Source organism: Phacochoerus africanus, chromosome 7 (genome assembly GCF_016906955.1).
Source record: "Phacochoerus africanus isolate WHEZ1 chromosome 7, ROS_Pafr_v1, whole genome shotgun sequence".
Lineage (NCBI taxonomy): Eukaryota > Metazoa > Chordata > Mammalia > Artiodactyla > Suidae > Phacochoerus > Phacochoerus africanus.
Window position 1 is genome coordinate 56,793,279 of NC_062550.1, and position 72,089 is coordinate 56,865,367.

Sequence of the window (72,089 nt, forward strand, 5' to 3'; positions counted from 1 at the left end):
ACTCCAGAGGTGGGCATGGCCTGCCAGCACTAGGGGTCCCATGAACAGGCACCACCTGCAACCCCGATCACTTCAAGGGGGTGCCTTCCTCCACAGAGGAAGGCACTGTTACCAAACACCACTTGCTGTAGCTCTTGCACCCCTGGGAGCACATCGGTACTACTTGCTTCCACCACTGAATGCTCCAGGCAGTGCCCTCACAGTTGATCTCTGCTACTTTCAAGGATCCTACAACTAGGAGCAGCCTGTCCAGCACCTCCTGTGTGGGTTAAGTGAGATGGGGTGCTTCTTGAATGGTCTGCAGATGGTGGGGGCAAACCACCACAGTTATCACTGACTCCAGAGGTGGGTGTGGCCTGCTACCATTAGGGGTCCCTGAACAGTCACCACTTGTGGCTACAATCACCTCAGAGGAGGGTGCTACAATCAAACACTACCTGTTGCAGCTTTCACTCCCCTGGAAACTCACACACCCTACTTCTGCCACTGCCAAATGCTCTGGGCACCTTGTAAATCTGCCTAGGCTCATTACCACTTCTCAGGGCCCTGTAAACAGGAGTAGCCTGTGCCACCTTCTTGCTGTTAAAGAGTCCAGAAACCAGGCACTGACTACTAGCCCTACCCATTGCCTCTTTCTCCCTAGAAACACACTCAGCTCCCTGGGGATAACAGCCTGCTCACGCCAAAGAAAGAGACAGCAAATATTCCAACTCCCATGCCAAAAATAATAGTAAAAACCCCCCTACAAAATACAAAGGGGAGCACTTGCATAGAAGTAGGCCTCCAACACTATAGTTTGGCTTCCCTAAACTCACAGAAAAAGAAAAACATAAGCAAGATGAAAAAGCTCAGGAACCATTCCTAGTTAAAAGAACAGAATTCACATGAAGCAGCAAACAATAAAACATACCTCTGCAGTCTGACAGACACTGAGTTCAAAAGGAGGTAGTGAAAATACCAAAAGAAGGCTGAATATCAAGGAATTAAGAGTGGATATGAACAGCAATGCAGATTCCTTTAGAAAGGAAGTAGAAAATATAAGGAGGAACACAGAAAAAAAATAGTAGAAAACTCATTTCCAGAGATGCAAATTGAGCTAAAGTCACTAAATAGCAGAATGGATAATGCAGAGGAATGAAACAGTGAATTGGAAGGTATAATAATAGAAATCACCCAATCATGATAGCAGACAGAAAACCAAATGAAAAAACATGAAAGTGATATAAGAGATCTCTGGGATAATATGAAATGGGCCAATCTATAAATAATAGGAATTCCAAAAGGAGAAGAAAAAGAAAAGGGGATTGAAAATATATTTGAAGAAATTATGTCTGAAAACTTTCCAAATCTAAAGCATACTAATACCAAGATACAGGAAGCACAGAGGGCCCTAAACAAGTTTAAACCCACATAGGCCCACACCAAGAAATATTATAATGAAAATGGCAAAAGTTAAGGATAAAAAGAGGATTTTAAAGGCAGCAAGAGAAAAGCTAAGCGTTAATTATAAGGGAACCCCCATAAGGCTATCAGCTGATTTCTCTACAGAAATACTACAGGCCAGTGCTGAAAGGAAAAAATTTGCACCCTAGAATACTCCATCCAGCAAGATTATCATTTAAAATAGAAGGGGAAGTAAAGAATTTCTCCAAAAAACAAAAGCTAAAAGAGTACTGCAATACCAAGCTCATTCTAAAAGAAATACTGAAAGGGCTTTTCCAAAAAAAAAAAAAAAAGCAGTAAGAAGAAATAGGATGGAGGAAACCACAATTGCAAAGCAATCGTTTAAATAAGCCAGAATACAGATCTAAACATGAAGATGTTGGAAAAAAGAAAGATTTAAAAATCATAGAATGTGGGAAAGGAAAATATATATTCTATTTTTTTTAATGATTTGTTTAGGCCTATATGACTATCAGGATAAAGCAAGCAGATATAGGAAGGGGTTAACATACTTAAAAAACAGGGAAACCACAAATAAAAACCAAACATTACATTCATAATAACTAAAAAGAAAAGTACTCAAGCATCAAATAAATGGAAATTATCCAACCAAAAAAAAAAGAAAGGAAGGAAAGAGAAACACAGAATAAACTGGAAAACAAGGTTTAAAATGGCAATAAGTACATATCTAAAATGGCAATAAGTACATATCTATCAACAATCACCTTAAATATTAATAGACTGAATGCTCCAATCAAAAGACACAGAGTGGCAGATTGGATAAAAAAAGCAAAAACCAGAGTTCCAGTCATGGCGCAGCGGTTAACGAATCCAACTAGGAACCATGAGGTTGCGGGTTTGGCCCCTGCCCTTGCTCAGTGGGTTAACAATCCGGCATTGCCGTGAGCTGTGGTGTAGGTTGCAGATGCGGCTCGGATCACGCGTTGCTGTGGCTCTGGCATAGGCCGGCGGCTACAGCTCCGATTCGACCCCTAGCCTGGGAACCTCCATATGCCACAGAAGCGGCCCAAAGAAATAACAACAACAACAACAAAAAAGCAAAAACCTTCAATCTGCTGTCTACAAGAAACTCACCTTAGGGCACATATAGATTGAGGGGATGGGAAAAGATATTTCATGCCAATGCACAAGACAGGAAAGCAGGAGTTGCAATACTCATATCAGACAAAATAGACTTTAAAATGAAGGCCATAAAGAAAGACAAATAAGGACACTATTTAATGGTAAAAGGATCCAATCAGGAAGAGGATCTTACAATCATCAATATATATGCCCCTAATATAGGAGCACCCAGATACCTGCAACAAATACTAACAGACATAAAAGGAGAAATAGGTGGGTATACAATCAAAATAGGAGATTTTAACACCCCACTCACATCAATGGACAGATCCTCTAGACAGAAAATCAATAAGGCAACAGATATCCTAAACGACACAATAGAAAAGTTAGACTTAATCGACATTTTCAGGACAGTGCAGAACATACACTCTTCTCAAGTGTAAATGGAACACTCTCAAAAATTGATCACATACCGGGGCAAAAAGTTAACCTCAACAAATTTAAGAGTATAGAAATTATTTCAAGTACCTTCTCTGACGACAATGGCATGAAACTAGAAATCAACCAGGAAAAGAAATGAGAAAAAAAATTACTACATGGAGACTAAACAACATGTACTAATAAACCAATGGGTCAAAGAGGAAAACAAGAAGGAAATTAAAAAATACTTCAAGACAAATGATAATGAAGACACAACGACTCAAAATATATGGGAAGATGCAAAAGCAGTACTCAGAGGGAAGTTCATAGAAATACAGGCCTGCCTCAAAAAAGAAGAAAAATTTCAAATTGACAATTTACCCACCACCTAAATGAACTGGAAAAAAGGAGAACAAAAAAGTCAGCAGGAGGTAGGAAATCATAAAGATCAGAGAGGAAATCAATAAAATAGATATTCAAAAAACAATAGAGGAGACGGGATTAAGACGGCAGAACAGAAGGACTGGAGCTCAACTTCTCTCCTAAAAAAAATTCACAACTAAAGACAGCAATCTCCACCCAAATGGACCGGAAACCTTAAAAAGGATACCCTACTCCAGAAGAAAAAGAGGACACATCAAGAGGTAGGAGGGGCAATTTCACGATATAAACATCCACATACCTCCTGGTAGGAAGCTCCACAGACTGGAAACTAAATGACTCACCTACAGGAGTGAGAGTTCTGAGCCCCACATCAAACCTTCATGTGCAGGGATCTGGCACTAGGAGAAAGAGCCCCTGGAGTATCTGGCACTGAAGGCCAGTGGAAAAATCCCGGAAAATAAGCTAAGCGATGAGGAGCTTCTCAGCCTCCAGGAAAAAGACTTCAGACTGTTGAGGCTGAAGATGATGCAAGACATCGGAAATAAACTGGAAGCAAAGATGGATAATTTACAGGAAACACTGACCAAAGGGATAAAAGATATCAAACTTAAACAAGAAGAGATGCAAAATACAAAAACTGAAATAAAAAACTCACTAGAAGCAGCTAACAGCAGAATACAGGAGGCAGAAGAATGAATAAGCGAGGTGGAGGATAGATGAGTAGAAATTACGGATGCAGAACAGAAAAGAGAAAGAAGACTGAAAACAAATGAAGAGTGTCTCAGAAAACTCTGGGACAATGTTAAACACACCAACATCCGTATTATAGGGGAGCCAGAAGGAGAAGAGAGAGAGAAGGGGACAGAAAAAATATCCCAAGAGGTAATAGCCAAAAACTTCCCTAACATGGGAAAGGAACCACTCACACAAATCCAGGAAGCACAATGAGTAGCATATAAAATAAACCCAAGGAGGAACACCCCGAGACACAAATTAATCAAACTGACCAAAATTAAAGACAGAAAATCTTGAAAGCAGCTAGGGAAAAGAAACAAGTAACATACAAGGGAACCCCAGCAAGGTTATCAGCAGATTGTTCAGCTGAAACTCTGCAGGCCAGAAGGGAGTGGCATGATATACTTAACGTGATGAAAGGAGAAAACCTCCAACCAAGATTACTCTACCCAGCAAGGCTCTCATTCAGATTTGCACAAGAAATCAAAACCTTCACAGATAAGCAAAAGCTGAGAGAATTCAGCAACACTAAACCAGCCTTACAACAAATACTAAAGGAACTTCTCTAGGCAGAAGAGAACATGAGAAGAAGGAAAGACAAAAGAGCAGCAAAAGCAAATCCAAAGCAATTAATAAAGTGGCAATAAGAATGTACATAGCAATAGTTACCTTAAATGTCAATGGACTAAACGCCCCAACCAAAAGACATAGACTGGCTGAATGGATACACAAACAAGACCCATATATATGCTGTCCTCAAGAGACCCACTTCACTTCTAGGGACACATACAAATTGAAAGTGAGAGGATGGAAGAAAATATTTCAAGCAAACGGGGATCAAAAGAAAGCTGGAGCAGCAATACTCATATCAGACAAAATAGACTTTAAAATGAAGAATGTTTTAAGGGACATAGAAGGACACTACATATTGATCAAAGGATCAATCCAACAAGAAGATAAAACAATTTTAAACATCTACGCACCCAACACAGGTTCACCACGACATATAAGGCAACGGCTAACAACCGTAAAAGGAGAAATCAACAATAACACAATCATAGTGGGGAACTTCAACACCCCACTTACAGCAATGGACAGATCAACCAGACAGAAAATCAATAAGGAAACACAGGCCCTGAATGATGCATTAAACCAGACGGACTTAATAGATATTTATAGGACATTCCATCCAAAGGCAACAGAATACACATTCGTCTCAAGTGCACATGGAACATTCTCTAAGATTGATCACATCCTGGGCTGCAAATCCAACCTCAGTCACTTTAAGAAAATTGAAATCATATCAAGCATCTTTTCCGACCACAACGCTATACGACTGGAAATCAACAACAAGAAAAAATCTGCAGAAAGCACAAACACGTGGAGACTCAACAACATGCTACTAAACAACCAATGGATCACTGAAGAAATCAAAGAGGAAATTTAAAAATACCTAGAAGCAAATGGCAACAAGGAGACAACGCTGCAAAACCTATGGGATGCGGCAAAAGCCGTTCTAAGAGGGAAGTTTATAGCAACACAAGCCCACCTCAGAAAACAAGAAAAATCTCAATTAAACAAGCTAGCTTTACATGTAAAGCAGCTCAAGAGAGAACAGACAAGACCTACAGTTAGTAGAAGGAAAGAAATCATAAAGATCAGAGCAGAAATCAATGAAATAGAAACAAAGAAAGCCATAGAAAAGATCAATGAAAGGAAAAGCTGGTTCTTTGAAAAGGTCCACAAAATGGATAAACCCTTAGCCAGACTTATCAAGCAAAAAAGGGAGAGGATTCAAATCAATAAAATTAGAAGTGAAAAAGGAGAAGTAACAACAGACATCACAGAAATACAAAGGGTCTCAAGAGACTACTACATGTAACTCTATGCCAATAAAATGGAAAACCTAGAAGAAATGGACAAATTCTTACAAAGGTACACTCTTCCAAGACTAAACCAAGATGGAATAGAAAAGATGAATGGACCAATCACAAGAACTGAAATTGAAACTGTGATTAACAAACTTCCAACAAACAAAAGCCCAGGACCAGATGGCTTCACAAGAGAATTCTATCAAACATTTAGAGAAGAGCTAACACCTCTCCTTCTGAAACTATTTCAAAACATCACAGAGGAAGGGATACTCCCAAGCTCATTCTATGAGGCCTCCATCACCCAGACACCAAAACCAGACAAAGACTCCACAAAAAAGAAAACTACAGGCCAAATTCACTGATGAACATCAATGCAAAAATCCTCAACAAAATCCTAGCAAACCGCATCCAACCATACATTCAAAGGATTACACATCATGATCAAGTGGGATTTATCCCAGGGATGCAAGGGTTCTTCAATATCCACAAATCCATCAGTGTGATACACCACATTAGCAAAAACCAAGAATAAAAACCATATGATCCTCTCAATAGATGTGGAAAAAGCCTTTGGCAAAATCCAACACCCATTTCTGATAAAAAAAAAAAACAAACCCTTCAGAAAGTGGGCATAGAGGGAACCTACCTCAACATGATAAAGGCCATATATGACAAGCCCACAGCGAACATCATTCTCAATGGTGAAAAGCTGAAAGAATTCCCACTGAGATCAGGAACAAGACAAGGATGTCCGCTCTCGCCACTACACTTCAACATAGTTTTGGAAGGCCTAGCCACAGCAATCAGAGAAGTAAAAGAAATAAAAGGAATCCAAATTGGAAAGGAAGAAGTAAAACTATCCCTATTTGCTGATGACATGATACTATACCTAGAGAATCCTAAAGACTCTACCAGAAAACTGTTAGAGCTCATCCATGAATTTGGCAGAGTCGCAGGATACAAAATTAATACACAGAAATCGAAGGCATTTCTATACACTAACAATGAGAGACCAGAAAAAGAAATTAGGCAAGCAATCCTGTTTACTATTGCATCCAAAAGAAGAAAACACCTAGCAGTCAACCTACCTAAAGAGACAAAAGTCTTGTACACTGAAAACTGTAAGACACTGATGAAAGAAATCAAAGATGACACAATTAGATGGAAAGATATACCATGCTCTTGGATTGGAAGAGTCAATATTATGAAAATGACTATACTAGCCAAGGCAATCTACAGATTCCATGCAATCCCTATCAGGTTACAAAGGACATTTTTCCAGAACTTGAACAAAATATTTCAAAGTTTGTTTGGAAGCACGAAAGACCCAGAATAGCCAAAGACATCCTGAAAATGAAAATCGGAGCTGGAGACATCAGGCTCCCTGACTTCAGACTATACTACAAAAATGTAGGTACTGGCACAAAGACAGAAATATAGATCAGTGGAACAGGATAGAAAGCCCAGAATTAAACCCATGCACCTACAGCCGACTAATCTATGACAAAGGAGGCAAGAATGTGCAATGGAGAAAGGACAGCTTGTTCAATAAGTGGTGCTGGGAAAACTGGACAGCCACATGGTAAAGAAGGAAATTAGAACACTCCCTAACACCATACACAAAAATCACCTCAAAATGGATTCAAGACCTAGATATAAGGCCAGACACTATAAAACTCTTCGAGGAAAACATAGGCCAAACCCTCTCTGACATAAACCACAGCAACATCTTCTCAGATCCACCTCCTAGACTAATGACAGTAAAAACAAAAATAAACAAATGCGACCTAATCGAACTTAAAAGTTTCTACACAGCAAAGCAAACCCTAAACAAAACGAAATGACAACCCACAAAGTGGGAGAAAATCTTTGCAAGTGAAGCAACTGACAAGGGATTAATCTCCAACATTTATAAACAACTTCTACAGCTCCATACCAAAAAAAAAAAAAAAAAAAACGACCCCATCAAAAAATGGGCAGAAGATCTAAACAGACAGTTCTCCAAAGAAGACATACAGATGGCTGAGAAACACATGAAAAGATGTTCAACATCACTCATTATTAGAGAAATGCAAATCAAAACCACGATGAGGTACCACCTTATACCAGCCAGAATGGCCAGCAACCAAAAGTCTACAAACAATAAGTGCTGGAAAGGGGGTGGAGAAAAAGGAACCCTAGTACACTGTTGGTGGGATTGTAAATTGGTGCAACCACTGTGGAAAGCAGTATGGAGATTCCTCAGAAAACTAAAACTAGAACTACCATTTGATCTAGCAATCTCACTCCAGGGCATCTGCCCAGAGAAAACCAATTTTGAAAAGATACATGCACTTCAATGTCCATTGCAGCACTCTATACAATAGCCAAGACATGGAAACAACCTAAATGACTATCGACAGAACAGTGGATCAAGAAGAGGTGGTACATATACACAATGGAATATTACTCAGCCATTAAAAGGAATGAAATACCAGCATTTTTAGCAACATGGATGGATCTAGAAATTATCATGCTAAGTGATGTTAGCCAGACAGTGAGACACCAACATCATATGCTATCACTTATATGTGGAATCTAAAAATGGACACATGAATTTCTTTGCACAACAGATACTGACTCACAGACTTTGAAAAACTTATGTTTTCCAAAGGAGATGGTTTGGGGGGTGGGGATATGGGCTGGGGTTTGGGATGGAAATGCTATAAAATTTGGTTGTGATGATCATCATACAACTATAAATGTATATAAAGTCGTTTAGTAATTTGAAAAAGTTAAAATTAAAAAATTAAAAAAAGAAAAAAGTTAACCCAAAAATGGGTAAAAGACTTAAGTTTAATACCAGAAAATATAAAACCTCTAGAAGAAAGCACAGGGAACAATTCTTGACATTGTTTCTGGTAGTAATTTTTTGGATACAACACCAAAAGCACAAGCAACATAAGCAAAAATAATTAGGTGGAGCTACGTCAAACTACAAAGCTTCTGCATGGCAAAAGAAATAATCAACATATTTAAAAATTACTAACATATTATCCAGCAATTCTACTTCTGGGTAAATATCTGAAGGAAAATGATATCACTGTCTCAAAGAGATATCTGCACCCTCATATTCTTTGCAGCTTTTTAAAAAATAGGCAAGACTTGGAAACAACCAAAGTGTCCTTCAGCAGATGAATGCATAAAGAAAAAATACAGTGGAATATCATTCAGCCATAAAAGAAGAAAATCTTGCCATTTCTGACACCATGGATGAAGCTTGAGAGAATTATGCCAAGTGAAAGAAGTGAGACAAAGACAAATACTGTATTATTTCACTTATTTGTGGAATCCTCCTCCTGCTCCCCCAGAAAACAAACCAAAAACCCCCCAACTTTAAGAAACAAAAGCAAGTCATTGGTTGCCAGGGGCAGGGGATGGGGGGAAAGAGATGAGTGACAGTGGTCAAAGGGTACAATTTTTCAGTTATAAGATGAATAAAATCTGGTCATGTAATATATAGTATGTTTGCTATAGTTAACACTACTGTGTTATGTATTTGCTAAGGAAGTAGATCTTAAAATCTTCACACCCACATCCCCTACACACACACATATACACAAATGATAATTGTGTGGGGAGATGAATGTGTTAGCTAACCTTATTGTGGGTGATCATTTCGCAGGATGTACATGTATGAAATCATCATATTGTACACCTTAAACAATGTTTTATGTCAACTGTATCTCCAGTTATATTTAATCAATATAAAAAGTACTAAAGAGACATTTGACATTCTTTTCACTAAGTCTTTGGAATCCTGTGTGTGTGCTTTTTTTGGGCCACACCCAAGGCATGTAGAATTTCCTTGGCCAGATACTGAACCCATGCCACAGCAGTGACAATGCCAGATACTTAACCTGTTGTGCCACAAGGGAACTCCAATCCTGTGTGTATTTTAAACAGTACATCTCAGTTAGGACCAGCTGTGTTTCAGTTTCTATTTTTCAACAACTGCATGTGTCTTGTGGCCACTGCATTGCATGGTCTAAATACTTCAAGAGATGAGACTTTTGTGGAAAACATAAGTAGATTTTGCATACAGAATAATGTAAATCATTGTAACAGGGGATGGAGTGTATCAGATTAAATAGGGCCACAATTTTTTTTGCAACTCTTCCCATTAAGTAGTGGAATCTATTTCTACCACTGCTTGAAACTAGGTTTAACTTTTTTATTTTTCTTTTTTTTTTTCCCACTGTGCAGCAAGGGAGTCAGGTTATCCTTACATGTATACATTACAATTACATTTTTTCCCCCACCCTTTCTTCTGTTGCAACATGAGTATCTAGACAAAGTTCTCAATGCTATTCAGCAGGATCTCCTTGTAAATCTATTCTAAGTTGTGTCTGATAAACCCAAGCTCCCGATCCCTCCCACTCCCTCCCCCTCCCATCAGGCAGCCACAAGTCTCTTCTCCAAGTCCATGATTTTCTTTTCTAAGGAGATGTTCATTTGTGCTGGATATTAGATTCCAGTTATAAGTGATATCATATGGTATTTGTCTTTGTCTTTCTGGCTCATTTCACTCAGTATGAGATTCTCTAGCTCCATCCATGTTGCTGCAAATGGCATTATGCCATTCTTTTTTATGGCTGAGTAGTATTCCATTGTGTATATATATCACATCTTCCGAATCCAATCCTCTGTCGATGGACATTTGGGTTGATTCCATGTCCTGGCTATTGTGAATAGTGCTGCAATGAACATGCGGGTGCACGTGTCTCTTTTAAGTCGAGTTTTGTCTGGATAGATGCCCAAGAGTGGGACTGTGGGGTCATATGGAAGTTCTATGTATAGATTTCTAAGGTATCTCCAAACTGTTCTCCATAGTGGCTGTACCAGTTGACATTCCCACCAACAGTGCAGGAGGGTTCCCTTTTCTCCACACCCCCTCCAGCACTTGTTATTTGTGGATTTATGAATGATGGCCATTCTGACTGGTGTGAGGTGATATCTCATGGTAGTTTTGATTTGCATTTCTCTTATAATCAGCTATGTTGAGCATTTTTTCATGTGTTTGTTGGCCATCTGTACATCTTCTTTGGAGAAATGTCTATTCAGGTCTTTTGCCCATTTTTCCATTGATTGATTGGCGTTTTTTGCTGTGGGTTGTATAAGTTGTTTATATATTCTAGAGCTTAAGCCCTTGTCGGTTGCATCATTTGAAACTATTTTCTCCCATTCTGTAAGTTGTCTTTTTGTTTTCTTTTACTCCAGACTTCAAGAAATACTACAAAGCCACAGTCATCAAAACAGTGTGGGTACTGGTACCAAAACAGACAGACAGACCAATGGAACAGAATAGAGAATCCGGAAATAAACCCTGACACCTATGGTCAATTAATCTTTGACAAGGCAGGCAAGAACATAAAATGGGAAAAAGAAAGTCTATTCAGCAAGCATTGCTGGGAAACCTGGACAGCTGCATGCAAAGCCATGAAACTAGAACACACCCTCACACCATGCACAAAAGTAAACTCAAAATGGCTGAAAGACTAAAATATACGACAGGACACCATCAAACTCCTAGAAGAAAACATAGGCAAAACACTCTCTGACATCAACATCATGAATATTTTCTCAGGTCAGTCTCCCAAAGCAATAGAAATTAGAGCAAAAATAAACCCATGGGACCTCATCAAACTGAGGTTTAACTTTTGACTTGCTTTGACCAAGAGAAAGTGATTAAAAAGTGGTTTTGTATAAGTTCCAGAGGCTAATCCTTAAGGACACTTGTGGCTTTTCTTTCACTGTCTTGGAAAATATGCCTGCTGATTAAGGAGGCCAGGGACAACCTACTGAAAGATGGGAGATTTTATAGCTATTGATCATAGGCAAAAGGGAACACCCAGACTCCAGATATGTGAATGAGGTCACCTTAGACCACATCCCCATCCCTACCCCCAATCAAGCAAGCCACAAATGCTGATGTGTAAGTCCTGGTGAGACCAGAACTGCCTAACTTCTCCCAACTATCATTTGCGCTTCTCTGTCATTGGTAATCTCCAAACAGTCCTCTTTACTAACTATTGGCAATTATATGGCAAGGATACATCTGTGAGGCTACTACTTTCCAACATTCCATATGGAAAGGTATTTAAGCTCTCTATTATCAGGCTGACATTTCTAAAATTGATAAGAATCACTGTGCTATTCTTTCTCTTCTTTTTAATGTCTTCTAAGACCTTTCTCTTCCCCTCCATTGTGAAGCAAACTCAGCTTATACAGTGGAGGAGTAGGCAGCTGCTTCTGCCCTATCACCTATTTTCCTAAGTTTTTCTTGCCTTATGGCTATTCAGAGAGAGCCTTCCTTTGAACAATGTCTAGCTGACCATGACACAGTTGGATCACAGGTGTAATGTAGACAAATGAAAGTGGAGGCAGAATAGGAAATATATAAGTTATGTGTACATAATCCTCACATTCATCTGCCCCAATAAGTTGCAGGTGCATGCACAATAAATTAGCTTATAATTCTTACATGTACTGCCACACTCTGCAGAGTTGAATGCATGGTAAATACCAAATACATAAGTTTAATGTGTTGACTGAGCCAATAAATCCATCCAGATAGAAGTCATTTCCTTCATATGTTTGACTTTTCTCTCCTCAGAGGAAGGCTATACCTCCAACCCCTTGGAAGTCAATGAGCATAAATTTTTCCTCTAAACAGCTACATGTGCCTACTGGGTAATTTTCTGCTCAGCAGAGAGAAAAGAGGATATGGAAGAGGGATAAAGTTTCTGTATACTGCACATCCCTGAAAACATATTTAGTTTCTTTCTGGCTGGTAACAGAAAATCAGGACCAGCAGTTCTTAATGTATAATTTTTGATACTTTAATTCAATGGTACAATAATTATAGTTTGTGATCTGCTTCAATCAAATAGATTTTATACCTCGATGATTTTCTAAAATATACTTACCAATAGATTCTTTTATTTTTACTATAAGACTTTGTGTAACTAATATACTATATGTGGGAATCAGTGCAATACCATGGAAAGTTGATTAGCATGAAACATAAATCAGAGCTCATTTGTTATGTGAATAAATAAAAACATGAATCTCTACTTATTTTCTAAGTTATTGATGTGATTAGCAGCTGGCAAGAGCTCAGATTTTTCTAAAAAGCAGCATTGTTTCAAAATCAAAATCATTATCTATTTATCTCTTTTCAAGTCCTTTACTGAATAAGTCAAAATAATAAAAAAGTTTTGGAAATAGTATAAAATAAGTACATAACATGTTTTCCATACACATGTATGTCAAAGTTTACAAAGTAAAGAAAACCTATTATGCAATTCTAGAGAGACAAAAAATAGAATGGCATTGATAAAAATGAGACACACATAGAAATTTCCAGAAAAAATTTTGACTGAATCTTAATAATTTGGGAGAGCTAATTTTAAAGTTTAGATGATTAACTTCATATTGCACACTACTATTTGCAAAACGGTAATAATTCAGGTAAATGAGAATCTAATAATGAAGTATCCACTGTAAATGACACTGTTTCTAAGAAATAGTTCCTACCTTTTATCAACAATTTTTTATACAAAGAGAAAAAAAATGAAAAGGAAATAATCCATAGTGTGAATTTTGTGTTTTTGTTTGTTGTTTTTGCCTTCTGTACTCAATTTATTGTCTTTCTGAATCCAAATATTTAATTTGTCAATCCAGATAGTTTCATCATTACACTAGATATTGATTTCAAACAATACGGGATTTCATAGAACCAGTGACTAGAAATAGGTGCAGTAAAGCACAAGGATTTCTCAGAGAAACACTAACCAAAAAAAATATGAATCACAAATGTAATTATTCTGGCTTTAAATACCAGATCTTTTTTTTTGTCTTTTGTCTTTTTTTTTCAGGGCCTCACCCATGGCATATGGAGATTCCCAGCACAGGGGTCTAATTGGAGCTGTTGCTGCTGGCCTATGCCAGAGCCACAGCAATGCCAGATCCAAGCCGTGTCTGCAACCTACACCACACCTCACTGTAACGCCAGATCCTCAACCCACTGAGCGAGGCCAAGGATCGAACCAGCAACCTGGTTCCTAGTCAGATTTGTTTCCACTGCACCACCACAGGAACTCAAATATTAGATCATTTTTAAGTCTAGATTTTTATTTTTATTTTGAATCTTCTGATTAAAATTTATTATATAAGTAATTTTGTTGAAAATATTTATTGAGCCAAGTTCTCCCTGGTGCCAAAGTTACTCCCTAATAGTAAACATAACAGTTCCAAAAAGTGAAGTCGCAGAAGCCTGAGAGAGTTAACACTCTCCTTGAAGGATTAACTTAAACCCAAAGAAAATACAAACCCGTAAGTGTAGAGATTTTCATTAAATGGAAATTAAGAAGAGTACTTTAAAGGACAGGTACAGAGAAAACCAATGGCAGGAATATCCTCTCAGAAAGAATCATCACCATTTAAAAACTGCTAAATGTCACTTAAATGCAAAAGTTATATGAAGTCTATTTGACCATACTCTGGAATGTTTAAGAAAGTTGGGGATTTTTAAAAAACACAATATGTGAACGTTTTAATGCATATATATTTCTTCCCCTCAGACTCTTAAAGCAAGCTGAATCCCCTTCCTGGCCCCCACCGATCTCATGTATCTAGGCATTTAAAAATGCCTTTAAGTCTAATCTCCTTGGCTCAGAATCTCATGTACGGTTGGTATGGTGTTCATGAAGTTAATTACCCAACCTGTGATCAAGATGCCAAGCCACCTCATGTCCTCAGGGACCTTTTATTCATCTGTTACAAATTCTTTCTCCAATATCTTCAACATCTCTATTTACCCAGCCAGGCTGGCACCCTTAATTGTTCCTTCTCTGCAGGGTTACAGGAGCACTGTAAGAAGTGTGGTGGCTACGTTCTCCACGCACAGGCAACCCCTCCAAGGATCTACTTCCTGTGGTCTGTTTTAATGCCTTTCATGACAGCTTTATTTACTCTGTTTTTGTCCTATTGCCTTGAACCAGGAATCTCTCTCTAGATTCATTAAAGGTGAAAATCTGCCTGCTTTTGATTTTTCTCCCCCCTCTCAGTGGATTTTTTTCTTTGTTCTGCAACTGAGAGGCCAGCCCTGCCCATCTCTCCCCCAGCTGGCAGCTTCCTGACTCTTGCATCTACCTCATGGCCTGGTTGGCCCCTATTTAATCCACATTCAGAGTTGGCTAAAACTGAACCTTTTCTTACAGCTCTTAAACATATTCAAGTCGGCCCTACCTAAAAAAAAAAATGTTCCAATACTTACCTCAATTCTTTCTGTAAGCTAATTCCTCTCTATCCTTCCCTGTTTGGTCAAGCTCCTTGAAGATATAACCTACCTTCAGTCTCTATATCTTTTTTGTGTGTGTGTCTTTTTTTTTTTTTTTTTTTTTTTTTTTTTTTTTTTTGCTATTTCTTTGGGCTGCTCCTGCGGCATAAGGAGGTTCCCAGGCTAGGGGTCGAATCGGAGCTGTAGCCACTGGCCTACGCCAGAGCCACAGCAACGCGGGATCCGAGCCGCGTCTGCAACCTACACCACAGCTCATGGCAACGCCGGATCGTTAACCCACTGAGCAAGGGCAGGGACCGAACCCGCAACCTCATGGTTCCTAGTTGGATTCGTTAACCACTGCGCCACGACGGGAACTCCCAGTCTCTATATCTTTATCCCATAGCTTCCAGAGTAGTGTTCCCCACGGCACATTGAACTTGCTCCTGCTAAGGATGCCATCCTCCTAATCACCAGTTCCAATGCATACTTTTCTGAATTTACTTTAGTTACAACTCCCTGTGGCCTGAGAATCTGTACACTGTTCCTTCTTTCTTGGAATTCTCTATGATATGTGTGGCCCTTCTTTGGCTTCCCAGGCAGGTCAGAAGGAAGAGTGAGAATGGCTTTAAATACTAAAGAAAATGACCTCAGACATAAATAAAAGCATAACATATGAATCTTCATATGAGCTGTGATATCAAACTTCTTCACCATACTCCATATTGAGTATAAAAGAGCACAAAACTCCATATGTGGGGAGATTCCATAGTGGCTCACTCTAACAAACCTGACTAGTATCCATGAGGATGTGGGTTCAATTCCTGGCCTTGTTTAGTGGATTAAGGGTCTGGTGTTGCCATGAGCTGTAGCGTAGATTGCAAACACAACTTGGATCTGGCATTGTTGTGGCTGTGGGGTAGGCCAGCAGCTGCAGCTCTAATGATTCAACCCCTAGCCTGGGAACTTTCATATGCCAAGGGTGCAGCCATTAAAAAAACAAAAACAAACAAAAAAACCCTGCATACATGAGCCCCATTTTGGTGTTCACTATCTAAAGCCCTCAACGTTCCTGGAAGGCTGCTGGCTGAGGGGGTCAGGAATTATCATCACTTGGTTATAATTCTTGAGGACAAAGATGATGTACTAGGCCCTGAGCCAGATTTCTAGTTTTTACCAGAGAAGTTACATCAAATCACCTGGGAGGTCATCTGTCCAGAGCTGGGATTCTTCTGCTGCTGAGGCATATGTTTCCCTAAACTCTCCTGATGAAAAATGGAAGGAAGAAAATGCAGGAAGAGGTAAAGATCAGGACAGATTCAACTTCTTGGTTCCACTGGAGTTTTCTGAGCAGTTGCTGAGAAAGGGCTAAAAGCTGGCTGGAGGCGCGGAGGTAACTCTCTGAGGACAATAGAGTAGAGGATAATTATGGGTCTTCTTTACCCTCGCACCAAAGTTCCTTTCAGCTCAACAAATATTTATTGAGTGCCAATTACATGCCAAGCATTCTGTTGAGTAATGAAGACACAGGGACAAGGAAAGCACGGGTTCTAACCCAAAAGAACAGCAAGCCAGTGAACAGCCAGTTTTATAGGGTGGGCATCAGAGAATCACAATAAAACATCAACCCTTGGGAATTCCCACCGTGATTCAGGGGTAAATAACCCAACTAGTATCCATGAGGACACAGGTTTGATCCCTGACCTCATTCAGTGTGTTAAGGATCCAGCATTGCCATGAGCTGCAGTGTAGGTTGCAGATGTGGCTTGGATCTGCTGTTGCTGTGGTGTGGGTGTAGGTGAGCATCTGCAGCTCTGATTAGACCCCTAGCCTGGGAACCTCCATACGCTGCAGGTGGGGCCCTAAAAAAAAAATTCAAGTATCCTTACCTTATCTGATGGACTCTCTAACCTCTTCTGCTGTATTCTTCAACTTCTGTAGATGGAATCCCAAATTTCACTTGTCAGCCCCCTTATAATCCTTTTTATACCTACACTTCTGAGCTCCATGATGCCCTAGATGAAGCTTTTCTATTTTTCTTTCTTTTTTTTTTTTTTTTTTTTAGGGCTGGACTGTGGTATATGGAAGTTCCCAAGCCAGGCTAGGGGTAAAATCGGAGTTACACTGCCAGCCTACACCACAGCCACAGCAATGCGGGATCTGATCTGCATCTGTGACCTACATCAAAGCTCTCAAAATGCCAGACCCTTAACCCACTGGGCCAAGCCAGGGATCGAACCCATATCCTCATGGACACTACTTGGATTCATTTCTGCTATACCATAACAGGAACTCCTAGATGAAACCTTTCTTACTACCTTCAGTTTGTCAAAGGAATTTTTACTTCCAGTGAATTTATTATAGGGGATATTAATGCACCTCTTGTGTTCAGACATGCAGCTTCTGTTGGGTAAAACATTGGCAGGGGCTTTTGGCTTATCCCATGTTATCCACATTTCAATTCCTTTCGTAAGTATTCTTACTGCTTTGGGATTTTAGTCCTTCAGAGGACAACCACATTGAATCAAAACAATTATGCAATAATGTGCATGCCGAGATTTCCTGGCACCACTCACCAGAAATTCTACAGTGTTAGAGTGTATTGCCCAAATATTTTATTTACATTCAACTTGTCCCAAGGTATTGCTAAGAATAGGAATGAATATATAGCCTGTTTGTCCAGAGTATTAAGCCACATAGCCAAATTTGGACTGGTTAATCTTGCATCTCCCTCATGAAGAGAGAATATGGAATTGAAAAATGACTAGCATGGATGACAGAATGACTCAGAAATCTAAGAATAGCCAAATCATGTGAAAAGACCCAAAGGCTGCTCAAAATGAACTACATCTGCCTGACTCACAAACCCAGTAAATTATATTATTTAGATCTCTGTAAAATAGCATTTTACCAGTCTTTTATCTGTGTATTTAATTTTGCTTTGGGTTGGTGTGGGTTTGCCTTCTTACTGTGAGATAATATATAAGGTTCAAAGGTATACTTCTATCTCAAAAAACTCATCTTAAGTTTGTTTTGTTTGTATCTGATTATAAACTAATAACTTGGACTGCCTGAAATTATTTTGATAATAGATGTGAAAACATACTTTTGACAAACTGCATGGTTACATAGGTCCAGGAGACACTAACCACCAAAGTCCTGAGAATGGAGGACAATGTAAAAGTCTCAGACACAACGGAAGGTCCAGAGTTGCCCCAGGTAAGCTCATCATCTAGGATTTGGGAAATAATCAGACCCTCTAAATAGAGTATTTCCTCTGCTTTAATATTATAAGCCAGTTTATTGGCATCTAATTGGAAACAGACTGAGAGTAATCTGAGAAGACACACTCTTTACTGCTCTCATCACGACATTCATCACCAATAAACCATCAAGGAAAGATCCCAGGACAAGGTCCCTGGAACACCCATTCTGCATTATTATCCACCTTTGTTAGCCACCCTCATCACCTCATACCATGCCCTCGGGAAGTCCCACACTTTGATCAGCAAACAAGCCTATATCCTGAATTTCTTCTACAAAACTCTTTTGCAACCACATGCCTCAATTAAAATCTGGATCTCATTATGGGCTTTACTTCCCTGGCAGCCCTTTCAAGTGGAGTTTGTTTTGTTCTCACAAGTGGTGTAGGTAGCTTCACCACCCACCACTGCCATTTTCACATCACTGCTTCATCTCTAGAACACTTACTTCTTTGAGTTTTGTGCCACCCAGGGAAAATATTCAGTCTCTTTGGTGTGATTATGACATGGGGTCATGACTGATTCTTTCTATTATAGGTCACCATTTAATGCATTTAAAGTCTCTCCTTTCTATAAAACATATCTTAAATCCATGCATTGTCACTGCCATCAGCCTAGTCTCAGCCACCATCATCTCTTTTCTAGATTTTTTTTTTTTTTTGGCTGTTCCTTCAACATATGGAAGTTCCCAGGCCCGAGGATGAATTGAAGCTGCAGCTGCCAGCCTATGCCATAGCCACAGGAACACAGTTTCTAAGCCACATCTGCAACCTATGCTGTAGCTTGTAGCAACACCAGATCCTTAACCCACTGAGCAAGGCGAGAGATCCAACCTGCATCCTCATGGAGGCAGCATCAGGTTCTCAACCCACTGAGCCACCATGGGAACTCCTATTTTCTAGATTTCTCCTATTCATGCTTAGAAGAGCCCTGTGTTTTGTTTAAGGCTCATCTGCTGCCATCTTGAAATTTTAAATAAGTTTTGATCAAGAGACCTCAAACATTCTCATTTTTCACTGGAGCCTCATAAATTATGTAGACTGTCTTGTTTCTATTTGTAGTCTTGTCCTTGCTCACTCACTCCACAAAGTCAGGGTATTAGTTTTCCCATGTAAATCATGACATTCCCCTGTTTTTTTACATAGAGGGCTTTCCACTGAAGCTAGAATGAAGTCCTCACTCATACCATGGTCTCAAAAAACCTGCCTGGTTGGGTGGTGGACCATCCTTTCCCACTTCATCACCTTCCCTCAATGAAGTCTCAGGCACACTGGCATCTTCCAGTCTGTTGTACACAGTGCAAGAGGATATTTTCCTGCCCCAGATCCTTTGCACAGGCTATTTCTTTGCTCTAAAACACTCATTCCCACATTACATCTTTGTCATCCCACAAGACTTACCTTACAGAGCTTGATGTGTCAGAATGTGCTAACTACCATAACCATCCCCAACACTCAGTGGCCTCTCAAAAACAAGCTTCTCCTTCAGTCATAATGGATCAGCTAGAATCAAGCTTCTAATGAGGATTCAGGGACCTGCTCTTTCCAGTGTAGTGGCTCCATCACTTTCTAAGTTCTCAGATTCCTTTAGGATCTACCATATCCAGCAGAAAGATGAAGGAAGAATGTGTAGAACGTCACAGCAGAGATTCAGCACCAGGTCTCAAAGAGGTGTTTGCTAATTTTACCCCATTCCACTGGTCCCATGTAATTGTAAAGGGGCCTGGCAAATGTTTTTAGCTCGTTGCTCAGAAGGCAACGAAAATGGGTTTGAGTGCGTGTTACTGTCCTGGCCACTGTCACCTACTCAGAGTCTTGCCCTGACCTTCAGTCTCAAACAGGTCACTTCTGTTTGATGCTAGTAATCGCTTTCTTCCTTATCTCAATTTGTTGGTGGTTTTATGTTTGCATTTTACCTCTTGTTTAGACTATTTCTCTACTAGAAATACAAGAGTCTTGTGGGCAGGGATCAGTCTCCACTGCCATAGCCTCAAGGCTGAGAGCAGTATCTGACATTTAGTAAATACTTCATTAAAATAAATCTGATAACTGAAGAGGGCAGGAAAAATGTCTGTTTTGCTCCTCCATGTTAGTAATGTTGTTAACTATTTCTGCCTGTCATGCAGGAATGACAGACTGGCAGGGTTCCCTTCTCCCATAGTGAGATTACTGGCACTATTAAAGGCAGTACATAATAATGTTTAGAAGCATGTGTTTTGGAGTCAGATATCTTGGGTTCAAACCCCCAAGGTCTTTGCTTATTAGCTATGTAATCTTAAGCAAGCTACTCCATTTCTCTAAATCCTAATTTCCTCTTCTGTAAGGAAGTTTAATAATAACTCAGCCATTAAAAAGAATGAAATAATGCCATTTGCCTCAACGTGGATAGACCTAGAGATCATCATACTAAGTGAAGTAAGTCAGAGAAAGACAAATATCATGATATAATTTATAGGTGGAATCTTAAGGGGATACAAACGAACATATTTGCAAAATAGAAATAGGCTCACAAACATGGAAAACAAGTTGATACAAAGGGGAAAGGCAGGGGAAGGAATACAAGGGTAATTTGGATTAACAGATACACACTACTGAGCATAAAATACTTAAATAACAAGGACCTGCTATATAGCACAGAGAACAATATTCATCATCTTATAATAACCAATAATGGAAAAGAATTGAAATATATGTATAACTGAATCACTCTGCTGTACATCTGAAACATTGTAAATCAACTATACTTCAATTAAAAAGTAAAATAAAATTTAAAAATTTTAAAGTGTAATAACAGTGTCCACATCACAGGACTATTGTGAGGATAAATGAGATATTATATGTGAAGTGCTTAGTACCATGCTATGGTTAGTAGCTCAAGAAATATGATAATTATTCACCATTACATACTCAGTGCCTGGCCCTGTACATTGCATGAGCAAGCACTCAATATATATTGATTGAATAAATCAGCAAATGAATAAGTGAAAATCCTTTTCCCATACCTAGACTCTAATATAAAGAAGAGATATCTTTACTGGAACCTCCAAGTCCACTGAGGAGCTTAGTTGCTCATGTTCAGTTCTCAGAAGGTGCTATTAGAAATGACAATATGTGCAAGACCTAGGGAACACTCAGTCTTTTAAAAAACTGTCTATAAGGAGTTCCCGTCATGGTGCAGTGGTTAACGAATCCGACTAAGAACCATGAGGTTGCGGGTTCGATCTCTGGCCTTGCTCAGTGGGTCAAGGATCTGGCGTTGCCATGAGCTGTGGTGTAGGTTGCAGACGAGGCTTGGATCCTGCGTTGCTGTGGCTCTGGTGTAGGCTGGCAGCTACAGCTCCGATTCGACCCCTAGCCTGGGAACCTCCATATGCTGCAAGTGTGGCCCAAGAAAATGGCAAAAAGACAAAAAAAAAAAAAAAAGACCTTTGGAGTTCCCGTCACGGTGCAGTGGTTAACGAATCCGACTAGGAACCATGAGGCTGTGGGTTCAATCCCCGGCCTGGCTCAGTGGGTTAAGGATCTGGCGTTGCCTTGAGCTGTGGCGTAGGTCGAAGACTCCGCTCAGATCCTGCCTTGCTGTGGCTGTGGTGTAGCCCGGCAGCTGTAACTCTGATTAGACGCCTAGCCTGGGAACCTCCATATGCTGCAGATGCGGCCCTAAAAAACAATACAATTTAAAAAACTGTCTATAAAATGCCTGCAAGCATACAAAAAACATAGAGAATAGACTTGTGGTTGCCAAGGGGGAGGGGAAGGGAAAGTGAGATGGACTGGAAATTTGAGATTAGTAGACATAAACTATTACATTTAGAATGGATAAGCAATGAGGTTGTACTGTATAGCACAGGGAACTGTATTCAGTGTCCTGAGACAGACCATGATGGAAGATAATTAAAGAAAAAGAATGTATATATTATATGACTGAATCACTTTGCTCTACTGTAGAAACTGGCAAAAATTGTACATCAACTATACTTTAAAAAAATAATAAAAACTATCTGGCAATATGTGCAAACTTAAACAAGAGCCACACAACCCACTCCATGCCCTTGCAATTTTAAATATATCTCTCCACTTACCTCATCTGATTTTTTTTTACAGTTTTAAATAAGGCTTTTTTCACAAACATGAGGAAGACTGAAATTTCTTTTTAGAGAAAGAATAATGATGAAGGAAATAATTATTACAGTAACTTGAAAATTAGTATCGCCATATAATTTTAAGATATTTTGAAAAAATTAAACAAGCAAATACATGTTCATAAAGATTTTCAAATGGTATATAGGACTACAAGGTAAAAAGAACATATCCTTCCATTATGGTATACCAGTCTCCAGAAGCAAACATTTTTACCAATTTCTTGTGTTTGTTTTCAGAAATTAGTTTACTGATTTTTGTAACCAAAAAATGGACTCCTTTATACAGATTGTTCAGCAACATGTTTTTCTTTAACAATTTATCATCCATATTTTCCTCAACAATGCATTCCCATTTTACTGACTGCATAATATTCCACTGAATTGATACTATTATTTTTTCATAAAAAATTTTGATGGTACCATTTTTTCTAGCTTTATTGAGATAGAATTCACATATTTTACAATTAAACCATTAAAGTGGACAATTTAGTGACCTTTAGTATGTTTACAAAGCTGAGCATTCATCTTTGCAATTAATTTTAGAACATTTCCATCACCACCAAAAGAAATCTCATGTTCCTTAGCCATCATATCCCCCCACCTTCCCACAGCTACTGAGAGCCACTAATCTACTTTCTGTCTATAGACTTGCCTATTCTGGATATCTCATATAAATAGATAATATACTATGTGACCTTCTTTCACTTATCTTAATGTTTTCAAAATTCATCCATGTTGTAGTATGTATCACATATACTATTATTTATTATTCAGATTCTTATTGGTAGATATTTAAGTTGCTTCTATTTGTTTACTATTGCACATGACCCTGCAATTGAAATTTGTACATTTATCTTTGCAGGCTTATGGGAATCTTTCTATAGGATAAATTCTTAGGAGGGAAGTCTCTGGGTCAAATAATATGTTGTCTTGAGTGATTTTTTTTCTAAGCTATCCTTTAAAACATTGAGTCATTTAATTTTTAAATATTTATCACAATACCTTTTGGTTTAATTAGCATTTTAAAATCAGGAATGAAGAGCATCTTCTAATATGTTTGTGTTTTCTTTTTTTCTTTCTTCAGGGCCACCCTTGCAAGACATGGAAGCAGCCAGGCTAGGGGTCAAATCAGAGCTGCAACTGCTGGCCCACAACAGAGCCACAGCAACACTAAATATGAGCTGTATCTGTGATCTACAAGGCAGCTTATGGCAATGCTGGATCCCCAACCCTCTGAGAAAGGCCAAGGATAGAACCTGCAACCTCATGGATACCAGTTGGGGTAATTACCACTAAGCCACAACAGGAACTCCTCTTTCTTTCTTTTTTTTTTTTTTTTTTGAATGAAATACCCTTTCAGGCTCTTTGCCCATTTAAGAGACGAATTTTTTTTTTTCAGTTTTGTGTATAGCAAGAAAAATTAGCTTTTTGTTTGGCATATATGTTGCAAATAATTTCTCCCACTTTCATTTTTCTTTGACTTTGTTTATGAAAATTTTTGCAACAAAAAAACTTCAAAATTTGTAATAGTTAATGCATCATCCACCTTTTCCTTTCCTGGTAATTTCGTGATGCAGAGAGATTACTTCATGCTTCATTTTGGTGACTTTAAATTTTTATTTAAACCTTGGATTCATCTGAAATTTATTTTGCATAGGAAGGGAGGTAAGTCACAAAGTTTTATTTTTAAAGTTTAAATAGTGGGTAAATAGTTTTCCTCCTTATTGAATTTTCCATGCCAATTTGAAATGCTAACATCATCATTTATTAAATACCTGTTTGAATTTAGACTTTTATCTTGTTTTTTGAGACTTTTCCATGATTCTCCATTTAGTTACCAGCATCATATTCTTTAGGTTATGATACCTTAACTTCAAGTTTAATATCTGGTAGAATCAATTCTATCTCATTACTCTTTTTCCTTCCGAAATGTTCATAATTACTGTCTGGTGATTATTTTCCATAAAAATTTAACACAAAAAGCCCCTGTCAATTTATCCCCAAAATATACATATTTTAAATAGTATCAGATTACATTTGCGGATTAATTTCAAGGAAAATTGACCTCCTCACTATATTGATTCTTTTTATTTAAGAGTAGGATATATTTCTCCACTCTTTCAAATCTTTATGTCCATCATTAGAGTTGTGCATATTAAGAGTTCAACTTATTTCCAGACATATTTTTATTACTATACTAACTTTAAAACTTTGCCAAATTCTCTTACTATTTGCAAATATTTTCCCCCAGTGGATTTTCTGAAGGCTTTCCAGTTGTAAATTATAACATTCACAAATTCATTCAATAAATGGATATAAAGTATATGTGCCAGGCATTAATCTAAACTCTAGGAAAGGAGCAATAATAAAAAATTTCTTGCTATCCTGGAGCTCATATTCTAATTTTTCAAAAGCAGGTTAAAATTAAATATGTAATACATCAAATGATTATTAGAGGTGAGATAGCGGCGGCAAAAAGAGGTACCAGGGAGGATGGTGAGATGTGATCAGATTAGGGATGTATTTAGGTTTTCCAGTTGTTGTACCAACTTATATCCCCACCAACAGTGCAGGAGGGTTCCCTTTTCTCCACACCCTCTCCAGCACTTGTTATTTGTGGACTTATTAATGATGGCCATTCTGACTGGTGTAAGGTGGTACCTCATAATAGTTTTGATTTGCATTTCTCTAATAATCAGGGATGTTGAGCATTTTTCCACGTGCTTGTTGGCCATCTGTACATCTTCCTTGGAAAAATGTCTATTCAGGTCTTTTGCCCATTTTTCCATTGGGTCATTGGCTGTTTTGCTGTTGAGTTGTATAAATTCCTTGTATATTCTAGAGATTAAGCCCTTGTCAGTTGCATCATTTGAAACTATTTTCTCCCATTCTGTAAGTTGTCTTTTAGTTTTCTTTTTGGTTTCCTCTGCTGTGCAAAATTTGTCAGTTTGATTATGTCCCATTGGTTTATTTTTGCTCTTATTTCTGATGCTTTGGGAGACTGACCTGAGAAAATATTCATAAGGTTGATGTCAGAGGATGTTTTGCCTATGTGATCTTCTAGGAGTTTGATGGTGTCTTGTCTTATGTTTAAGTCTTTAAGCCATTTTGAGTTTATTTTTGTGCATGGTGTGAGGGTGTGTTCTAGTTTCATTGATTTGCATGCAGCTGTCCAGGTTTCCCAGCAATACTTGCTGAAAAGACTGTCTTTTTCCCATTTTATGTTCTTGCCTCCTTGGTCAAAGGTTACTTGACCATAGGTGTCTGGGTTTAGTTCTGGGTTCTCTATTCTGTTCCATTGGTCTGTCCGTCTGTTTTGGTACCAGTACCACACTGTCTTGATGACTGTGGCTTTGTAATATTGCCCGAAGTCCAGGAGAGTTATGCCTCCTGCTTGATTTTTGTTCTTCAGAATTGCTTTGGCAATCCTGGGTCTTTTGTGGTTCCATATATATATTTTTGGTTTGTTTGTTCTAGTTCTGTGAAAAATGTCATGGGTAATTTGATAGGGATTGCACTGAATCTGTAGATTTCTTCTTTACTTTCCTTGATTAATGTTTTATAGTTCTCAGCATACAAGTCCTTGGTCAGGTGTATTCCCAGGTATTTGATTTTTGGGGGTGTAATTTTAAAAGGTATTTTACTTTTGAATTCCTTTTCTAATAGTTCATTGTTGGTGTAGGGAAACGTGACTGATTTCTGAGTGTTAATCTTATATCCTGCTACTTTGCTGAATTTGTTGATCAGTTCAAGTAGTTTTTGGGTTGAGCCCTTAGGGTTTTCTATCTATAGTATCATGACAGTTTTACCTCTTCTCTTCCTATTTGGATGCCTTTTATTTCTTTTGTTTGTCTGATTGCTGGGGCTAGGACTTCCAGTACTATGTTGAATAACAGTGGTGAGAGTGGACATCCTTGTCTTGTTCCAGATTTTCGTGGGAAGGTTTTCAGCTTTTCTGCACATTGAGTATTGTATTTGCTGTGGGTTAGTCATAAATGGCTTTGATTATGTTAAGGTGTGTTCCCTCTATACCCACTTTGGTGAGAGTTTTGATCATGAAGGGATGTTGGACTTTGTCAAATGCTTTCTCTTCATCTATTGAGATGATTATGTGGTTTTTGACTTTTCTTTTGTTAATGAGGTGTATGGCGTTGGTTTATTTGCATATGTTGAACCATCCTTGTGCACCTGGGATGAATCCCACCTGGTTGTGGTGTATGATCTTTTTCATATGTTGTTGGATTCGGATGGCTAAAATTTTGTTGAGAATTTTTGCATCTATTTTCATCAAAGATATTGGAGTATAGTTTTCTTTTTTGGTGGTATCTTGGTCTGATTTTGGAATTAGGGTGATGGTGACATCATAGAATATCTTTGGGAGTGTTCCTTCTTCAACCTTTTGAAAAAGTTTAAGGAAGATTTATTATTTCTAATATTTTCTCTTTCGTTTTATTAATGTATGCTCTTATTCCTATCTTTAAAATAAATTCTGCCATAATTTAAAAATTTTTCATCTGAATATCTAATAATCTTAACTTCTTCAGAGTAACTCAAAGACATATGGCTGCAATCTTTTCTCTAACCAAAGCTTTTGTCATATACCATGGGTTTGTTTTTTTTTTTTTAGATTTAAAATCTTTTTTTTTTTTTGACTTTCCAGCTGTGAAATTTTGGTCTAGATTTCCCTTCAGGAAATTAACTAGAGTTAATATCAGAATTAAGAGAGAATTTAGAACTTCAAATTATTTTTTATTTCAATTTTCGTTATGAATTCTATTTTTACTGAATTATAGTCTGAGAATATTATCTGTTATATTTCCATTGTTTAGGATTTATTAAGATTCTCCTTATGCTCATCTAGACAATTTTGAGAAACAAGCCATAGAGACTTGAAGAAAAGGAATATTCTCTGTTATTAGGAGATAAGAGTCAAACATTCAGCTATTAGTTCTATTTAATTAATGATGTGACTTAGATTCATGACATCCTGGTTTATTTATTTATTATTTTGCCTGTCACATTATATAGATTATCAATCTCCTCCTATTATTGGTCCATATATTGCTTCTGGAAGGTGCTAAATTGTTTATGGCTTTGATGTTGTTTCATCTGGGAAATAAAGATTCATGATGGAGCATCTCAGAGTAGATAAAGCCTCTGTTAAATCCAAAGAGAAAAGCCAAACCAAAGGATAAGACTGGGCAACAGAGTGCTGCTAAAGGCAACCACAGAATGAAAGTAAAGGGAGGGAGAAGTGGTTCAAGGAGGCAAGCAGACATGTTGCAGTGTTTTTTCCCTTAGCAAATGTGCCAGTTCAGAACATGGAACAAGAGGCTGGGGATCCAGGAAAAGATCAAACAGATGTCCCTGCTAAGAGGTGGAAAAACCAGCAGAACTTTTGACTATCCCACTAGGCTGGAGAGAGATGAATTAGTGACTTGAGCTGGGATCCTTTTGAGAAGGGAGGGGCAGAGAACCACATCCACACTCTGCTGCTTTTCCTTCATAACATGGATTGATTTCTGCACCTATGTGGGTAAAGGAATCTAAGAAGCCAAACAGAATGTCTTTGGAAAACAAAGAGAATTTTGGCAATGTCATAGTACCTAGGAGACAGAGACCAGAGTTTTGGACATCCCGGAAGATGGGGACCCAAGTGAACATTCTGGGCTTTTAGTTGAAAGCCCTTGGGAATTACACCCTAGGAAGAGAGTCCAGAGAGACCCAGAGGGAGTCTTAGAAAAATTTCAATCCAGCCTTGAATTTAATTTCTGATTGGATTAAGGGAAAAGGCCCCCTCTTTTTCTGCTCTTTGAAGAAGATAATATAAACAAGCCTCTACATTTTTCATATGGAATATCAGACATCAAATCAAAACATATCATATAGGCAAAAAAAAAGAAAAAAGAAAAGGAAAAAACTGGGGCAATCTGACCTCACACCCAGAGAAAAAATACTCAGTGAAATGAGATCCACAGGTTATCCAGATGTTGAAATGATCAAATAAAGACATTAAAGGAGTTCCTGTTATGGCACAGCAGAAACAAATCTTGACTAGGAACCATGAGGTTGCGGGTTTGATCCCTGGCCTCACTCGGTTAAGGATCTGGTGTTGCCATGAGCTGTGGTGTAGGTCGCAGACATGGCTTGGATCTGGTGTTGCCATGGCTGGAGCATAGGCCAGCAGCAACAGCTCCGATTAGACCCCTAGCCTGGGAACCTCCATATGCCGTGGGTGCGGCCCTAAAAAGACAAAAGATGAAAAGAAAAAAAAGACATTAAAGTATCATGACTAATAAATATGTTCAAGAAAATAGAAAGAAAAAATGTAAAAAATAGATGAAAAATGGAAAGTTTAGCCAGTGTTTAAATCTTGAAAAAAAAAGTCAAATGGAAATTACAGAAATGCAAAATACAATAATTAAAATAACAAATTGATAAAAGGACAGTTTAGACAGAGAACAATAGTTAACTGGTGAACTGAAACACAGATCAAAAATTTTCATACCAAAGCACAGAAGAATAAAAAAGATTTAAGATAAAGAACAATATATAAGGAAAATAATTTAAATGTCCAACACATTACCACAGCCCGAAAGAAGAGAGAGAGAATCAAACAAAAACAAGGTTTAAAGAGAAAATGGTTGAGGAAAGTCATCAAGTCACAGATTCATTAAGCTTTCTGCATATTTTGGGGATGAAAGTAAGGAAAGCAAAGTCTTGGCACATCATGGTCATGGTCAAACTGCTAAAAGCCAAAAACAAAGAAAATCTGAAAGTACCCAGGATGTATGGGGTTGGTGAGCATGAGGGAGACACATTACTACAAGGAGCAACAATAAGACTAACAAGTGATTTTCAACACAGGAGATGAAAGCTAGAAAGCAATATGACACCTTGAAGCTACTCAAAAATCACTATCTTCCCACCTAGAATTCTATACATAGTGGGGGAAAAAAATCCATCAAAAATAAAGGCAAACAGACTTTCCCAGAAAAAAAAAATTCAGAGAATGTCTTGCCAGAGATCTGTGCTAGAAGAAACACTAATAAGATTCTTTGGCAAAAAGAAGATGAGCCCAGATTCAGTAAGAAATAAAGAACAATGGAAACGATCACTATGTTAAAAGTATAACTTAATATTGACTGAGCAAAATAATTTCTTTTAGGTTTAAGTATACATGCATAATTGAAATTATGACAATAACAGACAAAAAGTAGAAAAAGTAAATGGAATTTAAATGGTCTAAATTCTGAGCATTATTGGAGAACAGTAAAGTTATATTTTGTAACTCGACTATATTAAGCAAGGGAAGCATCTTGTAAACTCAAAGTAAATAGTAAAAATATATAAAAACAATGTGTGACTAACAAATTATCAGAGGTAAAGAAGGAATATTAGGAGTTTTGTTGTGGATCAGCACAAACAAACTATGGCTAGGATCCATGAGGATGCAAGTTCGATCCCTGGCCTTGCTCAGTGGGCTAAGGATCCAGTGTTGCCGTGAACTGTGGTATAGGTCATAGATGCAGCTAAGATATGGTGTTCTGGTTTTGCTGTGGTTGTGGCGTAGGCCAGCAGCTATAGCTCCATTTTGACCCCTAGCTTGGAAACTTCCATATGCCATAGGTGTGGCCCCCCCAAAGAAAACAACAAAAAAGGAATAATTAAAAAATTAATTAATCTGAAAAGAGGAAAATAAAGGAAAGGTTAAGAGAACAATATAAGTAGGACTAATTAAAAAAGACAAAGATGGTAAACATAAATATACCATTAATCTAATAAAAATAGATGAACAATTCCCAGGTCATGAAGAACAAAAACAAAAGCAAAAACAATGCAAGCACATGTTCTAACAAAATATGAGAAACTGAACAGTTGAAAGCAAAAAGTCAGAAAAAGATATATCATGCTAATAGTAACCAAAAGAAAGATAATGTATCTATGTTAATATAAATTTTAAAAGACTTTAAGTCAAAAAACATGACTAGAATTCAAGAGGGACTACCCCTAATGATAAAGAGATCAATCCACCAGCAAACGTAACAGTGCTAACAATCTACATGTACCTAATAAAAAAAGGATAAAAATATATACACGAAAGTAAAAGAATAAAAAGGAGAAATAAAATCACAACTGGTTTAATATAGCTCTCTTTGTTGCAATAGGGCAGGCAGGCAAATCAGTATGGCTAGAGAAGATATAAAACTAATGCACAGTGTCAGACCCTCTTTATGATCCACCACATAGCAAACCATGCTATTCATTCTATTGCCTCTCCCAGGGAGATGTCTTTGGCAATTTTTGAGTACATTGTTCTCACTCTAACAATTATGTCATATAGAGAACACTGCCCTCAAGAGTTGCCCAAATTTACCATGGACCATAAAGTGACTCTTAATGCTTTTTAATAAATGAACTTTATTGGGGTATAATTTACGTAGCATAAGAGGTATCCATTTTACACGTACAGTTGGATGAGTTTTGTTAAATATATACAGTTATGTTGCCACCACCACCCCAACTAAAGTGCAGTGTATTTCCACCATACTAAACAACTAACTCCTTCACAACCCTTGCAGTCATCCTCTTTGCAATCCCATGGAACCATGGGCATGTTTTCTGCTTATCACATAGCATAATGTCATGGATAAAAGTAAACCTATGGGGCCATGCTGACTTGGTTCACCAAGCTCCACCACAACTTGCTGTGTGATTGCCCATTAGTCACTTAAACTTTCTAACCCGAAGTTTCCTTATCTGTAAAATGGAGAGTATAATAATGGTAACTTCCTGTTAGGTTTGTTATGAGGATTAGAGAAACTAATGCATATTGGGTGCTAATAACTGCCTAGTACATATTAAGTGCTAAATAAGCATCAGCTGAGTTCCTATCATTGCCCATAGGAACTTTTCCTTAGAGATCTAGTGTTACATGACGGAGGCATAAAGATGGCATGAGCAACTACTTTCTCTGTGTATTATTTGCTGTTCAAAATTCTAACAGAAAATATATTTGTAAAAGCAACTTCAATTGTTAAGTACAATAGAAAATTCAACTGAAGATATAATGCTGCAATCTCACTTCCTTCACAAAGTGAAAAATATATATATTGGAGAATCAGGATAATTAGGAGTACATGTTTATTCAGAAAAGAGAAAAATAGGAGTTCCCACTGTGGCGCAGAAGAAACGAATCTGACTAAGGACCATGAGGTTGTGGGTCTGATCCCTGGCCTCGCTCAGTGGGTTAAGGATCCAGCATTGCTGTGAGCTCTGGTATAGGGTGTAGAGGCGGCTTGGATCTGATGTTGCTGTGGCTGCGGCATAGGCCAGCAGCTGTGGCTCAGATTCGACCTCCACATGCCACAGGTTCAGCCCTAAAAAGCTAAAAAAAGAGAGAGAGAGAGAAATAGCTTGTATCATTTAACACATTCTGTAGCAAACAAGAAAACCCTTTATTGATATAAATAAATTATGTGTCTGTTAAGCAATAGTAATAGTAATATCATCTACTTCCAATTCTCACTTTTCATGCTCATTAGCAAATAAGGAAGCATCACTAATAAAAGTTACCTTTAAATGCCATCTTTATAATTTATTCCCTGGATAAGTTAATTAAATAATTCAAAGAGAAAAAAAAATCCCAGCTCATTTCTAGTAAGAACTACACAGTCAAAAGGCATTTTTGAATCAAATCCTTGTCTAGAACAAAATAAAATGTAATTCTTAATAAATATAAATAAAATGATTAGTGGGTTATTTTGCTTTTATTTGATTTTTCTCTAACAACTACAGTCTAAGTTACAATTAATTACATTAATTACATCCAAATGATGTACATAAATATCTTCTGACAGTTTTATATTCAACTTCCACGGTTCAGAAAAAGAATCAACTCATAATTAAGATAAACTTGGAACCAAATTAATGGTCTTGCTATAAGTAGGAGAAATTGTGTAGCATATCAACAACAACCAATTATGGCTTTAATTATTTCAATCTGAAAACTTTTTAAAAGATATCTATCAATATCAAAATTTTTTAAATCATAAAATCTAAATTTATATTTACTATTTATTCCTACATGAATACAATAAGAAAATATTGGAGAAAGAGAAAAAAAACAGAATTTTAGTAAACAATGCTTAGACTCAAATGTCATAAAATTGACAGTTTTACTTGGTATTATGTAGATAGACCATTAATTGTAAAACATTGTGTTTTACTTTACATAATTTGAAGCACCCCAGTGTTTATAGAAGCACTATTTACAGTAGGCAGGACATGGAAGCAACCTAAGTGTCCATCAGCAGATGAATGGATAAATACGTGGACTATATATATAATGGAATATTACTCAGCCATACAAAAAAAGAAATAGTCCCACTTGTAGCAACATAGGTGGACCTATCATGCTAAGTGAAGTAAGTCAAAGATGAATATCACACGATGTTACTTACATGTTGAATCTAAAAAAATTATATAAATGGATTTATTTACAAAACAGAAATAGACTCACAGTCATAGAAAACTAACTTACGGCTACCAAAGGATGGGGGAGAGATAAATTAGGAGTTTGGGATTAAAATATACACACTACTATATATAAAATAGATATAAAAATAATATATAAGATGTAGCACAGAGAAATATACTCAATATCTTGTAATAACTTATAATGGAAAAGAATGTTTAAAAAGTGTATATTTATATATAATGTATAACTGAATCACTTGGCTGTACAGTAGAAATTAGCACAATATTGTAAATCAACTACAATAATTTTTTTTAAATATTGTGTTTTTCTTTAACCACATTTATAGTAAGGAAAAGGTCACTATATAAGAAAATATGTCTATGACCACCTTTATGTCAGAAATTACACTAAAAAAACTCAAAAGACATCTTAACAAACTACAATGTATGGGCTTTATTTGATCCTCTTTCAAATTAAAAATCTGAGAGAAAAAAAGAAATGTGAGCTGGATATTTGATACTTCTAGCAAATTAATGTTATTTTAAAAATTTGATAATAGAATTATGAGATTCTTTAAGGGTCTTCATCTTAAATGAAGTATTAATCTAACATCAGGGATTTAACATAACAGCATGGAGAAAAGATGAGTCATTGACAGAACAGATGAAAGATCAGTCACATATTGACATCTGGTCAAGTTGGACAAGAAGGACGCTGGGTTCATTATATAATTTTCTCCTTTTGTATATGCCTGGGATTATCCATAATAAAATAATTTTTTAAAGATTTTCCAATATTGTCTTAGGGAAAACTCACTCTGCATGAAAATAGAGAAATGATAAAGACATTTAAGTTAAATGTGTAAATATTTACCCTCTTCATATACAGTTCTTGAGTGTTAATTCACTAAGCTTGGAATAAAACATAATTTGTGGGTTAATCCTCTTCATTAAAAAATATTATGTTGACTATTTACAAAGGCTAAGACATGGAAGAGATCTAAATGTCCATCAACAGATGAATGGAAGATATGATACACACACACACACACACACACACAATGGAATACTACTTAGCCATAATAAAGAAATACTCCATTTGTAGCAACACAGATGGAAGTAAAGAATATCATACTAAGTAAGATAAAAACAAATGTTAGATGATATTACTTATATGTGGAATCTAAAAATAATACAAATGAATTTATCTGCAAAACAGAAACAGACTCACAGACATAGAAAACAAACTTATGGTTATCAGAGGGGAAAAGGTGGAGGGGGTAAACTAGGAGTATGGGATTAACAGATATATACACTATACATAAAATAGATAAACAATAAGGATTCACTGTGTAGCACAGGGAAGAAAGATTGTATGTCTTATAATAATTTATAATGGAAAAGAATCTGAAAAAATATATATATAACTGAATCACTTTGTTGTACACCTGAAACTAATATAACATTGTAAATCAGATATACTTCAATTAAAATTTGCATAAAAATAAGTTCATGGCAATAGATTATAATACTGTGCATTCTTTATTTTTCTTTTTGATTTCTCCAAATACTGTAAAACAATCAACAGTTCCTCAATTTGGAATTTATAATTATATTGTTTACAATAGAAGGCAAGGGAGGAACACTCACAATGGGTTAAGGATCTGGTGTTGCCACTGAAGTGGCTCAAGTCACCGCTGTGGTACAGGTTCAATTCCTGGCCTGGGAAATTTCACATGGTCCCAGGTGCAGCCAAAAAAAAAAAAAAAAATGGCAAAGATGGTGTACTGTCAAAAAGCATTAAGATTATGCTGACTCTATCACTGACTTATAACCAGTGTTCCGTTTTGTTTTCCTTGATTTTCTGATGTTGGCTCCTGTTAGTTTTTTTTTTTTTTCCTTAAACTCTTTAAACACTGATTACTAAAAAGTGTGGCTTTGTAGTGGATCATGTCAAGTTAACCCAATGAAATTAAATGGCATGTGCTTTAAGTGTGCAAACACCATTGTCCTCAAAGTTTTCAAATGAACCTTAAAAAGAATGCAAGTGATGACCTCTGAGAAGTTTGTGAATTCTTCCATGATGTTTGAGGTAATCATAATAGGACTGCATGTCTTCCCAACCTCCTGATAATCAAGCTTACCAGTTATAAGACACTTTCGCTTCCTTGATACCTAGAGAATTTGAGGAATTACTTCTCTTTTATCATGAGTTTCTAAATACTAAACTTTGGTGGTTTGTTTTGAAGATTTCACAATAACTGTCTCAGATCCAGTCAGATTTTTACATCAAAGAAACGAGTGCGCTCATTTCCCTTTGAATACTTTGGTGCCGTACGAGACATAATTGCATCTTGCCTAAGTTTATCACAGTAAATTCAAGCTATGACTGTATTGACATAAAGCCCAAATATCCAGATGGAGAGTGAAATATCCAATGAATCATTTGAATGTTTCTATACAAGACTTGATTAGTTGAAAATGATTTAAGGTGCATATATTTTCAAATACAAAACTGGAACTCGAGAAATGAAATCTTGATTTTTTTTCCGTGTGGTCTATTTAAAGATAAGCAATTAGCAATAAATAATAATTGGAATGCTGAGTGGCTTCTGTGTAAAAGGACGTGAATGAATGCGAACATATGATGCAGACAAAAAAGTATGAACTTTTTTTAATAGATTAAGTTTTTCCACTGTTTTTCTTTTTAGAGGAATTAGCTAACACAACTTCTTTTAAAAAATATTTTAAAACTCCTGTTCCTCTACAGTATCTCCTGGGATAAGGATGTCTTACTTAATGATGATGAGCTCCTGAATTGCCTTAAATTCTTCCTGTCAAATGCAATAAATAATACATTTGCTAGGTATTATTTGAAGCCTTTATATAATTGCTTCAGTCATGTTAATAGTAAGTGCCTCCTGCCTGTTTTGCCAATAGATGTTAATAACAATACAAGAGCTGATAGGGGATGTACAGTGTAGTTTTGCAATTCTGGTCCTTGATAAACATCCTCTTAAAAAAAAAATCAATGGAGTTTACAGCTTATATGATAGCAGTTTGGTTTCCAGTGATTCAGTAACTATTTAAAAGAGGTTAGTTGTGGTAAATAGGCCAAAATAACCAACTCCCAAAACACATGAAGGCTGGGCACCAACATAGCTTTATACATCCATCATTAGGTGTGATAACATGACATCCATTTTCTTAAGTGGTTTTATTAGCTTTACCTACTTGCAGTACTTATTATGCAATGGCAAGGGAGAATTGTCAACAATTAGCTCCTGGAAAGTGGCCAATCTATCCACATTAAACCAATGTTTGCCCAGCAGAGTTTGCTAGGCTAGGTTATTAACAAAAATGAATAAGAGACTGAGATTGTTGCTATGAAGTATTACAGGGACCCATCAACATGGGGTGGTTGGAAGGATTTCTCTGAGTCACCTGGACACGGCCTCAAATGCACAGGAGAAGGAGCACCTGCTAAGAAAGCCCAGCAACATACCAGTCTGAATGTAAGCAATCAGAGATGGGTTTTCTCTTTTTGATCAAAGGAAACACACAGATAAAATGGCGGCATTTTGTGAGTACATCATCAGGTGTAATGAAGGATGATGGAGGCCAGAATCCAAATATTCAAATATCACAGAAAACTAGTACACACGTATTTACCTTCTTGGCCAGAGACTCAGACTATGTGTCTGGATTTAAAGTAATAAAAAGAGTGTGCGGGTTATTTAAGGCTGTAGGGCCAGACAGACCTGAGTTCGAATTCTAGTTCTGCTATTTGCAAACTATTAGAAAAGAATCTTTTGAGCTCAAGCTTCATGATTGGTAAGTTGATCCTTCATATCAAGCTCCCATACCAAGGATCAAACCCACGCCATAGCAGCAACCCAAGCTGCTGAAGTGATAATGCCAGATACTTAACTTGCTGTGGCACAAGGGAACTCCTGCTGTACCTCATTTATCAATTGTGAGAGGAAAACAATATCCATAAAGATACATCACTGAAAAAAATAAGAGTTCCCTTTTTTTTGGAAACATATATATCACTGTTTCTATTCCTGGAAGTCCTTATTTACTACTATTTATGTTATTGTAATCACACATATATATGGTTTCTAGATTGAACAAAAGTTAAAAAAAAAAACAAGATTCCCAGTTAAGTTTTAATTTCACATAAGTAATGAATAATCTCTTGGCATAAATATGCCCCATGTAATATTTGGCCTATACTTATTCTTTAAAAAAATCCATTATTTTTCTGAAATTCAAGTTTATCTGGGCATCCTATATTTTAATGGCAACCCAATTCATACATTATGCGACTAAGAAAATTCATTTATCTGTGACTTAGTTAATACCTTACTGGTAAATAAAAGATCAAAGTTAGTCAAACTAAATGGACACATTAAAATTTCTTTTTATTTATCTTACTTAAATATTCCTTAAATCTTGACTCAGTATCTATGTACTTTAACTTCAGATCTAAAAATTTCACATTCTGATTAAGAGATGCTTGTCTTGGTGAGTTGTATCTATAAAAAAGATCAGAGTCTATTGTGGAAAAGCTCCAGGCCTTCCAAAGGAGCATTAGCACAAACTGCTGGCTACAAGAAGTACTCCCAGTCAGGCCTGTCTGCCCCATGCCTCTGTGCTTTATCTTCTGCTTGGCTCCTGTCAGCTTGTGACCCCAGACTGAGTCGTGGACTTTGGCTCTCCCATGGGTATCTCTGTGCTACCCCAATATCTGGCCCCAGTCACGTCCCTGATTCTGTTTCAACTGCATGCACTGTGCTTTGGAAGGTTGTCCATGTTTTGTCAGCATGTCCACCCCTGTTTTGTTCCTGGCTTGACTTTGCACCCTCATCTCAGTGCCAATATCTTGCACAAGCCCATTCTGCTATGTTACCAATACAGGAACTGTTTGCCAAACCCCAGCAGATTAGACTCTACAGAGGAGTGGAAGAGCCAGATATAACAGGAACACTGATAGCAGGGAGAAATGATGGTTAGCCACCTGACAGCAGTGATAGGCTAGAATAACAGTGTAGCATTGGTTGAAAACTTACTGCCTGCCAGTCATGGTGTCAGATGCTTAGCTACACTGTCTCCTTTCATCCTCTTCAAAGCAGGCAATACTATGCCCATTTTACAGATGAAGAAAGTGAGATCACACTGCAGGTATGTATCAGAGCTGGAAATGAATACATCTCTCTAACTCTGCAAACCAGAGGCTTTCTACAACAAAAGCATATGTTCTCAGCAAAAGAGGGCATAGAAAAGAAAAATTCAGGTGTCATGAACCCAAAAAGCATTATAGTCTTGGGCCACTGAATACAGGTACAAATGGTGACTGTTTGTGCCTATATTCAGTGTCTAAAGAGAACAATATTACAATGTATATGTCACACACACTTATATGCATTGTAGTATTGTGATCTTAAGCCCAGATGACCCCACTCTTGTTATAACACAGGTCAACTCAATATTTAATTTTAGACGGTAAAAATCACCACAAAGACTTAAATTATTCAGAGAAACAATGCAGGGAGGTGATGAGACGAGTTTGGGAGAGGGGTGGTCAAAGTACCTGTTTTAATCCTGGCTTCATTCCTTCTTACTAGTTATGAGAACTTGACCAACTTCCCTGGCTTCTTTAAACCTTTACCATCTTTGGTAAAATAATGGTAAACGTATTACCTCATAGGTTGGGAGTGCGAATTACATGACCATGCAAGGGGTATGCTTAGTTCAGTGAAAGACAAATCATGATCACCAAAAAATGTTAGCTTAAAACAACAGTAGGAAATACACAATATGTTTTATATTTTTGTCCAAAAGAGAAAAAAAAAAAAAAAAAGGAAAGCTGTTTTTAAAGAGGTATCCTTAGCTAACTGGAAGAGTCAGTTCTTCTGAATAATTCATGTCCTAAGGCCCCCTAAACACAGCTGTATACAGGTGACCCTTAAACAATGCAGGGGTTACAAGCCCCCACCCATAGCCAAGTTGAAAATTTTACTTATATGGTTGACCTCAGTATATGCGTTTCCTCTGTATTTCAGGTTCCACATCTGGGGATACAGACAAACTTGTATCATGTAATAGCATGGTATTTGCTATTGAAAAAAAAATCTGTATAAAAGTGGACCTGCGCAGTTCAAACCATTCAAGAGTCAACTGTGCATGTTTGTGTGTGTACACACATATTTATATACATACTCACAGGTCTATTTTAAACTATCACTTTTCTTCAAATAACTTAAGTTCCTAAATAATCCTTATAGACTAAGACTTTGGTCTAAAGTGTGGATGCCTCAGCCCTTGTGTCAGTACTAGACCTCCATATATTTTGTATAAACTTGCCCTCTATATCTATACTGACATCAGAAGAGGTATAAACACCCATGCTCTGGATGCTCTACCTATAACTTATTTCCTGCAGATTTTCTCCTCATGCCCTAATTTAGTGACACAAGCAAACAAAGAAAAAAAATCTACTAGAGTCCATAGTGTGATCTAGAAATCTAGAAATCTAGTAACTCACCTCCACCTTCAGGAGTTGCCATCTTTAAATTATGAATGTCAAAGAGTTAAAAGCGGTGAAAAACTAAAAAGCTGTATTGAGAACATTTTTCTCAGCGTGGCATTTTGGGCATCAGCCTGTGTGGTCTCCACATCTGGATCTGTTTGGAAGCATCTGCAAACGTCTGAGAGGGCTGTGGTGCTGGGGAGACCCAGGAGTGGGCATGGAGACCAAAGATTTGGACTGGAAGCCTAGTTCCTCCACACCCTGGCCAAGCCTCTTAAAATCCCAGAGCTTCAGTTTCCTCATCTGTAACATGTGAGTAACACTACCTATCTCAGAGGATTGTTGGTATAATAGGGATTTTACATACAAAAGCTTCTAACGCAATGTTTGGCACATAGAAGGCACTTGAATGTTAAATGACTTGACTGTAAAAGGTTCAATTCTGCCTTTGCTCTTTGAGAAAGAGTTAGAAGCAGAATGAGACCACTCTTGGATTTGCCTAGTAGTTTTGACAAGAAATCAGAGAACTTTCTGACAAGCTGACAAGTTTTCAACATCAAAAGAGATGAAAAACACTTCAACATCTGGGAACTTACAGATTCAAACATTGTGACACCTTCCTGGAGTTTAAACTAATTGCTGAGTGAATGGACAAAGTACACATTAAGGTCATAGAAAATATTCCAAGTACAATTTTCAAAAGGATGTCTAGGAATGAATATACTTAATACCACTGGACTATACACTTAAGTGGTTAAGATGGTAAATTTTGTTGTGTGTATTTGGCTACAATAAAAAATAGAGGGTAAAAGTGTGTGTAGGAATGAGGGTGCAACATTAGAATGGTTGCTGTTATTTTATACCTAAGAAAAAATGTTTTTTTCATTGTTTTTTAATTTTTCTTATTTTCTCCCAGTTAAGAAATATAAAGCCTTAAAAAAATTAGACTAAGAGTACTTATTATGAACTTTTTGATTTAAGCAATATCATATGGGGATGGTGGAGAGGGCCAGAGTACAAATGGATAACTCTATACTTGGGTGAATTTCAGAATATCACAGGATTAAAACTTTTACAGCAGAACAGAACAATGAAGTTAGCTTACCTAAAACATTATGCCAACCTGGCTCAACTCGTTTTTTTTCTCTTTCTTTCTTTTCCTCCTTTTTTCCTTTCTTCCCTTTCTTGCCACACCTGTGCCATATGGAAGTTCCCAGGCTAGGCCTAGAATCGGAGCTACAGCTGCTGGCCTACACCACAGCCACAGCAACTAGGGATCCCAGCCACATCCACAATCTACACCGCAGTTGACAGCAACGCTGGATCCTTAACCCACTGAGCAAGGCCAGGGATCGAACGCGTATGTTCATGTGTACTAGTCGAGTTCATTACTGCTGAGCCAGGATGGGAACTCCATGTTTTTTGAATGCCCACATGCTCCCTTTCAGGTGTTTTCATTAGCTGCAGAGATATTGCATGAAATTATATGAGATTTCTTGAAGCCATATCTGGTGCTTTAGAGACTTCCCCTCAGTGATTTTAAAGTATGTATGCACCCAATCCAATTATAAAGGTAATCTATTTCAATAATAAGTTAAAATATAGAAACAATTATATTTTAATACAATTTTTTTGCTTTTGTATATGACTACATAGCCATTGTTTATATAGGTTTTTGTGTATAATTCTCTATTGTGTCTTTTTAATTTAATATATTATTATAATTTTCAATGCTATTTTCAAAAGCTTCATAATTATCACGTTGAAGAGTTACATATGTTTCTTTGTTGACATATAGAATTTGCATAACTATTCTCTTATAGCTGGATATTTGGGTGGTTTCCAATTTTTGGTTGCTATTTTAAAATACTGCAATAAGTATGTTCTTCAATATATTTTTATCTGTATCACTTCCATAGGACAAATCCTGTTAATCAAAATATTTTTTTATGTTATATACATTGCCAAGTTGTCTTACAAAATGATACCAATTACATTCTGCCACAAAATATTAGAGTTGTTACTGTTTTCATTTATTTTGTTGAATTGAAGGGTGAATAAGTCATACTTTGTTCTTTTAATATACTTTTATTTGATTACTGAATATATTGAGTTAAAAACCAACTTAAGATTATAAATTTTAAGAGACAAAAAGCAAACACATTCTCAGAAGACAGGATTAAGATGGTGGAATAGAAGGACTGGAGATCAACTTCTCTCCTAAAAACAACAAAATTCACAACTAAAGGCTGAGAAATCTCCACCCAAATGGACCGGAAACCTTAAAAAAGATAACCTACTCCAGGAGAAAAAGAGGAGGACACATCAAGAGGTAGGAGGGGCAATTCCGTGATATAAACAACCTCATACCTCCCAGGTGGGAAGCTCCACAGACTGAAAACTAACTGGTTCACAGAGACTCATCTACAGGAGTGAGAGTTCTGAGCCCCACATCAAACCTTCATGTGCAGGGATCTGGCACTAGGAGAAAGAGCCTCTGGAGCATCTGGCATTGAAGGCCAGTGGGGCTTGTGCACAGGAGCACCACAGGATTGGGGGAAACAGAGACCCCATTCTTAAAAGGTGCACACGGACTTTCATGTGCACTGGGTTCCAGGGCAGAGCGAGGTCTCCATGGGAATCTGGGTCAAACCTGACTGCAGTTCTTGGAGGACATCCTGGGAAAACAGGGGTGAATGTGGCTTGTTGTGAGGGAAGGACATTGAAAGCAAAGCTCTCAGGAATATTCAGCAACCCTGCCTTTCTCTGGAGGTGGCCATTTTGGGAAAACCTGGCCCCACCCATCAGTCAGTGCTGAGAAGCCACAGGGCAAACAACAACCCAGGTGGGATCACAGCCCCACCCCTCAGTAACAGGCTACCTAAAGACCCCTCAGGCACACAACTGCCTCTAATCCCATCCAGAGACTAAGCTCCACCCACCAGAGGGATTAGAATCAGATCCACCTACCAGTGGGCAGGCATCAGCCCCTCCCATCAGGAAGCCTACAGCAAGCCCCCATACTGACTTCAACCACAAGGGGGGAAGACAACAGAAGTAAGAGAAGCTACAACTCTATTATCAGTAAAAAGGTCACCACATCAAAAACCTATAAAAATGAAAAGACAGAGGACTATAACTCAGATGAGGGAAAAAGGAAAAACCCCAGAAAATAAGCTAAGTGATGAGGAGATTCTCAGCCTCCAGGAAAAAGACTTCAGACTGTTGAGGCTGAAGATGATGCAAGACATCGGAAATAAACTGGAAGCAAAGATGGATAATTTACAGGAAACACTGACCAAAGAAATACAAGATAGAAAACTTAAACAAGAAGAGATGCAAAATACAATAACTGAAATAAAAAACTCACTAGAAGCAGCTAACAGCAGAATACAGGAGGCAGAAGAACGAATACGTGAGGTGGAGGATAGACGAGTAGAAATTACGGATGCAGAACAGAAAAGAGAAAAAAGACTGAAAACAAATGAAGAGAGTCTCAGAGAACTCTGGGACAACGTTAAACACACCAACATCTGTATTATAGGAGTGCCAGAAGGAGAAGAGAGAGAGAAGGGGACAGAAAAAATATTCCAAGAGATAATAGCCAAAAACTTCCCTCACATGGGAAAGGAACCACTCACTCAAATCCAGGAAGCACAATGAGTAGCATATAAAATAAACCCAAGGGGGAATACACTGAGACACAAATTAATCAAACTGACCAAAATTAAAGACAGAAAATCTTGAAAGCAGCTAGGGAAAAGAAACAAGTAACATACAAGGGAACCCCAGCAAGGTTATCAGCAGATTGTTCAGCTGAAACTCTGCAGGCCAGAAGGGAGTGGCATGATATACTTAACGTGATGAAAGGAAAAAACCTCCAACCAAGATTACTTTACCCAGCAAGGCTCTCATTCAGATTTGCAGGAGAAATCAAAACCTTCACAGATAAGCAAAAGTTGAGAGAATTCAGCAACACTAAACCAGCCTTACAACAAATGCTAAAGGAACTTCTCTAGGCAGAAAAGAAAAGACAGCAACAGGAAACATAAATTCCACAAATGTAAGGCTCACCAGTAAAGGTATATATACAGTAAAGATATGATATCATCCATGCACAATTATACCACCAAAATCAGAAATCATGAGAAGAGGTGGGTACAAATGACCAAAGGTATATATACAGTATATATACTGTAAAGGTATATATACAGTAAAGATATGATATCATCCATGCACAATTATACCACCAAAATCAGAAATCATGAGAAGAGGTGGGTACAAATGCAGGACACTGGCGATGTACTTGCAATTAAGAGAACAACAACTTAAAACAATCTCATATACATATAGACTCATATCAAAACTTCAGAATAACTGCAAATCAAAAATCTACAATTGATACACAAACAAGGAATCTCTGAAGAAGAAATATATCTCATAGTAAATAAGTGCATAATCCACCATGAAGGGGGTCATTTGACATCATTCTTGGAATACTGAAGTCTTCTTACATCTGATTCTGATTTCCTCTCCATCAATGAATTTATGATAATTATAATTAAATAATGCAACTGTACAATTAAATAAAATAAATTAATTTTGCTATGTGAAAAAAAAGCAAACACATTCTCTTATAATAGTTGATAAACCAGAAATGTGAATCATCTTTTCATTACCTATTTTTCCCAGGTTTGACGATCTTTGTTTACCTCTCAGCCTTTAATTTTTTGAAACTATTTTATAAATTTCATAGAGTGCTTGTGTGTCTGATATGAATTTAGGTATCCTATCATTGACAGTCACAAAAGTCATGAGGCATAATGAGAAATACATTATTTGTACAGTATTTATTTAAAACTGAATACAAATTTTAAATTATATTATAAGACACTGATTCTTTACCAGTTTTGCATCATTAAAGAGTTTAGGAACTCTTGAGTCTAGGAACCTGGTAAAAGCTGCACATATTTTTTTTCTACATAATTTAACAGAAACTTTAGGAGATTGACACTCTCCATGAAGAGAGAATGTAAACCAAAAAGCCTCTTATGCCCCATCCAGTCCCTTCTTTCTTAATAGCAGAACTGGACACATTTCAACTGGGCACATGGCTGCCCAGAATAAAGACTACATTTTGCAGCTTCCTCTTGCAGCATGGAGTAGCATATGATTTAATTCTGGCAAATGGGATGTAAACAAAGTTTGATGGGCATTTTCTGTAATGTAAGTGGGCATCCCCTTCCTCCCTCCTTCCTTTTTGCTGCCTATGTGACTGGAGTTATGGAGCTCAAGCAGACCAGTAGCAAAAAAAGACAGTCACGTAAGATTTCTAGGTCCTGGAGAAACAACAGTGGAGGCCCTGCCCTTTGAAGCTGGGCCTGGGAGAACTTAAGTAGGAGGCAGGTGACAATGTAATCTGCCACCTGAATAAGTGACAGTTATTTGCTGTTCTTCACTGATTATATAAAACATATTCTTCCCACAACATTTCTTCAGGGGAAAGAGGATAGGAGCTTTAAACCTTCATTAGAGTTTTATGTCTTTCTTATGTTTGTTAAAGGTAAGTTTTCTGATGCCCAAGAATGTAGTTTTTACGTCAGAAAATTTATTCAGAGGTTTACTTTGGTGAATACTACTGCTTAATTAAAGTTATGAATACATGTCTATCTTATGCTTCAAGTATAGCTTCTAAGACATTCTATTCACAATTTATAAAAATGTAATGATTATAAGGGACTTTTAAACAATATATGGTCTTAATTAAAAACTTTATTAAATATCTTAAACCTGCATCTATAAATTAAATGTATTCAGTTGCTTTTTTCTTTTTGCTTTTTTCTAGGGCTGCTCCTGCAGGATGTGGAGGTTCCCATGCTAGGGGTCTAATCAGAGCTATAGCTGCCGGCCTACGCCACAGCCACACCAGATCTGAGACATCTGTGACCTACACTGCAGCTCTCGGCAATGCCGGATCCTTAACCCACTGACCAAGGCTAGGGATCAAACCCGCAACCTCATGGTTCTTCGTCGAATTCGTTAACCACTGAGCCACGACGGGAACTCCTATTCAGTTTCTTCTTAAAGTACTTTGTTTGCCTCACTAATGAATCTTTTCAGGTTCATAAGTAGTTTTTATAAAGCTAGTGAAAAATCTTTAAAATATGGTACATTATATGCATTGTTTTAAAAAATATTTTAATACTCTTTATGCACCTAATAAAATTTTAAAATGAATTTTCCAAGGCTGATCTACCACTTCAAAGTCCAAATTATTTTAAATCTCTGTAAATATGAACAGGTTTCTTAACATAAACATTAATATTGTAGGTTTAATTCTGTCCAATATTTCTAAATTTAATTCTAAATTTCTTAGAATTGAAAGATACTCAATAAAAGAAATGTTACAGAGTTCCCACTGTGGCTCAGTGGGTTAAGGATCCAGCATTGCTGCATCTGTGGTGTAGGTCACAGCTGCAGCTCAGATTCAATCTCTGGCCCAGGAACCTCCATGTGTGGTGGATGTGAGCATAAAAAAAAAAAAATAATAAATAAAAAACAAATTTAAAAAAAAAGGAAAAAAAAATATTATACTAAGCCAAACAACTTGGGATGTGTTTGGGATGTGTTGCGGGGGCAGGTTGATGTCCTCATCAGCCAAATGAAAATGCATAAAAACCAGAGCTTTGGGCCAGGACAGTGAGTGGCATCTCCTTAGAACAAGATGAGCCTTAACGATGGTCTGTGACAAATTTCATTCGTTCTGGTTTCACTGATGCCTTAGGTCTTTTTAGGAAGTTTTGTCACTTCCTTGAATGGATTTTGCATTTCTTTGGTTCTTAGGATAAATAAATGTCTTTCCCATTTAACCCTGAAGACTGTGATTTTAATGGACTTCAGTATTCGTCACACATTTCTGTTTTCCTTTAGGTCTAGTAGCCTTCCCCAATTTTTAAATGCTACAAAATGAATATATCTTACAGGGTCATTATGAAGATTCAGGGTAAGTCAATATATATAAATTCCTTACCTCAATATCTGATACAGAGGAAGCTCTCATCTCATATGCTTTATCTGATTCATCAGTCTCAATTTCCAGTATAATTCTCTTGCCAACATTTTTTGTCTCATTGTGGTCCTATTGCAGTTCCAAATGTTAAGTCCCTGGCATCAGGCTTAGAATAATAAATCAGCCTCACATAAGCACATAAGATTTCACAGGTACAGTAAGATGGGACTATTCAGAGAGGGGCTGTTTTCTCTGTGCACGTCTATGGATGAGTGAGAAACACCTACTCTAAGAGTTTGTTTTTCACCTTCCTGAAATTGGATCACAGGCTGCACATATGGTTAAACCAGGTGGCCCCCAATTTTCTTATCAAAACTGAAGCCCTTCTCTCTTTCCTACGCTCCACACACGCCACTGCCAAAGAGAAGAAAAAGGCATCATCTTTGTCAGGTCAGAAGGGGTACAGTTTATTATGGGGTGTAATTCTAATGAGAAAAAAAAATGGATAGGAACAAGCGGTCTCTTGGCTTTCTTGGTTCTCCTTTGCTTCCCATAGTGGTATTTTTTTTTTCTTCTTTCCTGCAGTTACCGCCAATTAATCCTTATAAAATTTAAAAGTCAGGTATTGCAAGAGAAAAGAGAAAATATAGACCGGGAGGAGGGAGGTTTAGCCTACTTTACTACTGTAGTTTCCAAAAGCCACTGCATCAGAATCAGCTAGAGAGGTTTTTTTTTTGTTTTGTTTTGTTTTGTTTTAATTTTTGGGAGGCCATGCCCACAGCATGTGGAAGTTCCCAGGCCAGGGATTGAATTAATACCACAGCAGTGACACTTCAGATTTTTAACCTGCCGGGCAACCAGGGAACTCTGAGAGCTTTTAAAAGTATAAATTCCCAAGCCCTTCTTCCAGTCTACTGAATTGAAATCTTCTAGACTCTTTTTGGCAGTGCCCAGGGAACTGTTACCTAGCCAGTTGGGTACAGGGTCACAACTTTAGTCTAACCACTAAGTTAGGAGACCCAGGACAGGTTTCAATACCAATTTAATAACAAGAGTATTTCTTTCATGGGCTCATCATCTTATGTGCAAATACAATTTGAGTCATGGAATACAGCTGAACTGAACTTGAAGACTTTAGTTCCAGACGTATCCATCTCTCTTTTTTTTGTCTTTTTTTTTTTGTCTTTTTGCCTTTTCTAGGGCCACTCCCACGGCATGTGGAGGTTCCCAGGCTAGGGGTCTAATCAGAGCTGCAGCCACCGGCCTACACCAGAGCCACAGCAACGGGGGATCCGAGCCACGTCTGCAACCTACACCACAGCTCTCGGCAACGCTGGATCCTTAACCCACTGAGCAAGGGCAGGGATCAAACCTGCAACCTCATGGTTCCTAGTCAGATTTGTTAACCACTGTGCCACGACGGGAACTATCCATCTCCTTTTCTGAGATCACATGAAGATGATGGAAACAGAGTTAGTATTGGTGAAATACATCTTTGGAAATTGAAAATTGTAGCCAATTGTGCAGATTTAATCTTACAGATAAGAATATTATGGCAGCTACAGTTTACTATATGAATTTTGTATTGTGCACTGTGCAAAAGTCTTTTCATGTTTATCCTATATAATCTTCATAACCACTCTTGAAATAGATAAGTACATCCATTTTATAGGCAAAAAACTTAGAGAAATATAATAACAGAGCTCAGAGTACTCAAGTTCATTTGCTACCAAAAACTGTGCTATTAATTACTTCATCAAAATGTCATATTTATTCTATATGATTTAAATTATCAAAGTATCTAGATATTTTAAAATATTTGATCTTCTATTCAGATATTTCATCTATCATGACCACAAAATATATATTGATATACTTATGTAGTATAGTTAATTAAAGGTGTCATAATTACATTTAAGGCACTCATAAGTTTTTACTTTCATATAAGTTTGTTTTCAAATTTAATATAAAGGCACCATGCAGAAATAGTGACAGATTTAGAATTTGAACTGTCTATATTTTTCTATAGATATAGTTGATATCCCTAATTCAAAGAATCCCTAGATATCAATAAGAAAATATAAGAGTTCCTGTTGTTACATATACTATAACAATATCATATATATTTATATCAGTTTATAGTACACAAAATACTCTTACATATTGTAGTGGGTTGAATGGTGCCCCTCCACCTCCAAATGATGTCTGTATCCTAATTCCTGGAACCTGCAGATGTTATCTTCTGTAGAAAAAAGAATCTTTGCAGATGTAATTAAATTAAGGATCTTTAGATGAGGATTATCACCTGTAAAATCCAGATGGCTGCTAAATCCAATGACCAACGTCCTTGTAAGATAAAAGCAGAAGGATATTTGAGACAAAAAGAAGAGGCAATGTGAACACAGAGGCACCTTGACGTGAAGCAACCATAAATCAGGGAGTGCCCACAAGCCATCAGAAGCTGCAAGAGGCAAGGAATGGACTCTCCCCTAGAGCCCTCCAGAGGGAATGCAGCCCAGCCCACAGCTTGATTTAAGACTTCCCGCAAGAGGATACATTTGTGCTCTTTTAAGCCACCCAGTCTGCGGTAATTTGTTACAGTGGCCACAGGAAAGGAACACACATAGTTTATAGCTCATTTTGTTTTTGCAGCAACCCTTTGAAGCACCTAGAGTCAAACATTATTTTCCAGTCCTTTTCTAATGTTTCCAAAAATAGGAGGAAACAACTCATGCTATGAGGCCAGTATCATCCCAATAGCTAAACCACACAAAGACATTGTAGGAAAACTGCAGACCAATGTCACATGCAAAAATCCTCAATGGAACACTAGGACACCAAATCCAGCAACACACACAAAAAAAAGATTACAGAACATGAGCCAGTGATATTTATCCCAGGAATATAAGATTGGTTTAATACCTGAAAATCAATCTCTACAATATAGCATAATAACAGAATAAAAGAATAGAAAAGACATGATCATCTCAATAAACCCAGAAAAAACATTAGACAAAATTCCACATGCTTGATATAATGATATAATTTATAATATAATAGGAATAAACACCCAACAAACCAGGAATACAAAGGAACTTCCTCAACTGATATAGGCCAACTATGAAAAATCTAATCAACATTACACTTAATGATGAAAAACTGAAAACTTTCCACCCTAAAATTAAGATGGGATGTCTGTTTCCACTATTTCTATTCAACATTGTGCCAGAGGTTCTAGCCAGGGTGATGAGGCAAGAAAATGAAACTGAAAATATACAGATTAGAATGAAAGAAGTGAAAATACCCCTTCTTTGCAAATAACATCATCTTGCACATAATAAATCCTAAGGAATACACATTCACACACACACACACATACAAATAAGCACTAATAAAACAGGTTCACTGAGTTCAGAGGTTAAAGATTGTTATATAAAAAAATAACTTGCATTTCCACATACTGGTATGAATTATCCAAAAATAAAATTAATAAAACACTTCTACTTCAATCACCTGAAAAATAATAAAATACCTAGGTTTAAATTTAACTAATGAAATATAAAATTTATATCCTAAAAACTATAAAACATTATTGAAAAAATTATAGGAGACCTAAATAAAAAGACACTTCCTATGTATGGATTGAAAGACAATATTGTTAATATTAACTTTCCAAATTAATCCATAAATTAAATACAATCCTTATCAAAATTCTTTTTTTTTTTTTTTTGCAGAAATTGCCAAAGCTGATTCGAAAATTTATAAGAAAATGCAAGGGCCCCAAAATAGTCAAAACAATGTTGAGAAGGAAGAATAAAGTTGGAGAATTCACACGTTGAAATGCGAAACTTAGTACAAAGCTACAGTAATCAAGACACTGGCACTGGCATAAGGATAGACATAAAGATCAATGGACTAGAATAGAGAGTCCAGATATAAATCCAAATGTCTGTGGTCAATAGATTTTTAAGAAAAATGTCAATACAATTCAACAGGGAAAGTATAGTATTTTTAATAAATAGTGCTGAGGCAGTGAATGACCACATGCAAAAAAATAAATAAAACTGTACCTCTTACTTATACTGTATATAAAAATTATCTCAAAATGAATCAAAGATTTAAATGTGAGAGGGAAAACTTTTAGAAGAAAGCATAGCGAAAAAGCTTTATGATATTGAATTAGGCCATGATTTCTCAGATAAGGCACCTAAAGCACAAAGAAAAAAATCAATCAGATTTTACAAAAATTTAAAACTTTTATGCATAAAAGGACACTATTGAGGAACTGAAAAGAGAACCCACAGAATGGAAGAAATTATTGCGAAGCTGAATAAGGATCTAATACCCAGAATACATAACACCCATATAAGTCAAAAAAAGATGAATAACTCAATTTTAAAATGAGCAAAATACTTAAATAGATATTTCTTTTAAGAAGACATTCAAATAGCTAATAAGCACATGAAAAGATGCTGAACATCATTAAGTGATTAGAGAAATGCAAATCAAAAGCATAATGAGACACCACTTCATACTCACTTTGGCAATAATAATAATAATGATAACAGAAAATAAGAAGTATTGGTTAAGATGTGGAGAAATTCACACATTGCTGATAGGAATGTAAATTAGTACAGCCATTTTGGAAAAATTTTTGACAGCTTCTCAAAAATTTAAACATAAAGTTGCTATTCCTACTATATACCCCAAAGTATTGAAAACATTTTCTTGTAAAAACTTCCTACACCTGAATATTTATAGCAGTATTCCCAATAGCCAAAAAGTGGGAACATCAGAAAGAGAAAGACAAATACCATATGATATCACTCATATCTGGTATCTAACATACAGACAAATGACAAGGGGAGAGACTGTTAACAGCTATGAGGTTGGGGATGAGAGGGGAGTTGTTTGGTTGCTTTTTTGTTGTTGGCTGCTCCTGTGGCATGTAGAAGTTCCCAGGCCAGGGACTGAACCCATGCCACAGCAGTGACCTGAGCCACAGCAGAGACAAGGCCAGATCCTTAACCTGCTGAGCCACAAGAGAACCCCTGGGGTTTCTTTTTAGGGTGATCAAAATGTTTTGGTACTAGTGAATATACTAAAACCTTGTAAATATACTAAAACCATTGAAATATGTGTTTTAAGATGGTGAGTTTTATAATATGTGAATTATATCTCAATAATAATTTCAAGAAATAAAACAAAAAAAAAGCTAAATCTTTCCTACAGTTATTGTGGCTGCATTAAAAAAAAAAAAGAAAGAAAGAAAGAAAGAAAAGAAAGTTACCTCAAACTGTAGTGGCAAAAAAAGACCATTTAATATGGTCTTGGAATTCAAACAGAGTAGGGCAAGATGGCTTTTCTCTGCTCTGTGACATCTGGAGCCAAAATTGGAAGGCTCGAAGGAGCTAAGATCATCTTTGGACACCTTTGCTCATATGTCTGATAGTGGATTTTTGGCTGGAGGCTGAGCCCTTTGTTGGGAGTATTGACTAAAACACTTTCTTATGGCCTGGCTGCATAGCCTGGGCTTTCTCGCAACAGAGTGACTAGGTTCCAGGGACAAGTGTCTCAAGAGAGAGAAGAGAGTCAGGTGGGAGCACTTTCACCTTTTATAAATAACACAGACTCTCAGAAGTCACTCAGTCACTTCTGACACTGCTATCCTTTAGCAGTGAATCATGAAGTCTAGCCAGTATTCCGTGGCAGAAATACAGAACTCACCTCTGGTTGGAAAAATGACAATGCCACATTATAAGAAAAGCATAGGGATAGGATATATTAGGAAATAAAATCCACCATACTCTTAATAATAGTATCCCCCTGGAAAAAAAAAAAAGGTGTCATTTATCCAAAGTAAATTTTGTAAAACATAAAATCTGAGATTCTGTGGATAAGCCACTAAACATAAGCAAAGCCAATATTAAACAATGTCTCCAACAACATGGCAATGAATGAAAAAGCATTGAAAAGCTGTATTTATTTGAGCACTTTTTTTGACTATGGATTACATCTTTAATCAATCACTCCTTCAGTTATTCATTCATTAAACAGAAATTTATTACTGCCAAGTGTTCTCTTAGGCTCTCGGATGCCTGAGTGAACAAGAAAAGACATATGGCAACTTGCCTGAGTAGAAAAGAATAATGACCATGGAATCACATAAATGTGATCAAAGGGGAAATACAGCATTGAAGGAGCCCAGTTTAGTGTCTGCTTAGACTAACCAGATGTGTAAATAGCCATTGTATGATATGTGGATTTTAGGCATTAATAATACACAACATGAACCAGAAAGAACAGCTTAGTACTGGAAAGAAAATCTTTCCACAAATGAAAGACAATAAATATCAGGGCAGGGCTTAGGCAATTTAAATAATTAACTGGAGAGTAAAACAATCATTCACTGGCCCAAATTGCATTCCATTTTCTTTTCATCCTCCATTCCCAGTCTCCAGTCCCCTAAACCACCACCCTTGGAAGGACCTGGTGGGGCCAAGTCAAAACTTTAGGTGATTATACAACAGAGTTCTAGCACCTGCTTAAATCCTAAGGACACTGTACATTACTTTTTTTTTTCATGACCCACATAATAATTTTAATTTTTTTCACATCGCTATGCCCATGTCCATCAAGTTAAAATTTTTAGTAAATTTGTCACCCTTCGTTGTGTTTAATCCAAGTACAGAAAATGCAATTTAACTTCAACCAGTCATTTCCAGAAACTTACATATTCTGTCCTCACTCTGATGTTAATTTGGCATTTTTTTCAGAACACATTGAATGGAACCAGGTTTCTTTCCCGCAAGCCTTAATTATTTGAGATAACAGAACATGAAAGCAGTGACAGTGTAACTATGGTTTTATGCACTGAAATTCAATCCATTTCTCAAGTTACATAAAAGAGACAGGAAACTAATTCACCCAGGCAGAATCAACAGACTTAAGTTTTCCAGCCCAAGACGGTTTGTACCTGGAAAAGGAGTTTGCAGTCTTGTGAAATGGCAGCTGGGATGGGAAGAAGTGGCTCTTGCCATTCTGAACACAAGAATACAAAACCACTACAACCAAGCAGTTTAGTCTGATTTTGAAAAGACAGCTTCAATTATTTTCAGGTTGGCTAAAATCCTTTGGGGTTGACTAATATTTTCTTTTCAAGTGAGGAAAATGGTTTAGGAAAGGTCTTTCTGAAAACTCACCTGCTTAAAAATTAAGTGTAAATATATTCCCAGCTGTCTAGCATACAGTGTCACCACCCTCCTCTCTCATCCTCCCCAAACCCCCCATCTCTCCATCCTCATATGAGCTCTTACCATTGTGTACTATCATTTTATTGATTTCCAGTTCACTTCAAACATTAGACTGTAAGCTCCATGGGACAGAAACTTGGTCCTGCTGTCTATATATACTGGGATCTGGCATTTAGTGGACACATTAAAAATGTTTGATGAAAGAAAAGGGAAAGGGGGAAGAAAGAGGGTGGGAAGGGAAGAAGGAAAGAATGAGGAAAGGAAGGAAGGGAGGGTAAGAGAGAGGGAGGAAGGGAGGGATTCAAGGAGGGAAGAAGGAAAGGAAAGGATGGATGGATTTTGAAGACTGAAGCAAAATTGGCAGTGACAGAGAACAGATTCTGAACAGTGCTTAAAATTTTTCATCTTGGTAATCTTCCTATACTGCTGGTGGGAAAGTATACTGGTGCAGCCACTAAGGAAAACAGTATGGAGGTTCTTTACAAAACTAAAAATAGAGTTGCCATACTATGAAAGCAATCCCACTCCTGCGCATCTATTTGGACAAAACTATAATTCAAAAACATATATTCAAAATATTCATGGCAGCACTATTTACAACAGTCAAGACATGGAAGCAACCTAAATGTCCATTGACAGAAGAATGGATACACACACACACACAGCAGAACACTACTCAGACATAAAAAAGAATGAAATAATGCCATTTGCAGCAACATGGATGGACCTAGAGATTATCATACTAAATGAAATAAGTCAGAGAGAGAAAAACAAATATCATATGATATCATTTACATGTGGAATCTAAAAAAAAAATGATACAAATGAACTAATTTACAAAACAAAGAGACTCGATATAGAAAACAAATTTATGGTTACCAAAGGGGAAAGGGAGGGGGAGGGATAAATTAGGATTAACAAATACAGAATGGGAGTTCCCTTCGTGGCACAGTGGTTAACGAATCCGACTAAAACCATGAGGTTGCAGGTTCGGTCCCTGCCCTTGCTCAGTGGGTTAAGGATCCGGCGTTACCATGAGCTGTGGTGTAGGTTGCAGATGAGGCTTGGATCCCGCGGTGCTGTGGCTGTGGTGTAGGCTGGTGGCTACGGCTCTGATTGGACCCCTAGCCTGGGAATCTCCATATGCCGCGGGAGCGGCCTAAGAAATAGCAAAAAGACAAAAAACAAAAAAACAAATACAGAATGTATTTGTTATGGAATGACATAACACAATTTATTCACACTGAAAGAAAAGCTTGCATAATTATATTACTGTATATAAAATAAACAAAACCTACTTATAGCACAAGGAAATGTATTCAATATCTTATAATAATCTGTAATGGAAAATAGTCTGAGGAAGAATATGTGTGTGTGTGTAACTGAATTACTTTGCTATGCAGCTGAAACATAGTAAATCAACTCTATTTCAATATTTAAAAAAAAAAGAATAGCAGGAGTTCCCATTATGGTGCAGTGGAAGTGAATCCTACTAGTATGCATGAGAATGTGGGTTGGATCCCCAGCCTCACTCAGTGGGTCAGGGAGAGAAAACTGCCCTGAGCTGTGGTGTAAGTAATAGATGCTACTTTGATCCTGTGTTGCTGTGGCTGTGGTGTAGGCTGGCAGCTATAGCTCTTATTAGACCCCTAGCTTGGGAACTTCCATATGCTGTGGGTGTGGCCCTAAAAAAAAAGGCTAAAATAAATGAATAAATAAATTTTAAAAACTAAAGAACAGCAAAGAGAACATATCTTTCACTTTGATTTGTTTAGATTTGATACTCTAATCTTAATAGAAACTAGGAAAAAATTCTCATTTTCTCTCACATATTTTTTCCCCTGAACTACTTGTAAAAGTTACATCTGATTTACAAAGAATGTTTGACATCGCTGTTGTCATTGATGCTGCCTGGAAGGAAGGATAAGATTTTGTTTCTCACAGATTGGCAACACAGGGAATTAAAAGTCATCGAGAGTAAAGCACAAAACTACCAGACATTTTCCTACAGTCCTTCTCAGAACTCCAGTTAATATGTTTAATTGTACCATCTTTATTAGTCACCATAAAAAGAACATATACATTGAAAAAGAAACTACTTGTTTTATGGACTTATAATAACACCATCACACAATCACAGGGAACCTAACAGTGTTACTGTGAAAGCAAAAGGACATTACCATCAAGGTGCTGACTGCAATTTGAACTTACTGCCCTTTAAAAAAAAAGACTCACACTTCTCACATACTTCTCAGACTCACACTTTGTTCCCAGAAACTGTATGATTTCTTTGTTGATCTCTACTTGTAAAAATAACATTCTCAACACAAATATTATGGAGTGACATAACTCAATTGAAAGAAAAGCTTGCATAATTTTATGCTTTCACATGAGGCCAATCTACTATGATAATTCTGACATAGAAATCTGGTGATAAAGGAAGGCTATTATTTTTTTTATATAAATTGGAAATATGTATAAATTATCTGAACTTTTTTTTGAGAATTAAACCAAATTGGAACTTCCTCCATAATTGGGGGGAAGAAAAATATCCTCGGCTAAGCATGTAACAAGGAATGAAATCTTTTAACTTTTTAAAGACCTGAAGCCAACAGAGATTAGACCTAACTTCTGGTGGTAGCCCTCAGATAATAGGAAAAATATGCCATTTCTAGTCACCAGTTTGCTGGTGTGAAAGGACCACTGTAACACCTATCTGCCTGACATATCTCTGCCTCAGGTGGAAAAGCCAGTCTGATATCAGGAGACGCATTAAAAGATGCTATTGATGATTTTACAGTGTAGAAAATACCACGTATTGTTGGTGAAAGTGATTTTCATTGTCATTATTCCCTAAGGTAGTTTGCACAAAGGGCACAACTTTAAAGGCTACATAACTACGAGAAAAGTTACATGTCATACCTATAAAATATTTAGATTCTCGAAGAATCTATGCTAGCTAGTATATGGAAGATTAAAGAGGTTTCAAGTTTTTCATCCAAAATTTGTACATGAATCAACTAAGGAAAGTTTATTAGATTTCCCAAGAACAGTATCGTATGTTTTTTTGTTTGTTTGTTTGTTTTGGTTTTTTTGTTGTTGTTGTTTTTGTCTTTTTGCCATTTCTTGAACCGCTCCTGCGGCATATGGAGGTTCCCGGGCTAGGGGTCTAATCGGAGCTGTAGCCACCAGCCTAGCCAGAGCCACAGCAACGCAGGATCCGAGCCGCGTCTGCGACCTACACCACAGCTCACGGCAACGCCGGAACCTTGACCCACTGAGCAAGGGCAGAGATCGAACCCGCAACCTCATGGTTCCTAGTCGGATTCGTTAACCACTGCGCCACAACGGGAACTCCAGTATCGTATGTTTTTAAAAAATAATAATCCATTGCTAAACAGAAAGTGGATGATGTTATTTGTTCTATTACACTGGTTTCTGTAAATGTGACTTCAGATCTTCTTAGGAGATCTTACACACCATACTCTCTAAATCTTATTATTCTGTGAGCTGGGATCCAAAATAGAATTGAGCTTAAATATTTGATATGATTTTTATGGGAATATATCTCATATTTCAAAAAGACAAAACAATATCAATTATTATAAGGCATAGCAATCATCAAGAAATACACTCTTAAAAATATGTCCAGGGAAGTCTGTCCTCTTCTCAGGGATGAGGATCTAGGATGGAAAAAATCTTCTTAATAAATTAGGGAAAACATGGAAGAGATGTAGTCAATTTCTTTTTTCTTTACATTTGCAATGTTACTGAATTTTGAATCTCTCCAAAAGTCTTCTGAACTTAGTAAGAGAAGAAATTATTAGCTCAAGACTATATGGTAAGAACCATAATAAGTCCTCAATAGAGATATATAGTTACCAGGTACATTAAAGAGGATTCAAGTTATCTTAAGGAGTTCTCTTGTGGTGCAGAGGCTTAAGGATCCATTGTTGTCACCACAGTGGATTATGGTGCTCTGGTGGTGTGGATTTGATCCCTGGCCCAGGAAATTCCATGTGCTATGGGGTGTGGCCAAAAAAATTGTTTTAATTTTTAAAATTTAAAAAAAAAGAGGATTCAAATTATCTTGGTATCCTGTCTGGTGGGATCTTGTAACTAAAGACAGTGGATACTAATCTATAGTCTACATATCTTGTAGATAACTATAAAATATACAAGGCAAATATGTTGGTTCAATTCACAGTGGATATGTGGCTAGGGTCTAGTTTAAGGACTCTTATTTTGCACTGTCATAGAATTTTAAAATCTTTTTTTATTTTTACATGCCAAAATAAAGAATTAATTTACAAAGCCAATGTGGAAAAGAAAATTGGACATTATCTTGCAAATTATATTCTTTTGATGGCTCATTCCCATCTTTCCAGAGGGTTGGTTCTTCATGATCCGGAATCCCTACATTGTAGCAGCTAATGTCATGATTACTATCAGAGTAACTATTACTAATAATATCCAAGCAAATTTAAATATCATGTTTATTGGAATAATGAATCCTTGAAAAGAAACTCTAAAAGAACTCAGTAATTTTAATTTTAAGGATGTAAAAATATCTCAGAGCATGACACTATGAAGGGGCCTTTACAACTCTAAAAGTTCCATTTTCTAATAGTCAAACACAGTGTCAGATCTGATTGCTGTTTTTCCCAGTGAAGTAAGTATGACAGATAGGATCAATGTGTTCCCATTAATATGCACAGCTTTACTGATCAGTTCTGAGGAGGGCCCTGGACCTCCACTGGGCTCAAAGAAATTAAACAAGTCTCGTACTATGAATGTTTTGTAGATAATAAACTAATGCACAGAAATCCTTACTAAATGGTCTGGACTCACATGCAGAGAAGGGCAGTCGTATCAGAGCTGAGACCTATGAGTCTTAAATCACATTTTGAATTATTACTAAATCCTGTTCCAGGCAGTTTCCTGTTTTCTTGTTACCATTCTTTATTTTAGATTGGGTTTGAAATACTTCTTGCGTTGCTTTATGTGATTTATTTCCCATTACAATTAGATACAGTGATTCAAATGTTTTACATTTTTGTATTTTCTGTGCACATGGACAATATCTAGATAGACCCCCCCCCTTCCAACACTCTATACTTTAAGAAAAAAGGACAGAATGATAACAAAGAATTACATTTTTTTTCTCAAAGTTGAGCTGACCAAGATTGATTATAAAATACTGGAAAGGAACAAATATTAGAGGGTTAGTTTTTTGTTTTCCCCTTTCTACAATAAGCAAACAATCAGTGACATAAAAAAAAAAAAGTCGTATTGGAAAAGTATAGTTTAGTGTTATCAGTGTTGTCACATATATTCCATGACAGAGAATAGAACAATAATTATCCTGCCAAGCAAAAGCCATAAATTATAGTATACTTACAGTTCTTCCCTATTTTCAAAGTTCTGTAAGCTTCATTCACTGGGATATCAAGGAATAGAAGTTCAGTAAACATAAGTGTTGCCTGACTCTTCTACTTTAGAAATGCTCTAATGTAATAAAGAATACTCTATCTTAAACTGTGGTCTTAGGGCCCACAGGCTTCCATGTAATGTAATTGTATAGAATAATGAATGATACAATTTAAAGCAAATTATGTCATCATTTTACATGTGCATACATACTTCTACAACTGAGCAAATGACTAGATTAGCTTGTGATTGTGATTAATGTGATTAAAAGGTCTAGAATTACACAGTATTAATCACTTAAGAAAAACTACTTTGAGCTAGTTTTATACATCGAATGTAAGTGACGTGAACACAACTCATTTAAAATCTTGAAATATATTCAGAGTTGGAGTTTTTCAAGTATAGAGAAAGAAAGCTAAGACCTACATTGGATTTAATTTACGGTCCTTTAAAAGTTTTCCCTAATTACACAAGAACAACTAGAATGCACCTTGGCATATTTTTTAAGTGAAACTTGCAACAGAGTAGTTGTCACTTTTATTATTGTTAGTTTCATTGATTTTATTAGTATTTATTTTATGGCTGGTATCATAGCACATGGAAATTCCTGGGCCAGGGGATTGAACCTGCACCTCTGCTGCAACCTGACCCTCTGCAGTTGGATTCTTAACCCACTGCACCATGGAAGGAACTCTAGTTTCATTATTAGACTGCTGTCCAGAGAAAAAGTGTAATGCCACAGCAACTGGATCCTGTGGGCAAGCATAGCAATTTACACTCAATACCTAATAGCCCAAGGACATGGGTTTTCTCCTTCTTTTGTTCCATATTCTCTTTCATTCCTACTTTGTTTATTTAACTATTGATCATTACTCTTTTTGTTGAATTTTTAGGGTATATCAGTACTCAGGGTAGCAGTGACTGCAAAAGTTATATTTTGATTTAAAAAAAAAGTATACCCTGGGGAGTTCCCCATTGTGGTGTAACAGAAATGAACCAGACTAGTATCCATAAGGATGTGGATTCAATCCCTGGCCTCACTCGGTGGGTTAAGGATCAGAAGTTACTGTGAACTCTGGTATAGGTAACAGATGTGGCTTAGATCCCATATTGCTGTGGCTGTGGTGTAGGCTGGCAGCTATAGCTCCAATTTGATGCCTAGCCTGGGAATCTCCATATGCCATGGGAGGAATACATATATCCATCCTGTTGGGGGACACCTCTATGACTTCCAATTTTTCCCCTCAGTTCTGCAACTTCTGATGGGCTTTATTAGAAAAATAAGAGAAACTACAGGCTGGCAATTTTGTTTATTAGAGTTATTTGTGTGTGATGACTTTAAACAGATAACTATGGAGAAGGATTTAACTCTGTCTTTATCTTGATTTCAAATACATGTCATTTAAGGCAAGGGCTTTGGTGACAATGATCAAAGACAAATATATTTAAAAGGAATCAAAAACAAATTTAGAGGTACAGGAAGTTAAAATTTTATGTACATGTGGAGCCAGGCCTTGGGAGTCTCCTGGCTCCCGATCTGTTCTTATTTTATCAGAGAATGGTAGCCAATAATTTTGCATTTTGTATATACATATAACTCCCTGGAGTTTTATATTTCCTAAATATAATATCAAGTTTTACATTTCCTAAAATGTACTATTCTCTGCTTTACCATAAAACCCTTACAGAATTTTAGCCTCTTATTCTACACACTGAACATTTCCAGGGATGCTAATATAGATTTATAAAGGTAACTTTTGTATTCATAGATCAAGGAGAGAGGTTTAGAAGAGTCTAGCTGGGATTTCATATGAAAAGCCAATGGAGGAGAGTTCCCATTGTGGCTCAGCAGCTTAAGAACCCATGAGGATGCAGGTTCAATTCCTGGCCTCACTCACTGGGTAAAGGATTTGGTTATTCCACAAGCTGCAGCATAGATCACAGATGTGGCTCTGATCCAGTATTGCTGTGGCTGTGGCATAGGCTGGCAACTGTAGCCCTGATTCAACCCCTAGCCTGGGAACTTCCATATGCTGCAGAAGCAGCCCCCACCCCCCAAAAAAAGTCAAATGAGGAGGCATTCAGAGCGAAATTACTTGACTTTGTGCTTAATCTTATTAGTCAAGTCACTAAGAACTAGCAAACTAATTTGCTGTCAAACTTTCAACTCTCAATCAGAAGTTTAAAAGAAAAAATACAAAATCATATAACTCAGAAAAATGTTCCTTTAGTCATCAGACACATGAAGCCTGGATGTAAGTGACAATCTCAAGCTCTTCTAGAAAGAAATAGTAGAAGGAAAATTCATTTCTATCATCCTTAAAAATGCCCCTGAGAATGAAAATAATCACACAAGTCAAATGAGCTAGTTGTTTCTTCCATACTTGCTTCCTCAACTAGCTGGCTGGCTGACTACGGGTAGAAACTGATTGGTGGATGTGGTCAACCAACTAGTAGAGCTCTTTGTGAAGGGAATTAATGGAATAAAAACACAGCAATTAACCTTAAGCCTCTACTAATTAATCATAAATAGACAGTCTGTTCTTTTTTTTTTCAGATTTCAGGAAAAAGAAGCCACAGACTGCAGCTTGTTTAGTACATCAATGGGTCTACCCACAAAACATTTTTGCTTTTGAAAAAAAAACGTTTGGCTAGTGCCTTGAAAAAAAGTGTTTGACCAGAGTGTTTGAATCAATGGCTTCCTGTAGACACCCTCTATCTAGGGGTATGATACACTAACCAACTATGGAACAATTTGCAAAAGAGTTCAGCTGTCTGAACTGTCTTCAGTGCAATATCTGAAATGTGTTCATCTTGAAAATGTTTACCTTAAATCAAGAATTGCCTTCCTGTTTTATTTTGAAATATGCTTTTCAGCTGTTAAAATGTCATTACAGTCAATGTTTGCTTACCTAATTGGTTTTGCAAAGCAAGTATTGCCCAGATGTTTCTTTAATGCTCTAAGCTCACCACAAAGTAATAGACACAAAAGACAAGCTTCTTTTGTTATGCAAATGTCATATCTTTATTTCCTTGTGTAATGCTGATATTAAATATTTTAATATTAATGAACATTATCAGAGAGATTATTATTATTATAACAGAAGTCACCTTATGTTCTCATAAACTTAAATGGACAGGTGACCACTTATTCAATTCCTGTGATTTTTTTTCCAAGTGGTATGTAAATCAGAAAATTTTATCACAAAAGAGTCTCCCACATTTTAATAGTGGGAGACTCCTTTGCCTGAAGTATAATCTGATGTCAGCTAATCATGATTTTATATTTTCCTTAAGTTGCCTGTATTTCCACCTAATTTCTCCATTTCCACTTATCAAGACCTGGCTGTGTCCTTTGCAAAGATGACTATGTCTCTACATCTTTCTTCCCATTCTGAATTCTACTCCTAGTTGGAATATATGTCATCTGCCTAAACATTTTCAAAACCTTTTGAAATAGTTATCCAGCTTAAAGTTCCATTCCATCCTAAAAGTCTTCCTCTTAAAAATCCTTCAATTACCACCCCTCCTTTGCCAAACAGAATACAGCTCCATAAATTACTACATATATATACTCTTTTGTAATTATATATGTGTTATATATATCTTATATACCAGTGTGGCTCTCACAGGAGACTTTGGCTTCTTCCTGAGATCTTGCATTTCTCTAATCTCAGAGTATATCATCTATTCTATTTATCTTAATCAGTTGTTTTTTGCCTTGTAAAATCCTTTGCAACGTATCCTGAATTGGTGATTATTGTGTGGGTGCTATGTTCCTCAAAGTCCTGAGGCTCTATGAAGATTTTGGTACTCTCCATAAAAGTAGCTATTTAGAAAAGAATAAACTTTGAAAACTACTGACATATATTACTACTCAGCTTTTAAACTCATAAGTAAAAACTAGGGAGAAAAAGAATTTAGCTGTTTTTTTTGTTTGTTTCTTTGTTTTTTCATTTTAATGCACATACAAAGTGCCTTCCTTGTACATAAAAGGGATCAACAAATAGTTAAATACCAATTAAGGTTTTCTCTCTTGTGAGTTACTGAAAACCTGAAAAGCCTAAAGGAAAACATAAATTCTTCACTTTATTTTTTGCTTTTTAGGGCCGCACCCTCGGCATATGAAGGTTCCCAGGCTAGGGGTTCAACAAGAGCTAGAGCCTCCAGCTTACACCACAGCCACAGAAATTCGGGATCCGAGCCACATCTGCAACCTACACCACAGCTCATGGCAACGCTGAATCTTTTTTTTTTTTTTTTTGTCTTTTTGCCATTTCTTGGGCCACTCTCACAGTATATGGAGGTTCCCAGGCTAGGGGTCGAATCGGAGCTGTAGCTGACAGCCTATGCCAGAGCCACAGCAACGTGGTATCCGAGTAGCATTTGCAACCTACACCACAGTTCATGGCAACGCGGGTCCTTAACCCACTGAGCAAGGGCAGAGATCGAACCCGAAACCTCATGGTTCCTAGTCGGATTCGTTAACCACTGCGCCACAATGGGAACCCCAACGCTGGATCTTTTAACCCACTGAGCGAGGTAAGGGATCAAACGTGTGTCCTCATGGATGCTAGTCTGATTCATTTCTGCTGAGCCCTTCATTTTTAAAATGAAAGAATTTTAAAAGTACCTCTGTATCTCCCATGGGAGAAGACCATGAAATGGTTAAACAGTCAGTCCCTGACCTGTGAGAGAAGATTTAGTTACTTTAGCAGAAATATCATGTCATCCACAGGAGAATCATTTTTAGCCTGGAATCCAGGAGGCAGGATTTTCTCACTGAAAGAGGGCCAATTTAACTTTCCCTAACCATGTCCTAAACAGAGATCAGACATGGAAAAAATGTAATTGTGGAATGATTGTATACACACACACACACACACAGTCTTTATCCCTGTTTCCTGCCATAGGGTTTCAAAAATCCTCGGAATATCCCAAGTGATAAAAAGCGTGTTTGTTATGCTAATGAGCCCAAATAGCTTAAAGATGGAGACTGGTCACCACAAAGGACAATTCTGTGATTAGAAGGTGGGAACTTTGGATCAATTCAACCTCTGGGGATGGGAGAGGGGCTGGAAATTGAGTTCAACCATATGGCCAATGATTTACTCAATCATCATGCATATATAATGAAACTCCACTACAAATGCTGGACACTGAGGCTAAGTGGAGCTTCCTGGTTGGTGAATGCATGGATGAACTGGGAGAGTAATGTGTAGGATTCAAGGAGAAGAGAGCATGGAAGCTCCCCATTTCCCCCTGCCACCTGATCTTGACCCATGTCACTCTTCTTTTGGCTCTCTCTCCATTGTAATGTTGTAATGAAACTACAGTCATAAGTGTAGCATCCACAGTGCATTTTGTGGGTTGTTCTAACAGAGTACCCAATCTGAGGAAGTGTAAGCCCTATGGATTTTGTTGTTGATGTTGTTTTGTTGTTTACCAACCAGGCAGAAGTGGGCATAACTTGGAGACACACAAACTTGTGGCTGCTGTCTGATGAAGGAGCAGTTTTGTGAAGAAACTCTGTCCTTAACTTGGGTCATACTAACTCCAGGCAGTTATCATTGGAAGTCAATTCTAATTCAATTCCACTGGGTATAGGACAGCCAGATGGTATCAGAGAATTGGTGTGAGAATGCAGTACTGAGGTTAGTCAGGATGTAGTTGTTCATAAGACACACATGAAGCACAGAAATGAGAGACCATGATGTATGGGACCTGACAAAGAAGAAAGGGCACCCTAGGATCATATGCAATTAACAAGAAAAACATTGCCAAGAGTAATGGAGAAGTGAACTTTCTTAATTAAAAAAAAAAAAAGATAGTGGCTCTTGAGGTGAATTTTGTAAGAGGTAAGTAGACTGAGAAGAACTTGATTCCACCATCTTAACATAGAGTAGGATGTGTTGGTACTTAGAAATGGCAATGCCAGGATTTGGTGTATATGGGTGTATCGGGATGCACACTCCATCTGGATGAGAACAAAGATATTTCTCTTTGCCACACATAGTAAGGAAGTTTTACCATTTTTAAATGAAGATGGAAAGGAAAATCAATATCAGAGCCATTCCCTGTTGTGCATCATTATGCTTAAGTTAACACCACAGTGAAATGTTATTTCTAATCCGTTTCATGTATTCAGTCACTTTAACCTAACACTTTTATGGTCTTCCTAAAGTAGGAATTGAAAGACATCCCAAAGGTTCTGATAAATAGCTATCTGGACTAGTAAATTCTGTAGTCAAAACTCTGGTACCTGGAGTGGGCAAGAGCAAATATGCATTAACCAGTTTATTTCACCTTAACCAGCTACGTCTGAATGCTTTACATATTATACTTCTCTCTAATAAGAGTCCACAAACAAAATAGACACTTTTAAAGAATAAATAAATAAATAAATAAATAAATAAATAAATCTAAGACATGGGACTGATTCCAAATTGTAAATGGCCAAACTGTTTTTGTTCCAGAATTCTGGAAGGAAATATATTGAGAACAGCAACTACTGATTCAGATAGCAAATTTCCCTCTTGAAAATATGCAGGAAGTGGGAGTGATGTGAATGAGTGTGTAACGGGGCATTATGTCCCATATTTGATGAATGAATAGGCTTAGTTGGCCATTATCAAAACCATCATGGGAACCATAAAGCTTACCTTCTCCCTTTCTTACAATCTGATAATCCTTAGAAAACATGAAACTTTTTTTCTCCTGCTCATTTTCAATGTATTCAATATATCCTGCTTTAAAAAAAAAAACTACTAAACTGAACAATTTCTGTTTTAAAACACATTCTAAACCTTAGTTTTATAAGATCCCAGCTTCTTTCTTAAAATTCTTAAGAGGTCATCTAAAAGTATTTTCAACAAAATTTTTGTAACAATATTAATTTCATTGACAAAATCTGACATAACCTTCCTAAAAGTGAGTAAATCATTGACAAAATCTGACATAACCTTCCTAAAAGTGAGTAAATCATTGGATCAGACTCATAAAATATGATATGCTACAATTATATAAAGCACAATATTTTACGATATGTGTTGGTTAAGTTTATGGGTCCCCTTGGCTGGGCCACAGTTCCCAGATACTTGGTCAAATGCTATTCTGGATATGTTCTGTGAGGCTGTTTTTTAATGGGATTAACATTTAAATTGGTAAACTCTGAGCAAAGCAGTCAGCCCTTCATAATGGGTGGGCCTCATCCAATCAGGTGAAGGTCTGAACAGAACAAAAGACTGACCTCTCCCAGGGACAAAGAAAAATTCTATAGCAAACAGTATTTGAACATGAACTGCAGCATCAGCTCCTCCTTGGGTCCTGGCCTGTTGGCCCACCCTGCAAATCTGACGATTTGCTAGCCTCCATACTTGTGTGAGCAAGTTCCTTAAAGTAAATCTCTTTTTATGTATACCCATCCTATTGGTTATGTTTCTCTGGAAGACTCTGCCTAATACACACTAGAAACAATAAACATAAGTCAAATGGGCAAAAGTAGTTTCAAACATAAAAAAAATAACCCCCAGCTAAAGAAATTTTTGTGTAATGAATTAGACACACTCTAATAAAAAATCCCTTAATCACAAATGCCTTTGTGCACAGAAAAATACTCGCTTTTGCTGCTCAATATAAAATTAAAAATTATCCAAAAATATATTGACTTTGAAAAGTATCAAATAGTATTTTTAATATATGATGACAATGATCTCTCTTCTCCCCAATTTTCTTTCTTCTGGTAAGAGTATTTGATTTTTCTGTGGGTAATGAACTATTTGAGATTGACCTCATATGTTAGGCTAGAGGTAGGCCCTCCTGCATGTGGAAAGCCTCTATAGAGCCTAAAGGGAAAAATTCATAGGTCTTGCAATGTAGCTACAGATAAAGGGAGGTTCCATAGCCCTAGAACAGGTTCCGCAAAAGCGAGGTGGTCTGAGTGTAATGCAATGAGAATTTGGGGACCCAGAACCACACATTAGGCCAGAGGTAAAAATTTGCTGAGGAGGCTTTAGCAGAAGTGTTTTCTGAGCTCTGTTGTAAACCTTCTCACAGGTGGAAAGATCAGAATCTTGGAAGTCTCTGTTTTCAGGGGTCCTCCCACCTGGCAGATTTTTCATTCCACGTGAACTACCAACTGTCATAACCCTCTTGAGCTGATCAGAATAAGAGAAGCTGGGCTCATTCAGATAAATCCCTGAACCCCTGAAATGCTCAGGGATGGGTATGTGACTCCAGCCAGAAGAATAAAGCTAAAATCACTGGATCAATTCTGGGAATGTCAGCAGAGAAAAGTTCTCTTTCCTTGGATATTTTGATACTGCAAGAATGGGAGTTGGTAGCAATCACCTCCCCCTTTCACACCTGTGGAAAGATCCCCCTGGGAATAAGCTATGCAGAAAAAAGCAAAGCCAAGACAGAGAAAAAGGATGCTGTCAGTGAATATATGTCTGGATCAGCCATACCTAAAATTACATCCACTTCCTGGAGTTTTCGGCCACAGGGACCAATAAATCCAAGTTTAGCTCAAGAATGAATTAAAATTCTGTCACTTACAAACCACAAAAGCCCTCATTCACTGATATAGCTTTCCAAGAATTATATATAGAAGTCGCAACAAATAAAACAGAAGCTATCTTTACATATATGAGTTACTTTACTCCTGTGACATAATGTGTTTTAAGGCCCAATAGCAAAGAAATGAAGGCTTCAGTGCAATTGCTCGTCAGACTGGAATCTGAATTGAGCGAATACTTTTCTTGGTTCATTGGCCTCATTTTCAGTCTATTCTTTACTTTCCCTTAGTTCTTCTCATAATTTTTTCAAGGGGGGTTGAGGAACATGCTAGGCGTGAAAAGCAGACGACACAGGAAAACATGATTAAGACCCTATCTTCTCAATCCCAAACAGAAACCACTATTTTTGCATTTTCAAGGTGTTAATCCAAGTTTATTTTCACACTTAGGAACTGTGTTTGGGACTGGAAAACTTCTTTCTTCTCTCCAGATACTGTTATTATATCTACATCTGAACTTCTTGCATCTTTTTTTTTTTTTTTTTCTCTTCCCCTAAACAATGTGAAGCCTTCAAAAAGAAGAGGATCTTGGGCATGAAATCCACCGAATGACTTCAGTGTTGTACATTTGTCCTTAGGAAAGGTGTCTGAGGCATTCCTTCCCCAGCACACCAACCTCCTCCACAGGGAAATCACATCACACCGAGGAGCACAAACTCCAGTGCAATGTTCCATTAGTTCCAGGGACAGAAAAAAATGCTAAGCAAAATCTCTGTTGTCCACAGCCTCAGAGGTAAAAAGAGCTGCCGAGCACACACAAGGAGGCCACATAAGAGGCCATTAAACATTTTTGTAAAAAGATGAATACCTGTCAGTAGGAACCATATCCTTTTTTTTTACTACAAATATAACGCCATGATTTTTTCAAATGCCGTGCTGAGATTCCCTAGCCAGGGACAGTATTAAACTCCATGAAGGGACAGTGGTCAATCCCTTTCAGCCGAGAGCAGAGTAGAGTTTAAATAAATAAGCATAAGTTGCAGCAGTAGGAATTTAGACAAAGTGGCAAAAGCAAGAAGGGAGAAATTACTATTCGTAGATTCTAGACACTTGATATGTTCAAGGAAGTTGTAAAATCTTTTTTTCTGAGGGATGGTTCATTCTAAAAATACCGTCTACCATATGCTTGCCTTCGGGCAGGGAAGGGACCAGATACATATTTTTTAAGCCAGTTCCAAGTCCCAGTCATTACTAACATGAAGAAAAAGAGCTGCTGTTGACTGAACCAGCATGTTTTTCTCTGACTCATTCACATTATGTGGAATTGGCTCAAAAAAGAGAACAGATGTGGGTCATCAGGGTGCAGTGGTGACTTTTTGGCTAATCTAAGTAAGGGAATCTTCTATACTCCACACTTGCAGATGTGTAGCAAGATCTAACATTGAACACTTCAAAACAATAGGAGAATAACTAGTAGAAAGGATAGGAAAACTGTTTTCAGTCTTTTTTTTTTTTTCCATCACTTCAAATGCAAAGCATCAAAGATACCACAGTATCAAGGGCCATTTTGTAATAAGCTAGAAATGCAATAAACTGTTTTATTCTTCACTTCTCCTCAGTGAGGCTGATTCTCTGGTGTTTGCCTTTCTCAGTCACGAATTACTAACTCCTGCTATTTTTATTTTTCAAGAGAGAATTAATCTGAAAGCATAATTTTTTTCCTGGAGATATTCTGCTCACTTTCTGGCTGTCTGCAGATAAGCTGTGTATCTGAATTGATAAAAACCAGATTGTTCAACTTCTGATGAAATGTTGATAGTACCACAAAAAATCTTTATGAATAAAACTCAATTAGAATTTCTAATAACATGCAAGCCTTTGGCCATTTGTGCTTGTTGCGGTTAGGCATGTAGTCACACACTGCTCTGAGAAGCATGGATCAAAACACAACAATGTCACAGTCAAATATTCTTAAAGGAGTACAGACCCCAGATTTTCCTAACTGGAGCCCAGATTTGGTGCTTTAAGATATTTGTGTTATTCCTATTTGAAATTGATGGGGGTTGCAAAAATAGACATTAGCGGAAAACCGTTAGCCTTACCCAGCTCAGAGATTGTTCTTTAATATTTGGTTGTTTAGAACACTTTCTCTGACATGGCCTCATATTGCCAATATCCTTCTGCTAGCAGTTTAGGAAGTCAAGAGGAAAGCCAGTTCAAATGAGTTGAGTGAACATTGTGCACAGCCTTTCAGAAGAGGGTTTGGCTACTGCGACACTGCTATGTTGTTGTTGCTACTACTGTTGTAATTAATCACAGGCTAGTCATAACAACTCTATAAAACAGATCGTCTGTGTTTTATTTTTACAAATGAAGAAAACAAATATTTGAGAAGTTATTTTTCTGAAGTCGCATAGGGAGTAGCTGTCAGAATGAGGAATTATTTACTTTCAAGCCAATATACCTTCTAGGACTCAGGCTCTATTGATACCGAGTTGAACAAGTGACTTGTCGCAAACACCAGGGGACTGAATCCAGCAAAGAGAGTGGTAAACACCCAAAGAACTGTCCAAAAGGAGGGCCCTTCAACCAGTTTAGTCCCTATAGATATGTGTCCAGAGGTGTCATGAGACATGTTTCTACAATATTTTCTTAGCCTCTTTGCTGAAAACTCCATCTTGTCCTGCTTTACTTTACCCCATCGTCCTGCTTGAAAACAGTCACAGTGATGATGGTAAATGACTTAAGTTTAAGAACAAAGACCTAAAGGCATAAGCTATTCATAGAGTCAGCTGAATGAGGACATAATGCATTGGTCTAGGCATGCTGGACCTGTGCAGATTGGCACGCCATTTGCACAAGCAGGATATGTCCTCTAAAGAATAAGAGAAAGAGGAACCTCATGGCCAAGTGGTTTATGAGCGGGTCTTTAGCAGAATATGCATTAACAAAGAGAACCAAGGTGCAATCCTAGGCATGCCATTTGCGGAAGCACAGTGAAGATTCTCTGAAATGCTATGCATAGATAGCTAACTCAAATGCTAATGATTGTTAAATGCCTAAAGGTCAGAGTAAAAGCTTAACCATCTACCAGCTAAGTGACTTTTAAAATAATAAAAGAGGAGTTCCCGTTGTGGCGCAGTGGTTAACGAATCCGACTAGGAACCATGAGGTTGCGGGTTTGGTCCCTGCCCTTGCTCAGTGGGGGTTAACGATCCGGCGTTGCCGTGAGCTCTGGTGAAGCGTTGCCTTTGCTGTGGCTCTGGCGTAGGCTGGTGGCTACAGCTCCGATTTGACCCCTAGCCTGGGAACCTCCATATGCCGCGGGAGCGGCCCAAGAAATAGCAACAACAACAAAGGACTAAAATAAAATAAAAGAATAAAAGAATTTATAAAATAATTTTTAAAAAGCCCTATATCTTCCACTTACAGCGCCCTCCTCACTTGACATAATCTGAAAGAGCACAATAAAACAGTGTGGTTTCTTGAGGCGGTGCTCTTGGTCCCTGAGACCTTGAGTCCCCTGGTTCCCACCTTTACTTAAGATAAATGTCTCTGTGTCTTGTTTTATGTTAACCTTTTTTCTTAAGTTTCACAGCACCCGTTCTTCAGCCCCATCCTGCTGAGCTGGTCTCGGCACAGAGGTAAAAAAGAAATTAAAACCTAATGGGATAAAAAGTGAGAAGGGTTGAATATATGGGTTCTTAGATCAATCCACTCTCTAACTGCAGTCAGAGCTCCAAATGCATTTCTGCATCCCTCATCTTGTATGAAAAAAGCAGAAATGTCTTATTAAATTACCTAATAGATATTATCTACTCCATTTTAATCTTTCAATATATCACATAATTATTACATACTCAGCCTAGTATTTAAAAAATAATTCTTGGACTTCCCTAGTGGCCCAGCAGTTAAGGATCCACCAGTGTCACTGCTGTGGCTCAGGTCAATGCTGTGGCATGGGTTTAAACCCTGGCCCTGGGGTTTCAATATGCCTCAGGAAAAAAATTTTTTTAATTTTTAAAAAGTGAAAAATTAAAAAAATTCTTCTCTCACTCACCATTGTTCTCATCCTTTCTTATTCTGAAAAATGTAGGCTGTGATATAAGAAACTGCCACACTATTAATTATAAATGAGAAAATTGAAGGTTTGTTCAAAAGCACTAGGTTTATAAATTTGGCCAAGAATTTGTAAGGTGTAGA